Source organism: Rutidosis leptorrhynchoides, chromosome 2, assembly GCF_046630445.1.
Source record: "Rutidosis leptorrhynchoides isolate AG116_Rl617_1_P2 chromosome 2, CSIRO_AGI_Rlap_v1, whole genome shotgun sequence".
Taxonomy (NCBI): Eukaryota; Viridiplantae; Streptophyta; class Magnoliopsida; order Asterales; family Asteraceae; genus Rutidosis; species Rutidosis leptorrhynchoides.
In genome coordinates, this window is record NC_092334.1 from 621225569 (window position 1) to 621297657 (window position 72089).

General features: G+C 35.6%; 3 protein-coding genes and 1 non-coding gene across 5 annotated transcripts; 2 read left to right on the forward strand and 2 right to left on the reverse strand.

The window, feature by feature from the left end:
- Window positions 1-25616: 25616 nt before the first annotated feature.
- LOC139890050 (uncharacterized mitochondrial protein AtMg00810-like) lies at window positions 25617-26804 on the forward strand. Its single transcript, XM_071872957.1, has 2 exons — window positions 25617-25722; window positions 25831-26804. Exons 1-2 carry the CDS (start codon window positions 25617-25619, stop codon window positions 26802-26804), a joined length of 1080 nt encoding a protein of 359 aa, XP_071729058.1.
- Window positions 26805-30816: 4012 nt separating this feature from the next.
- Window positions 30817-30889, reverse strand: TRNAR-CCG (transfer RNA arginine (anticodon CCG)). The gene has a single exon. It is a non-coding gene; the product is annotated as a tRNA-Arg (tRNA).
- Window positions 30890-35779: 4890 nt separating this feature from the next.
- Window positions 35780-38783, forward strand: LOC139893555 (UDP-glucuronic acid decarboxylase 6-like). Of its 2 annotated transcripts, none has more exons than XM_071876725.1 (13): window positions 35780-35876; window positions 36276-36374; window positions 36460-36546; window positions 36676-36763; window positions 37016-37107; window positions 37261-37325; window positions 37397-37485; window positions 37574-37651; window positions 37756-37849; window positions 37977-38043; window positions 38126-38189; window positions 38326-38366; window positions 38443-38783. In XM_071876725.1, the coding sequence occupies exons 2-13, from the start codon at window positions 36294-36296 to the stop codon at window positions 38626-38628; spliced, it is 1032 nt and encodes a 343-aa protein (XP_071732826.1). In that variant the 5' UTR covers window positions 35780-35876; window positions 36276-36293; the 3' UTR covers window positions 38629-38783. The 2 variants fall into 2 exon arrangements, with proteins under 2 accessions (XP_071732826.1, XP_071732827.1); XM_071876726.1 differs by lacking the exon at window positions 35780-35876 and adding an exon at window positions 36056-36183.
- A 620-nt stretch (window positions 38784-39403) lies between these two features.
- LOC139893556 (histone H4) lies at window positions 39404-39826 on the reverse strand. The gene has a single exon (XM_071876727.1). The coding sequence runs from the start codon at window positions 39788-39790 to the stop codon at window positions 39479-39481; it is 312 nt and encodes a 103-aa protein (XP_071732828.1). The 5' UTR covers window positions 39791-39826; the 3' UTR covers window positions 39404-39478.
- Window positions 39827-72089: the final 32263 nt, after the last annotated feature.

The window sequence follows — 72089 nt, forward strand, 5'->3', positions numbered from 1 at the left end:
ATTCTATTAATCTATTTTCAAACGTACAAAAATGTTTTCAGTTTAAAAAGAACTTTATTATTAAAACGTATATAACTTTTATAAATATCTAGAATCACTTTTGACAACTCATTACTTAACCAATATAATAAATATAACGATATTTATATTTTATTTCATTAAATATATATAACGATTTAAATTAATATTATATATATTTATACGCGTATTATACATACATAGTTTTTATACTTTTACTATACTTTAACTTTACCTTTACTTTACTTTTACTTTACTTTAACTTTAATAATTCACTTTAATAATTCATACTTTAATAATTCACTTTAATAATTCATACTTTAATAATTCACTTTAATAATTCATACTTTAATAATTCACTTTAATAATTCATACTTTAATAATTCACTTTAATAATTCATACTTTAATAATTCACTTTAATAATTCAAAAATCTATTATAAATAGAATTCAGTAGGTTTCATTATTTCATAGAAACTTGAAAATATATTTCTCTAAACTCTCTCAATCGATTTATATATATATATATATATATATATATATATATATATATATATATATATATATATACATTTGCCCTGTATTATTTCAAGATATTATTAGTATACATAAAATATTACGACGGAGAGATGTCCGAGTGATTTCAAAATAGTCTTTTGAATGAGTCGAAGCTAAGGAAATTATAGGTTATAGCTATGGAGGTGATGGGTATGGTTCATGGGTATGCTCGTGAGGCCAATCTAGTGTTTATCATCTCCATTGCGTCTACGTACTTTCCTGCAATATTGAATCTCAATATTGATACGTGAGCACTCATAACTTAACTTTTATATATCAATAGTGTATCCCTGACTAGTGTTTGAGTATATAGGATTATGCATGATTGTACATTCGATATTGTCCTTAGATAGGTTTGTTGAATCCTGAATTAGATACATATGCTACTGAGATAGGTTATATGATATGCATGTCATTGGAAAGCTAGCGAAAAATTAAGAACTTTTCATTTAGATATCGAATGGTTTTGATGAACGAATTAGAATTTATAGTCAACTGAATTTTAGTGTTATTGTTAAAATGATTATTATTACTATCGTCGTTATTATTTTAATAGAAATATCATTGTTATTATAAAATATCATTATTACTATTATGTTAGTATTATCATTTTATCATAATACCATTTTTAGTAAATATAAATATTGTTATTTTTTATAGAATAATAATAATTATTATTACAAAATAATACACCTTTTACTTATTATTATTATGATCAATATTATTTTATCAAATAAATAGGGGATACAAAGATATTTTTCACCACGTGTAATATAATTACATTAATAATACTTACCACTATAGTTTTACGATATTAAGTGAACTTTATAAGTTTTACTACTTAAGATATATAAAAGTATATTTTATTATATATAAACGTTAATATAAATTTTTATTAATAAATGACTTTTATTATTATAAAATCTAATAAATATATTTAAATATATAAAACGACTATAGTTAAGTTATATAATAAACATGTATAAATTTTAGAAGTCATTTTGGGTCAAGTTGACTTTTGTTGACTTTTGCATATTAGTCTCGAGAATTAGGATTGTGGTACACTATGACTTGACCAAAAATTGTTAGACAAATATTGACCAACATATAAATATATATAATTAATATAGGTTCGTGAATCCGAGGCCAACCTTGCACTTGTTAAATGACGTTATATGTATTTTTACTACGAAATACAGTATGGTGAGTTTCATTTGCTCCCTTTTATATATATTTTTGGGACTGAGAATACATGCGCTGTTTTTATAAATGTTTTACGAAATAGGCACAAGTACTAAAACTAATTCTACGTGGGTTTAAACCAGAAATATACCCTTAGCTTGGTAACATTAAACTACTTGTCTATGTACGGTAGGCGCGAATCCTAAAGATAGATCTATTGGGCCTGACAAACCCCATCCTGACTATGGGATGCTTTAGTACTTCGAGGTTATTTTAAACACACCTGATCTGGTGTACTTCAGAGGGTAAAACATGAATGTTAAGGCTTGTTACCGGGTGCCTACAACTTATAGAATACTTTTATACACTTGCGAGTATACATATATTTATAAACGGAAATCTTGTGGTCTATTAATATATTGAAATGATTGTTATGATAAACCTATGAACTCACCAACCTTTTGGTTGACACTTTAAAGCATGTTTATTCTCAGGTATTAAAGAAATCTTCCGCTGTGCATTAGCTCATTTTAAGGATATTACTTGGAGTCATTCATGGCATATTTTGAAAGACGTTGCATTCGAGTCATTGAGTTCATCAAGATTATTATTATGTCAATTATAGTTGAATGTATTATGAAATGGTGTGCATGCCGTCAACTTTCGTTGTAAAGAAAGTTTGTCTTTTAAAAACGAATACAATGTTTGTAAAATGTATCATATAGAGGTCAAATACCTCGCGATGTAATCAACTATTGTGAATCGTTTATAATGTATATGAACGGGTCCTTTCATCCAGTTATCTGGACGGCAACCAGTATTGAAGGCCAAGACGGCATCCAAGAACCTTGGACGGCGTCCAAATGAACTGTAAGTTTCTGACCCCGTGGTCCAACTTACTCGAGCGAAAAACCCGCTTCCCAACATTTTTAAATGAAACTACCTTCACAACAATTCATATTAAGTAAAACTAAGATATTTTCACAATAAAAATGAGTTTTACAACAATGGGCCCACAATGACACGTCTTACGAATTTCGTTCAAAAATACAAGTTTCGACCATTCAAGTTTAATTTCCAAACGACACTAGAGCATGGTGTTTGGGGTTAAACTACCCAAATTCTTGGCCGAACTTCCAAAAGCTAAACCCCCGAGAGCCACTACTAATCCAACCGAATACCCTTGCCCTTATCCACGCCGGAGCCTAAAAAGGTAAACAACGAGAGGGTAAGCTAAAGCTTAGTGAATGCAATAATTATACATATACACATATAATATACCTACTTGCAATCACTTACACAAATAACTCATACACACTAGCAATTTAAATAGCATGCCATCGCAAGTATAACGCTAAAATCTTCGAGACCACAAGCTAGCACAACAATAACATATACAACTCGAATAATATAATATGCTACACTACAACATATAACCATGGTTAACCAATAGTACAAGGGAATGGTACTCGAATTTCCCATCGGTGTTCATAACAACCATTAGTGTACAAAAACATATATCACTAACCCCCGAGTGGTATGGACAACACATATCCGTTCATAGTAATCGTTAGTGTACAACGACATATATCACTAACTCTTGGGCGGTTTGGACAACACATATCCATTCATAGTAACCGTTAGTGTACAACGACATATAGCACTAACTCTTGGGCAGTTTGGACAACGCATATCCGATCCCTCTCCCATCCCACAAATAGATACATTATATCCATACACGTATAACTATTCCACTCACCTTATCGTCTTGGTGAGATTTTCCAACAATACTTGAAACCTTCAATGCGAGTCACCTAATACAATTTTATGCCCAATTAATTCACATAATAAGTTGGATCAAACACCAACTAACCTTACTAGTGCATTTATGACCCAAAAGGGTATTTATGACCCATTTGCACTAGAATCACTCAATCGAGGTCCAAGCCTTCAACTAACCACTAAAAGCTAGTGATTAAGGTTCTAAGACTCCCATCAATACAAATCTAGGGTGTTTTCATACCCAATTTATCTCGCTAGGTCAAACTTACCCATTTGACCCATTTCAAGTTAACCATGAACTCCAAAAACACTTTTCACTAACAACACAAGTGAGTTAGCGATTAACTAACCATTCAAGACTCAATGACACCATTTATTATTTTGAAACCCTAGGTTAGTCATTCTTGAGTCCTCATGGCTCAATCTTACCCAAAAACCCCCAAAATCACCAACAATGGGTTTTATGTTCATCTCTAACCCAAAACCCTAACCCTTAAATAAATTAAACTAAGGAAATCAAGATTAGAACTTACCACCACAATCAAAACGTAGCTAGTGATGAGATGAACAACTTTATAACTCGAGCTAAGACCCGAAACTAGCTTCTTCTTCCTTTGTTTGAGCTTTCTCACACTAGGAATCTCTCTCTCTCTAAAATTGAAGTGGAGGGGATGAGGTTGTTGGAAGTGGAGTAAATGACACCCCAAGATCTGATCATGTGGCCTTAAACTCTTCAAACATGTGAAAATACTAAAATGCCCTTTTAAAATATCAAAAACCAAACAGCTGGCCCGTCAGTTCATCTGGACGGCGTCCAATAATCTGGACGGCATCCAGTTCTTCACAATTGGACGACGTCCCACTCTTTTGGACGGTGTCCCACTCTACTGAAAACAAGATCTTACAAGAATGGTCAGCCCAAATCTGCACCTTCTACAATGTTCTTACGGTAAATCATAGGGCAACGATCGATGCTGCCGCTCAAGGAAATTTGATGAACCAAACCGCAGACGAAACATGGGAGTTGCTCGAAAATATGACAATGCATCATCATGACTGGAACAGTGGTGAAACAACTTCATCATCTGCACCACTCTCCGCACTCAATAATCAAACAGAGGCCATCAAATCTCTTACAGACAAGATGGAGTCTTTTGCCAAACAACTCAGAGAATTGAAGATGTGGCCACAACAAGTTAACCAGGTCCAGGTCTGTGTTAATTATACCAACCAGTAACCCACTGAAGTAAAATGTCCCGTTCATATTGATTATAAACGTTCCATATTAATTGATTTCGTCGCGAGGTTTTGACCTCTATATGAGACGTTTTTCAAAGACTGCATTCATTTTTAAAACAACCATAACCTTTATTTTATCGATAAAGGTTTAAAAAGCATTACGTAGATTATCAAATAATGATAATCTAAAATATACCGTTCACACACGACCATTACATAATGGTTTACAATATGAATATATTACATCAAAAATAAGTTTCTTGAATGCATTTTTACATAATATCATACAAGCATGGACTCCAAATCTTGTCCTTATTTTAGTATGTAACAGCGGAAGCTCTTAATAATCACCTGAGAATAAACATGCTTAAAACGTCAACAAAAATGTTGGTGAGTTATAGGTTTAACCTATATATTATCAAATCATAATAATAGACCACAAGATTTCATATTTCAATATACATCCCATACATAGAGATAAAATTCATTCATATGGTGAACACCTGGTAACCGACATTAACAAGATGCATATAAGAATATCCCCTATCATTCCGAGAAATCCTTCGGACATGATAAAGATGAATTCGAAGTACTAAAGCATCCGGTACTTTGGATGGGGTTCGTTAGGCCCAATAGATCTATCTTTAGGATTCGCGTCAATTAGTAGATGGGTTTACTAATTCTTAGGCTACCAAGCAAAAGGGGCATATTCGGCTTCGATCATTCACCCATATAATGTAGTTTCATTTACTTGTGTCTATTTCATAAAACATTTATAAAACTGCATGTATTCTCATCCCAAAATATTAGATTTTAAAAGTGGGACTATAACTCACTTTCACAGATTTTTACTTCGTCGGGAAGTAAGACTTGGCCACTGGTCGATTCACGAACCTATAACAAATATGTACATATATATATCAAAGTATGTTCAAAATATATTTACAATATTTTTAATACGTTTTAATGTTTTAAGTTTATTAAGTCAGCTGTCCTCGTTAGTAACCTACAACTAGTTGTCCACAATTAGATGTACAGAAATAAATCGATATATATTATCTTGAATCAATCCACGACCCAGTGTATACACGTCTCAGGCTAGATCACAACTCAAAGTATATATATTTTTGGAATCAACCTCAACCCTGTATAGCTAACTCCAACATTACTGCATATAGAGTGTCTATGGTTGTTCCAAATAATATATATAGATGGGTCGATATGATATGTCAAAACATTTGCATACGTGTCTATGGTATCCCAAGATTACATAATATATTAAAATACATGTATAATACAATATAAGTTAGCTAGGATATGATTAATATAAATTTGTTACCAATTTTCACGTAGCTACAACAAGCAAAAAATATCCAATCTTGTTTTACCCATAACTTCTTCGTTTTAAATCCGTTTTGAGTGTTTCAAGTTGCTATGGTTTCATATTGAACTTAAGTTTATGAATCTAAATAGAAAAAGTATAAGTTTATAGTCAGAAATACAGGTTACAAGTCGTTTTTGTAAAGGTAGTCATTTCAGTCGAAAGAACGACGTCTAGATGACCATTTTGGAAAACATACTTCCACTTTGAGTTTAACCATGATTTTTGGATATAGTTTCATGTTCATAAGAAAAATCATTTTCTCAGAAGAAAAACTTTTAAATCAAAGTTTATGATAGTTTTTAATTAACTAACCCAAAACAGCCCGCGGTGTTACAAAGACGGCGTATATCCGGTTTTACGGTGTTTTTCGTGTTTTCCTGTTTTAAATCATTAAGTTAGCATATCATATAGATATAGAACATGTGTTTAGTTGATTTTAAAAGTCAAGTTAGAAGGATTAACTTTTGTTTGCGAACAAGTTTAGAATTAACTAAACTATGTTCTAGTGATTTCAAGTTTAAACCTTCGAATAAGGTAGTTTTAAATATATGAATCGAATGATGTTATGAACATCATTACTACCTCAGGTTTTGTGGATAAACCTACTGGAAATGAGAAAAATAGATCTAGATTCAAAGGATCCTTGGATGGCATGAAAGTTCTTGAAGCAGAATCATGACACGAAACCAAGTTCAAGTAAGATTTCCACTCGAAATAAGATTGTTATAGTTATAGAAATTGAATCAAAGTTTGAATATGAATATTTCCTTGTATTAGAAAGATATCTTACTGTAAATAAGAAAGATTTCTTGAGGTTGGATGATCACTTTACAAGATTGGAAGTAAGCTAGCAAACTTGAAAGTATTCTTGATTTTATGAAAATAGAACTTATAGAATTTATGAAGAACCCTTAGAACTTGAAGATAGAACTTGAGAGAGATCAATTTGATGAAGAAAATTGAAGAATGAAAGTGTTTGTAGGTGTTTTTGGTCGTTGGTATATGGATTAGATATAAAGGAAGTGTAATTTTGTTTACATGTAAATAAGTCATGAATGATTACTAATATTTTTGTAATTTTATGAGATATTTCATGCTAGTTGCCAAATGATGGTTCCCATATGTGTTAGGTGACTCACATGGGCTGCTAAGAGCTAATCATTGGAGTGTATATACCAATAGTACATACATCTAAAAGCTGTGTATTGTACAAGTACGAATACGGGTGTATACGAGGATGTAATTGTAAGCATTTTTGTTAAGTATAAGTATTTTGATAAGTGTCTTGAAGTCTTTCAAAAGTGTATGAATACATATTAAAACACTACATGTATATACATTTTAACTGAGTCGTTAAGTCATCGTTAGTCGTTACATGTAAATGTTGTTTTGAAACCTTTAGGTTAACGATCTTGTTAAATGTTGTTAACCCATTGTTTATTATATCTAAAGAGATGTTAAATTATTAAATTATCATGATATTATGATATATTAATATATCTTAGTATGATATATATACAGTTAAATGTTGTTACAACGATAATCGTTACATATTAATCTCGTTTCGAAATCATTAAGTTAGTAGTCTTGTTTTTACATATGTAGTTCATTGTTAATACACTTAATGACATGTTTACTTATCATTTATCATGATTAAACATAGTGTATCAATATCTTAATATGATTCATATATATTTAGTAAGACGTTGTTATAACGATAATCGTTATATATATCGTTTCGAGTTTCTTAATTCAATAAACTCAATTTTATGTATATAACTCATTGTTAAAATACCTAATGAGATACTTACTTATAATAATATCATGTTAACTATATATATATAATCATATATATGTCATCATATAGTTTTTACAAGTTTTAACGTTCGTGAATCACCGGTCAACTTGGGTGGTCAATTGTCTATATGAAACCTATTTCAATTAATCAAATCTTAACAAGTTTGATTGCTTAACATGTTGGAAACACTTAATCATGTAAATAAAAATTTCATTTAATATATATAAACATGGAAAAGTTCGAGTCACTACAGTACCTACCCGTTAAATAAATTTCGTCCCGAAATTTTAAGCAGTTGGAGGTGTTGACGTATCTTCTGGAAATAAGTGCGGGTATTTCTTCTTCATCTGATCTTCTCATTCCCAGGTGAACTCGGGTCCTCTACGAGCATTCCATCGAACCTTAACAATTGGTATCTTATTTTGTTTAAGTCTTTTAACCTCACGATCCATTATTTCGACGGGTTCTTCGATGAATTGAAGTTTTTTGTTGATTTGGATTTCGTCTAACGGAATTGTGAGATCTTCTTTAGCAAAACATTTCTTCAAATTCGAGACGTGGAAAGTGTTATGTACAGCTGCGAGTTGTTGAGGTAACTCAAGTCGGTAAGCTACTGGTCCGACACGATCAATAATCTTGAATGGTCCAATATACCTTGGATTTAATTTCCCTCGTTTACCAAATCGAACAATGCCTTTCTAAGGTGCAACCTTAAGCATGACCATTTCTCCAATTTCAAATTCTATATCTTTTCTTTTAATGTCGGCGTAGCTCTTTTGTCGACTTTGGGCGGTTTTCAACCGTTGTTGAATTTGGATGATCTTCTCGGTAGTTTCTTGTATTATCTCCGGACCCGTAATCTGTCTATCCCCCACTTCACTCCAACAAATCAGAGACCTGCACTTTCTACCATAAAGTGCTTCAAACGGCGCCATCTCAATGCTTGAATGGTAACTGTTGTTGTAGGAAAATTCTGCTAATGGTAGATGTCGATCCCAACTGTTTCTGAAATCAATAACACATGCTTGTAGCATGTCTTCAAGCGTTTGTATCGTCCTTTCGCTCTGCCCATCAGTTTGTGGATGATAGGCAGTACTCATGTCTAAACGAGTTCCTAATGCTTGCTGTAATATCTGCCAGAATCTTGAAATAAATATGCCATCCCTATCAGAGATAATAGAGATTGGTATTCCATGTCTGGAGACGACTTCCTTCAAATACAGTCATTCTAACTTCTCCATCTTGTCATCTTCTCTTATTGGCAGGAAGTGTGCTGATTTGGTGAGACGAACAACTATTACCCAAATAGTATCAAAACCACTTGCAGTCCTTGGCAATTTAGTGATGAAATCTATGGTAATGTTTTCCCATTTCCATTCCGGGATTTCGGGTTGTTGAAGTAGACCTGATGGTTTCTGATGCTCCGCTTTGACCTTAGAACACGTCAAACATTCCCCTACGTATTTAGCAATATCGGCTTTCATACCTGGCCACCAAAAATGTCTCTTGAGATCCTTGTACATCTTCCCCGTTCCAGGATGTATTGAGTATCTGGTTTTATGAGCTTCTCTAAGTACCATTTCTCTCATATCTCCAAATTTTGGTACCTAAATTCTTTCAGCCCTATACCGGGTTCCATCTTCCCGAATATTAAGATGCTTCTCCGATCCTTTGGGTATTTCATCCTTTAAATTTCCCTCTTTTAAAACTCATTGTTGCGCCTCCTTTATTTGAGTAGTAAAGTTAGTGTGAATCATTATATTCATAGCTTTTACTCGAATGGGTTATCTGTCCTTTCTGCTTAAGGCGTCGGCTACCACATTTGCCTTCCCCGGGTGGTAACGAATCTCAAAGTCGTAATCATTCAACAATTCAATCCACCTGCGCTGCCTCATATTCAGTTGTTTCTGATTAAATATATGTTAAAGACTTTTGTGGTCGGTATATATAATACTTTTGACCCCATATAAGTAGTGCCTCCAAGTCTTTAATGCAAAAACAACCGCTCCTAATTCCAAATCATGCGTCGTATAATTCTGCTCGTGAATCTTCAATTATCTAGACGCATAAGCAATTACCTTCTTTCATTGCATTAATACACAACCGAGACCTTGCTTTGAAGCATCACAATATATCACAAAATCATCATTCCCTTCAGGTAATGACAATATAGGTGTTGTAGTTAACTTTTTCTTTAACAACTGAAACGCTTTCTCTTGTTCATCCTTCCATTCAAATTTTCTCCCTTTATACGTTAATGCAGTCAAAGGTTTTGCTATTCTGGAAAAATCTTGGATAAACCTTCTATAGTAACCAACTAGTCCTAAAAATTGGCGTATATGCTTCGGAGTTTTCGGGGTTTCCCATTTTTCAACGGTTTTAATCTTTGCTGAATCCACCTGAATACCTTCTTTGTTCACTATGTGACCGAGGAATTGAACTTCTTCCAACCAAAATGCACACTTTGAAAACTTACCGTACAGTTTTTCTTTTCTCAGCAACTCTAGCACTTTTCTCAAATATTCTTCGTGCTCTTGATCATTCTTCGAGTAAATAAGTATGTCATCGATGAAAACAATGACAAACTTGTCAAGATATGGCCCACACAATCGGTTCATGAGGTCCATGAACACAGCTGGTGCATTAGTCAATCCAAACGGCATAACCATAAACTCGTAATGACCATAACGCGTCCTAAAAGCAGTCTTTGGAATATCATCCTCCTTCACCCGCATTTGATGATATCCAGAACGTAAATTGATCTTCGAATAAACAGACGAGCCTTGTAGTTGATCAAATAAGTCGTCGATTCTCGGTAGTGGGTAGCGGTTCTTGATGGTAAGTTTGTTCAACTCTCGGTAGTCAATACACAACCTGAATGTACCATCTTTCTTCTTGACAAACAAAACAGGAGCTCCCCATGGTAATGTGCTTGGTCGAATGAAACCACGCTCTAAAAGTTCCTGTAACTGACTTTGTAATTCTTTCATTTCGCTGGGTGCGAGTGTATATGGAGCACGAGCTATTGGTGCAGCTCCTGGTACAAGGTCTATTTGAAATTCAACGGATCGATGTGGGGGTAATCCCGGTAATTCTTTCGGAAATACATCAGGAAATTCTTTTGCGATGGGAACATCACTGATGTTCTTTTCTTCGGGTTTAACTTCCTCGATGTGTGCTAGAATGACGTAACAACCTTTTCTTATTAGTTTTTGCGCCTTCAAACTACTAATAAGATTTAATTTCGCGTTGTTCTTTTCTCTGTACACCATTAAAGGTTTTCCTTTTTCACGCATAATGCGAATTGCATTTTTGTAACAAACGACCTCTGCTCTCACCTTTTTCAACCAGTCCATACCAATTATTACATCAAAACTCCCTAACTCGACTGGTATTAAATCAATTTTAAACGTTTCATCCCCCAGTTTAATTTCTCTCTCCCGACATATATTATCTGCTGAAATTAATTTACCGTTTGCTAATTCGAGTAAAAATTTACTATCCAAAGGCGTCAATGGGCAACTTAATTTAGTACAAAATTCTCTACTCATATAGCTTCTATCCGCACCTGAATCAAATAAAACATAAGCAGATTTATCGTCAATAAGAAACGTACCCGTAACAAGCTCCGGGTCTTCCTGTGCTTCTGCCGCATTAATATTGAAAACTCTTCCACGGCCCTGCCCATTAGTATTCCCCTGATTCGGGTAATTTCTAATAATGTGGCTCGGTTTACCACATTTATAACAAACAGCGTTGGTATTACTTGCTCTGACACTATTCGTTTCAGCATTACTTGTTTCGACACTATTCCTTTAGTTCTGTTAAACTTTGGTCCGTAGACCTCACACTTTGTCGCGCTATGACCATTTTTTTACACCTGTTGAAAAATGTCGTGCAAAACCCCTGATGATTTTCTTCACACCTATGACATGGCTGTTTTTGGTTTTTCTTGCCGTTGTTGTTATTGAGGTTATTGTTGGGATTGTTATTGTTGTTGAAACGGTTGTTGTAGTTGTAGTTGTTGTTGTTGGGATGTTTGTTATAGTTATTGTTAGGATTGCTGTTATTGTTGCGATTGTTATTGCGGTTGTTGGGATAGTTGTTGGGATAGTTGTTGCGATTGTGGTTGTAATTGTTGTTGTTGTTGTACTGGTGACTTTTGTCACTGTTTTCCTCCCACTTCCTCTTGAGTTGTTTCGTGTTGGCTTCTTCGGCCGCCTGCTCTTTAATTCTTCCCTCAATCTGATTTATGAGTTTATGAGCCATTCGACTTGCCTTCTGTATAGAAGCGGGCTCGTGTGAACTCACATCTTCTTGAATCCTTACTGGTAACCCTTTTACAAACACGTCGATCTTCTCTTCTTCATCTTCGAATGCTCCCGGACACAATAGGCACAACTCTGTGAATCGTCGTTCATATGTGGTGAAATGTCCCGTTCATATTGATTATAAACGTTCCATATTAATTGATTTCGTTGCGAGGTTTTGACCTCTATATGAGACGTTTTTCAAAGACTGCATTCATTTTTTTAAAACAACCATAACCTTTATTTTATCAATAAAGGTTTTAAAAATATTACGTAGATTATCAAATAATGATAATCTAAAATATACTGTTTACACATGACCAGTACATAATGGTTTACAATAGAAATATATTACATCGATATATGTTTCTTGAATGCAGTTTTTACACAATATCATACAAACATGGACTCCAAATCTTGTCCTTATTTTAGTATGCAACAGCGGAAGCTCTTAGTATTCACCTGAGAATAAACATGCTTTAAACGTCAACAAAAATGTTAGTGAGTTATAGGTTTAACCTATATATATCAAATCGTAACAATAGACCACAAGATTTCATATTTCAATACACATCCCATACATAGAGATAAAAATCATTCATATGGTGAACACCTGGTAACCGACATTAACAAGATGCATATATAAGAATATCCCCATCATTCTGGGACACCCTTCGGATATGATATAAATTTTGAAGTACTAAAGCATCTGGTACTTTGGATGGGGTTTGTTAGGCCCAATAGATCTATCTTTAGGATTCGCGTCAATTAGGGTGTGTGTTCCCTAATTCTTAGATTACCAGACTTAATAAAAAGGGGCATATTCGATTTTGATAATTCAACCATAGAATATAGTTTCACGTACTTGTGTCTATTTTGTAAATCATTTATAAAACCTGCATGTATTCTCATCCCAAAAATATTAGATTTTAAAAGTGGGACTATAACTCACTTTCACAGATTTTTACTTCGTCGGGAAGTAAGACTTGGCCACTGGTCGATTCACGAACCTAAAACAAATATGTACATATATATCAAAGTATGATCAAAATATAATTACAACCATTTTTATTATGTTTTAAAGATTTCAGTGTATTAAGTCAGCTGTCCTCGTTAGTAACCTACAACTAGTTGTCCACAGTTAGATGTACAGAAATAAATCGATATATATTATCTTGAATCAATCCATGACCCAGTGTATACACATCTCAGGCTAGATCACAACTCAAAGTATATATATTTTTGGAATCAACCTCAACCCTGTATAGCTAACTCCAACATTACTGCATATAGAGTGTCTATGGTTATTCCAAATAATATATATACATGGGTCGATATGATATGTCAAAACATTTGCATACGTATCTATGGTATTCCAAGATTACATAATATATTAGAATACATGTATAATACAATATAAGTTAGCTAGGATATGATTTGTATAGATTTGTTAAACATTTCCCGTAGCTAAAAAGATCAAAAATATCCAATCTTGTTTTACCCATAACTTCTTCATTTTAAATCCGTTTTGAGTGAATCAAATTGCTATGGTTTCATATTGAACTCTAATTTAAGAATCCAAACAGAAAAAGTATAGGTTTATAGTCAGAAATTTAAGTTACATGTCAATTATTAAAGAGGTAGTCATTTCCGTCGAAAGAACGACATCTTGATGACCATTTTGAAAAACATACTTTCACATTGAGTTTAACCAAGATTTTTGGATATAGTTTCATGTTCATATGAAAAATCATTTTCACATAAGAACAACTTTTAAATCAAAGTTTATCATAGTTTTTAATTATCCAAACCAAAACAGTCCCCGATTTCACTACGACGGCGTATATCCGATTTTATGGTGTTCATCGTGTTTCCAGGTTTTAAATCATTAAGTTAGCATATCATATAGATATAGAACATATGTTTAGTTGATTTTAAAAGTCAAGTTAGAAGGATTAACTTTTGTTTGCGAACAAGTTTAGAATTAACTAAACTATGTTCTAGTGATTACAAGTTTAAACCTTCGAATAAGATAGCTTTATATGTATGAATCAAATGATGTTATGAACATCATTACTACCTCAAGTTTTCTGGATAAAACTACTGGAAATGAGAAAAATGGATCTAGCTTCAAAGGATCCTTGGATGGCTTGAAAGTTCTTGAAGCAGAATCATGACACGAAAACAGTTCAAGTAAGATTTTCACTCGAAATAAAATTGTTATAGTTGTAGAAATTGAATCAAAGTTTGAATATGAATATTACCTTGAATTAGAAAGATAACCTACTATAAATAACAAAGGTTACTTGATCTTAGATGATTACTTGGAATGGATTAGAAAGCTTGGAAGTAGACTTGCAAACTTGGAAGTATTCTTGATTTTTATGAAACTATACTTATGGAATTTATGAAGAACACTTAGAACTTGAAGATGAAACTTGAGAGAGCTCAATTAGATGAAGAAAATTGAAGAATGAAAGTGTTTGTAGGTGTTTTTGGTCATTGGTATATGGATTAGATATAAAGGATATGTAATTTTGTTTTCATATAAATAAGTCATGAATGATTACTAATATTTTTGTAATTTTATGAGATATTTCATGTTAGTTGCCAAATGATAGTTCCCACATGTGTTAGGTGACTCACATGGGTTGCTAAGAGCTGATCATTGGAGTGTATATACCAATAGTACATACATCTAAAAACTGTGTATTGTATGAGTACGAATACGGGTGCATACGAGTAGAATTGTTGATGAAACTGAACGAGGATGTAATTGTAAGTATTTTTGTTAAGTAGAAGTACTTTGATATGTGTCTTGAAGCCTTTCAAAAGTGTAAGAATACATATCAAAACACAACATGTATATACATTCTAATGGATTCGTTAAGTCTTCGTTAGTCGTTACATGTAAGTGTTGTTTTGAAACCTTTAAGTTAACGATCTCAATTAATGTTGTTAACCCAATGTTTATTATATCAAATTAGATATTAAATTATTATATTATCATGATATTATGATGTATGAATATCTCTTAATATGATACATACATTAAAATATCGTTACATATAAGTCTCGTTTCGTAATTCTTGAGTTAGTAGTCTTGTTTTTAAATATGTAGTTCATTGTTAACACACTTAATGATATATTTAAATATAATTTTATCATGTTAAATATAGTGTATCAATATCTTAATATGATACATATGTATTTAGTAGACGTTATCATAACGATAATCATTATATATATCATTTCGAGTTTCTTAACTTAGTAATCTCATTTCTTATGTATATCACACATTATTAATATACTTAGTGAGATACTTAATCATCATAATCTCATGTCAACCATATATATATGTCTATATATACCACAACATGTAGTTTTCACAATTTTGTAACGTTCGTGAATCGCCGGTCAACTTGGGTGATCAATTGTCTATATGAAACTTATTTCATTTAATCAAGTCTTAACAAGTTTGATTGCTTAACACGTTGGAAACATTTAGTCATGTAAATATCAATCTCAATTAATATATATAAACATGGAAAAATTTGGGTCACTACATGTGGTAACGTCAAACCCTTGTGTTCGTAACTCTCTAAGTTCTGCCTTGAGTTTATTGACTTCGTTTCTAGGACGGTACTGTTCGTTCATCAATTGTTTAAATGTCGACCACGGTAGTGCGTAAGTAGCATTTTGTCCTACCTATTCAAGATAGGTGTTCCACCACGTTAACGCAGTACCTGTGAAGGTATGCGTAGATTACTTAACTTTGTCCTCTTCAGTACACTTACTTATGGCAAACACCGATTCTACTTTCTCGGTCCACCGTTTCAATCCAATTGGTCCTTCGGTTCCATCAAATTCCAAAGGTTTGCAGGCAGTGAATTCTTTGTAGGAGCATCCTACACGATTTCTTGCGCCGTTAGCTGCATTGCTAGATTCAGAGTTATTGTTGGTATGTAGCGCAGCCTGTACTGCGGCTATGTTTGCAGAAAGAAAGGTACGAAATTCCTCTTCGCTCATATTCATGGTGTGTCGAGTAGTCGGTGCCATTTCCTTCAAAATAGCCAACTGAATCGAGTTAATCATACAGAATATTAAGAGTAGTCAATAGTATTTTGTAGCATAATATGGACTCATTTATAAAAGCTTTTTCTTCATATTAGCATTTTATAAGTTTAAATTCGGGTACTACCTACCCGTTAAGTTCATACTTAGTAGCTAATATACAATTCAACTACTACAATTCCATATGAAAAAATGATTATAATAATATATCACATACAAATATTCTTCAAACTTACAACATCGCTATATTACATATAACATGAAATATAGTACACTATGATACAGGACAGTTTTGAAGATAAATCTAGTTAATACGCAAGTTGTTCAGCAAAGTAAATAAAGACACGTAATTTATAAGTCCAGAAACAAGTCATGCATTCTGGTTTTACTAAGACGACTTCCCATCCTTGGTCTTGTGGAAAATAACTGTTATGACCATTGGCTAGGCAGCATGTTGTAATGTCGTCAAAAGGATGAGGGTTTCGTAATGTCCAACAGCCCCGTAATAATCTAAAAACCTTGTTTCTCACCCCAACTACTGAATCCGCCACTTGTGGGAAAGTTTTATTTAAAAGTTGCAATCCGATGTTCTTTTTCTCACTTTGGTAAGAAGCGAACATCACTAACCCATAAGCATAACATGCTTCTTTATGTTGCATGTTAGAAGCTCTTTCTAATTCACGAAATCCTATGTTGGGATATGTTGAGTCAAAATAGGTTCTTAACCCGTAACGTAAAATTGCATTTGGGTTCCCCGCATTTAACGCTTTAAAGAAAACACGGCGTAACTTACGGTCTCCCCAATGTGATATACCCCACCTATCAAAGGAAAGCCTTTCAGTCGAAAGAACGACGTCTAGATGACCATTTTGGAAAACATACTTCCACTTTGAGTTTAACCATGATTTTTGGATATAGTTTCATGTTCATAAGAAAAATCATTTTCTCAGAAGAAAAACTTTTAAATCAAAGTTTATGATAGTTTTTAATTAACTAACCCAAAACAGCCCGCGGTGTTACAATGACGGCGTATATCCGGTTTTACGGTGTTTTTCGTGTTTTCCGGTTTTAAATCATTAAGTTAGCATATCATATAGATATAGAACATGTGTTTAGTTGATTTTAAAAGTCAAGTTAGAAGGATTAACTTTTGTTTGCGAACAAGTTTAGAATTAACTAAACTATGTTCTAGTGATTTCAAGTTTAAACCTTCGAATAAGGTAGTTTTAAATATATGAATCGAATGATGTTATGAACATCATTACTACCTCAGGTTTTGTGGATAAACCTACTGGAAATGAGAAAAATAGATCTAGCTTCAAAGGATCCTTGGATGGCATGAAAGTTCTTGAAGCAGAATCATGACACGAAAACAAGTTCAAGTAAGATTTCCACTCGAAATAAGATTGTTATAGTTATAGAAATTGAATAAAAGTTTGAATATGAATATTTCCTTGTATTAGAAAGATATCTTACTGTAAATAAGAAAGATTTCTTGAGGTTAGATGATCACTTTACAAGATTGGAAGTAAGCTAGCAAACTTGAAAGTATTCTTGATTTTATGAAAATAGAACTTATAGAATTTATGAAGAACCCTTAGAACTTGAAGATAGAACTTGAGAGAGATAAATTTGATGAAGAAAATTGAAGAATGAAAGTGTTTGTAGGTGTTTTTGGTCATTGGTATATGGATTAGATATAAAGGAAGTGTAATTTTGTTTACATGTAAATAAGTCATGAATGATTACTAATATTTTTGTAATTTTATGAGATATTTCATGCTAGTTGCCAAATGATGGTTCCCACATATTTTAGGTGACTCACATGGGCTGCTAAGATCTGATAATTGGAGTGTATATACCAATAGTACATACATCTAAAAGCTGTGTATTGTACAAGTACGAATACGGGTGTATACGAGTAGAATTGTTGATGAAACTGAACGAGGATGTAATTGTAAGCATTTTTGTTAAGTATAAGTATTTTGATAAGTGTCTTGAAGTCTTTCAAAAGTGTATGAATACATATTAAAACACTACATGTATATACATTTTAACTGAGTCGTTAAGTCATCGTTAGTCATTACATGTAAATGTTGTTTTGAAACCTTTAGGTTAACGATCTTGTTAAATGTTGTTAACCCATTGTTTATTATATCTAAAGAGATGTTAAATTATTACATTATCATGATATTATGATATATTAATATATCTTAGTATGATATATATACAGTTAAATGTTGTTACAACGATAATCGTTACATATATGTCTCGTTTCGAAATCATTAAGTTAGTAGTCTTGTTTTTACATATGTAGTTCATTGTTAATACACTTAATGACATGTTTACTTATCATTTATCATGATTAAACATAGTGTATCAATATCTTAATATGATTCATATGTATTTAGTAAGACGTTGTTATAACGATAATCGTTATATATATCGTTTCGAGTTTCTTAATTCAATAAACTCAATTTTATGTATATAACTCATTGTTAAAATACCTAATGAGATACTTACTTATCATAATATCATGTTAACTATATATATATATATATATATATATATATATATATATATATATATATATATATATATATATATATATATATATATATATATATATATATATATATATATATATATATATATATATATATATATATATATAATCATATATATGTCATCATATAGTTTTTACAAGTTTTAACGTTCGTGAATCACCGGTCAACTTGGGTGGTCAATTGTCTATATGAAACCTATTTCAATTAATCAAGTCTTAACAAGTTTGATTGCTTAACATATTGGAAACACTTAATCATGTAAATAACAATTTCATTTAATATATATATACATGGAAAAGTTCGGGTCACTACATGAAGAATATCAAGTTGAGTACGAAAACCCTGACGGTTCAGTCTGTTACGTTCAATATCCAGCTCTCCAATCAAATCCCGGCTTCAATCAACAACCTAGGGTTAACCAATTCCAAAGAAACAACCAACCTTTTCGCTATCTTTACCCACCTTATCCACCCCAACAATCTCAGTTGACCTACGATCAACCACTTCCACTCACTGATCCACCAGCAGAGGAAAATTCCCCAACCACCCAAATTACAAAAGTAGCCAACCCCACTCTCGGAACTGACGATCAGTTGACACAGTTCATTCAAGGACAATAACAGCTAAATCAGAGAACTGCATCTAGACAAGACCAGACAGAGATAGTAATGAGAAATCAACTGGCTCTTCTCAAAAGTCTAGAAACGCAGCTCGGACAGTTATCACAACGCCTTGAAATCCGACCTCAGGGAAGGTTACCTAGTAATACTATCCAAAATCCCCACATAGAGGAAGCTAAGAAAATGGACTCAGTAATCCCAGGAGAAGAACTACGGAGAAGGTCAGCTAGAATCAAGAACAAATCGACATCTACTCAGCAGTTGTCCACCGCAACTCCAGTTCGTGTATCCTATCCTGGAAGGTTACATGAGGAACCATCTAAGCTTGATTCTTTCAAACTTGATGGAAGATTCCCGGACACCGTGTTCAAAGTGCCTAATCAAAAGAGATATATCCGAAGACTTCTCTCTACAAAGGAAAAGATACCAGATTCTAACAAAATTCCACTGAGTGAAGACTGCTCAACAGTACTCAAAAACTCTCTACCACAGAAGCTAGGAGATACAGGCTGCTTCATTTTCCCGTGTTCGATCTACCAATCTGGAACCATTCATGCGCTAGCAGATTTCGGAGCAAATATCAACCTAATCCCCTACTCTCTCTACAAGAGATTAGAGTTATGAGACTTGTCACCAACCAAAATAACAATCCAACTTGCCGATCACACAATTCGATATCCTAAGGGCATAGTTGAGAACGTCTTGGTGAAAGTCGACAAATTCTTGTATTCTACGGATTTCGTGGTGATGGACATTCAGGAAGACCTACACACACCAATAGTGTTTGGAAGACCTTTTATGAATACGGATAGGACAGTCATTGATGTGTACAATCAAAGCCTGATCTTACGATCACATGGGGAGAGCGTTACCTTTAAAATTGACGGACCTACCGATCTTTCTGGACAGGCAGAGATGTTTGCTATTTTCACCAGACGGATCACTTCCGATGATGAGTCTCCACCACCAGCCGAAGATATCGAGATGGGTGTCGAGTCACAGCCTGTTGACGACCCAGAAATGGAAGAAGAGGATCCCAGCAAAGAAATAGAGGAAGAGGAAGAACCTGAGGAGGAAGAGGAAATGGAAGACGTAAAAGAAACTGCGATGATACCATCTCCAAGCCCGGAGCATCATGAAGAATTAATGAGGCTTGAGACTAAAGATCACAGTTTAATCATTCGCTTCAAGAAGAAGACTGATAAGGTTGACGTTAAGAACATAGAAATTGATCCCGAAAGTGTTAAGGTGAAGAACCAGAATACTGACGAAACCCGTTCATCAGACGAATCTACAGACGATTATTCTACCAATGATAAAGAGGAAGAACCACATGAAGACATTCTGGATAACTCATATTCTCCATCCGAATTAGATTAGGAGGAGCCGGACTCTTCTTCAGATCGAATTCCAATCATATCCACTCACACCGACATGATAACCTTCATCAATGACACCGATGAATTTGAAGAGATTCTCGAAGCCATCCATAAATCAACAATTTACTACACGCTACGCTTAACCGAGAGAATCACAGCTATTAAGAACGAATACGATCGTTATCTCCAGAGAGAAGACAATAATGCTGAAATCCTAGAAGAACGCATTCAAGACTTTATCAATACCCTTCACGATCATATCTACCTCGAAGAAAGGCAACGAAAGCACGACTCAGTAGTTCGCACTATTCTAGAGATGAGATTTTGTCGAGATCAGAAGATCGTTTACTCTAAGGTCTACAACGCCTTAGCCGGATTTGCACTTCCGTTCTCAGTAAACCAACGAGCACTACTGACTCTCATCCGGAAGCATATGGATCTTTCCACTGGACGCCTGACTTATCACTCTGATTTTCAAATGATCGAGGATATTCACAGCTTTTTCGCCCTCTTGGAGAGGGATAATTTTGAAAGCACACCAGAGAGGCTAGTAATTTATGTAACAATTGATCACCACGCCGATCTAATTATCAAAGAGTTACAAGACGCAGTCACGGAGGAAGTAAGACGCAACAATCCGTTTTCTCATCTTGAACCAGACCGAGTCAACATTGCCACCTACGTTACGAAGCAGATAGCACGTATCTTTCAAGAATCCACGGATCCTAGTTTCACATTCAAAGCCGGATGTAGGGAGATATACTCAAAAACGGTGACGCTAATGCCTGGGTCAGGGCTGCTCTTCACTTCTTTTCAGCTTCGCCTTTTAACTACTCTGTGCAAAGCTACGGACTCTTACTGCGGAGAACACCGATCAGAAGATTTTGAAATACTGAAGTTACAATTTCTGACACTATTTGAAGATCTCCGAAATGAGCATCCTAACAGGGAGATAATCACCACCAGCACTGCCTCGATGATCGAAATTCATGGATCAATCAGCAGAGCAGTGGATCATATTCTTATCGAACTTCAAGATTTGTCACGAGCCGAAACCGCACATTATCTTTCTTTCAGAAGATCTTCAAGAGAAGTACCGGACCTGTTACCACTTTTGGTCCGACACTTTCTCAGAATTTATCCACCAAGACTCACATTCCCTCGAGAAGGCTAAGATCACAACTACCAGAGGGAAATGACTACTTTCTGAGCATCACTAAGGTCGAGCCAACGACCTTAAACAAAAGCGCTTCTCAGGAGGCAACCCGTGCAATAAAGTTGAGTAGAAGAATAAAGGATGACAAATGAGCCGATAAATAAAGCACAGGACTTCCAAGCCAGCCAGCTCTTCACAAGCAACCACGTCTGCTAGGGGTACCCTTTCTTTCCGCTACTAGCTCAAATTTTTATGCCACATCTTAAGCTTACCACTAAGTGTGGGATCCCAACCCAAATAAACACTAAACGAATAATCCCAAAGATTTAACTAAAACTCCTAAGTGTGGGATACACTAGGAACATTGAGGACAATGTTCGTTTAAGTGTGGGATATTGGTATAATCTTTTTATGCTGTATTAAAATAACCCATTACAAAGATTCCAAGTTTTAAGCCAAATTTCAATTTTTTAACAAAATAAAGCCTTTTCGAAAAAGTATTTTTGAAAACCTGAAACGTTTGTAAATAAAAATAAGGCTTAAATAAGGTGGAAATCTAGTTAGGACGAACCGAATCTCTAAAAGAGCATTGCATGACTAGGCATTATCGACCTAAATTGATTATGGTGAGGCACCCCAAATAAGATCAGCATTCATCTTTAATGCTTCACTATTTTCCGTTGAGAGTGCCGATGTATGTGCTCGGAATCAGAACTTGCTTTAGATCTGCATTTCCAAGTAACGAAACGTGATTCGGTTATAATCAGAAGAGCTAGCCATTTGTCAAAATCCTCTCACACTTCCGCTACTTCTACCACACCACCTCATCCACATTATCTTTGCTATCACTCGAAAATCCAGAAAATGAGATTCCTCCCGTAAACCCAATGTTATGAACCTCTCAAGTATCACGCGCAAAGGTCTTGAAAAAGTTTACCTGCAAAAAGTTTCTCGAGATGAAATCTCCACACCAAAAAAAAAAAAAAAATTCAAAGTTCTGAAAAAAGGAGCAGAACTTATAAAGAGAAACGCCGAAGAAGAACTTGATCACAAATGCCTATCACTTCAAAAAGAAGAATAGTTCAAAAGTGCTTCTCAAAAAAATACCAGCACTTCTATCTATCTTAAGTTTTCCGAAATAAAAGTCTTACGAGACTATGTTACCCTTTTTCACCCCTTAAAACAACTTCACCACCACTCCAAATTTCCTTTCCATTATTGACAAATGACCTAGAAGCTATGGTTACTACCGTTTTCACATTAGTAGCAAGGATTTGATTCTTTATCAAGCCTATGACGATGAGTACAACATGACTGGCTATGAGTGAAATTCATTTCTCATATCTATATGGAACCTTAAACAGTTGAGTGATTTGAGTGACCCGTGAAAGCTAGTCTAAGTCATGTAACCTCCTCGCATGCTTGTAGAGATAGTTTCAACCCTAACATAGATGACTCACCTTATCTTTCGCTCTTATAATAAAAAGCAAACCGCTTAGGCTACTAGAAACGAAACTCCGAAAAGATTTCTTGAAGTAAAAACGAGAAGTTTGCTTGAGGACAAGCAAAGTCTAAGTGTTGGATATTTGATATCGGCTAAAAAGTCACGTTTTCACCCCGGTATTAAGGCCCAAAAACAAGAAAGATTCGAACTTTATCAGCAAAATAACTACTTCGTCGGCTAGAATTGAAGAATTAGTAATTACAAAGATGGTGCAAAAAGAATCAAGAGAATCGGAGCTAAAACGAAGATTCTAGAGCGAAAACGGTGAAAGACAAGAAATCAAGTTGCGATCCAGGAAAACCAGCTGACCAGGAAAGCCAAACGGCCTGCCAAACGGCTTGCCTGGCTCAGAAACGGCCTGCCAAACGACCCAAGCAAATGGCCTGGTCTGGCAAACGGCTTGCCAAATGGCCTGCCAGCCGTTTACAGGGAAAATTTTGGCTTATTTAAAGGGCATTTGTCATTCATTCCAACAGACACTTCAATTCACTTCTTTCTCTCTCTTGTACAATATTAGTCATACTTTCAAGGTCATCGACTCCGTGCGGGAAACCTAGTACCCGGAGAAGAATGCCGAAGATTGTATTAGGAGCGGTCTGGAGTCTTGAAGTTGTCACTTTTGTATTCGGAACTCGTTTAATCTACTGGTACTTTTATCCCTTGTCTTTATATAATGTCTTTCATTATTATGCTTTGTGATACTGTTGCCATGATTAGCGAGTAGTTATCTTTAGTGTATGTTATGACGTAATCAGTTATAATGCCGAAACTATGTTATGGTTTGTGTATGTTAGCAAAATGCTTTTCGGTTATGCTTTGAACTCAATCGCTTTTCCAACTAATAGAACGTAGTTATTGACTCTGTTATTGGGAAGTCGCGAACCCTAATTCAGAGCACACTATCTGTGTCACCCCTTGGTAAGAGAAGTCTATCGGATACAACATGAGTTTGACTGAGGCACACCGGTTGTAGTAAGTCCACCGAGCCTTGGATTCTGACTGAGGACTCTTTCGTAGTGAAACATCTGACTAGACCCCTAGTACATTGTCGGTCCCAGACCATGCTAGTGTAGTGACCAAGCATATAAACTTCGTACGTGCACGCTGAAGCACAACGATTATTGTAAGCTGTACATCTGCTAAGTAAGGCCATGGAACACGGTTAGTGTTGACTAGTACACTTCACCATAACGCAGTCTCAAGCATTGCACCCCGCTTGAGGGATTCTTAGTTGATTAAGGAACTGTTTGTTCGAACACATAAAGGATTGGACCGTTAGGATAACCGAACGTATTCATGGAAGTCAGCATGACTTGGCCATGGTGTTCTTTATAGGTTAAACTCTTTTTAAGGGCCTAACTATCTTTTAAACCAATCACTAACGAAAGCATTAAGATACATCGCGTCTCTCAGATATGGAAAACCATGTATTCTATTATACTTAAGAAAGTTTAGATCATTTCGGAATGTTAATACGTCACCCAACCGAGTCGCTCAATTGGATGAGCCGTCTGAACGTGTATGCCTGTAGTCAGACTGCACGGGCGTCGGGGGTAAGAGACGTTGTTTTCTATTCAGAATCTTCAAGACTATCGCATTATCCAGCGACATGTCTTATGACAGGGGCGTTTAGGACTAGTATAGTAAATACAAGGTCACTGCCTATCCATGAGCCAGCATTCCATAATATCGGCAAACTAATCGATGAAATCGTAACATGCACTTGTTTTAGCTTTATCTGAATTACAAATTTTATCGTACTTTACTTTATTTACTTAATCTAGAAAACCCAATATTAGGTAATCACCCACTACTCCTGCACCTTATAATTATCTTAAGTTTTAGATATAGGTTCGATTCTACTGATATCTCAAAAATACGACTCTAGGTCATACTTCCCTTACTCATAATAAGGAGTAGTAAGATTTAGGCCCCGCTAAATATAAATTTAAAACTAATACCCCCTTTGATAGTCAGAGCTGACGACATCGCACAAACAAAACCGTCCGTTTTGGCCATATCAGACATTTAAATGAAACAGTCCATATGGAACAACCCCCTGGTTTTATTGATCCGAAACATCCAACACATGTGTGCAGGCTAAAACGGGCGTTATATGGTCTCAAACAAGCTCCACGCGCTTGGTTTCAACGTCTTAGCACGTTTCTTATTCAGTAAGGGTTCACTTGTAGTCGTTCTGATCCCTCATTATTTGTCTTCAAACGCAACACTTGCTTGCTTTATCTTCTTGTTTATGTAGACGATATTATTATCACAGGGAATCACTCGGCTACTATCACTCGGTTCATTTCCCGTCTTCATCAAGAATTTGCTATTAAAGATCTCGGTCGTCTTAGTTACTTTTTGGGACTTGAAGTAACATATACCACTACCGGTTTATTTCTTAGTCAGACTAAGTATGCACATGATATATTGACAAGAGAAAAGTTACTAGAAGCAAAACCGAGTGCCACACCACTTGCTACTGCCGAGCTGTTCACTTCTACGGGCACCAAATTTGCGGATCCTACTCAATATCGTTCCCTTGTTGGCGCACTTCAATATCTTACCATCACCAGACCTGATATTTCTTATGCCGTAAATCAGGTAAGCCAATTTCTACAGTCTCCTACGGTGGATCACTTTCAAGCAGTGAAGCGGATTTTGTGCTATGTTAAAGGCACCATTACTTATGGCTTATCCTTTCTTCACTCGCCCAAGCCTACTCTTCTTGGCTATTCTGATGCAGATTGGGCTCGTTGTATTGAGACTCGCCGCTCGACATATGGTTATTCGATATTTCTCGGTGGAAACTTGATTTCTTGGAGTGCAAAGAAACAACCAACTGTTGCTCGTTCTAGTTGTGAATTTGAATATCGTGCCTTGGCGAACACAGCAGCTGAAATTGTCTGGATTACTCATCTTTTGCATGAACTATATGTTCTTCCTCCAGGTCGGCCAACTATACTATGTGATAATAAGAGTGCTCTCTTCTTGAGTCAGAATCCGGTGTCTCATAAACGCGCTAAACACATTGATCTTGATTACCATTTCATACGTGAGCTCGTCTCTTCTGGAAAGTTAGTTACTAAGTTTGTGCCCACCACAATTCAGTTGGCGGATATCTTCACCAAGAGTCTCCCGAAGACTCTATTTGAGTCTTTTCGTACCAAGCTTCGGGTCGGACCTCCTCCCGTTCGCTTGAGGGGGGGTATTAGTGATATAAATATATAAGGAAATTATATTCCTTATTCTCCAAGACTAGAAGATTATTTGTTACGGAGTAATATCTTTTGTAATCTTTTATGTATTTGTATTGTACTCTATCTCTAATTTGTACCTATATATACTCATGAATAATAATCATACGGAATGCTTTTGATCAAATCTCTTTCTCACACTTGCAAATGCAAGATTGTATAATGTTGTTGTTGGTGTTGTTGTACAGTCGAGACTTTGTAAGAACGACTCAGGAACTAGTCTCGGACTTTGATTAACTTTTAACTTTAAACATTATGTAGAAGATAAACATAAATATTAGGCATTGAAGGGTCAAAGTTAGGAACTGCAAACGCGGATTGTATGTAGTTAGTTTTGTACGGTATGCCGAATACACCAAATACAAAGCTGCAAGTAAAATTCCTATTTTAAGTTTTATAATGTTCTATTTTCATGCATGAATGGAGGACCATTGTCATTTATGCTTCTTTATTACTCCGTAATTAAACAAAACATATAATTATCCCTCTTTTTTTCCCTTAAAAGAACCACATTTCCACCTCCATACATAGTGATCGTGAAAAGATTTATGGGTTTTATCGTTGGATTCAAATTGGAGGGAAAAAAAAAAAAAAAGATCTATATATTTTTAGAGATCCTTGAAGTAGATTGACCAGCCTGACTAATTAGATCGAATTTGACACATCCGGTTGGAACCCTTACATTTTCTGACTAATCAACAACTAGTCAGCTGACTAGGATGACTTCTATAGCCTTGTAATATTTAATTAATCTCTACACTACTTGTAATATTTCTCAAGCAAAGATCTATTTGTGATAGCTAAATTATATGTTTCTTGAGTGATTTAATATTGTTTTATATTTAACATGACTTAATAAAAATGCAATCCAAACAAGAATAATCACACTTCATTCACATGAGTTGGGTCAATTTGAGTTGTGTTTCACCTAAACATGTCATATATTAATATTAACCGTCAAACAGGCTGAAAGATTTTTTTTCGAAGCGCTAAATCAAAGATAACCCAATTCAAGAAGGTGAAAGATAACAAACATATCTTACTACCAAATATTTTTCTCATAAACCAAGATTATTATAGTTATTACTAATATTTACTTTTCTTAATCATAATAACTAGCATATTATCGTCCCATATTGAAAGTCCAATATTTCATTTCGAGATCTTCCAAATTAATTTTTCACTTCTATAAATAGATAAGAAAAATAAAGTATATTTCATCTATAAACTTAACTTTTGCATATACCGAGTAATACAAAAAGTTGGGTAAGAAGTAAATGATAAAAGTGTAAAGAAATAGTACATTGTAATTATGAGATTTCTTAAACTATGTATTTTTTGCGAGAACTATTATATGAGACGGAGGGAGTATTAGATTTTCAAAAAGTATTCACACGTCGATCAAACCTGGTGTGACCTATTTTAACCGCCTGCTATCAAACTAACTCAACTTAACCAAAGAAGATTGCTTGCTACTTGACCAAAGAACTAAAGTTAACAAGTGAGACACTTATATGCTTTAATTAATAATCATAATAGATCAAATCTCAACCAACCCTTCCGGCGGCCCATATAAGATAAAATAATCACATGTGAAGAATGAGGTCACCTTTCTCCTAGAAAGCGTCTTTCATTTCATCAGCAGCAAGTAAAAGGCAAGCACGATAACTAAATGTGCCCCAAAACAGATCGATCGTTTGAAGATCACCATATGAGGCCTGGCAGAAATAGCACTATCATTAGACTCATCTGTTCGAAAGTGTTGGTTAAAGAAAGCAGCAACAAAACGTATAGCCTTACTAGGTGCGATTGAACATGTTCATCAAGTACTGACCATTCATAAATAGACACATATATACAACTTTTTTTAATTATTAATTAATATGGGAGTTAACTGCATGAAAATGTAGGCATAGTAAACATAAACATAAACATAAAATTATAAAACAAGGAGCATACAAAGCAAATAATATCTCCTTCTAAGTCTATCCAAGTGAAAATTGCAAGACACCGTTAAAAGACAATAACTTTGACCTACTGCCTCATGTACAGACTCGCAAAATCATCAAATAAAAATAAAAATAAGAAAAATTATGGCAGGCAGGCGGGCAGCGTCTACCGGACCGACTTAGGATGGACGGTTCATTCAACATGTTGATTATTTTGGTTTTTTTTTTTTTTTGTTTTGTTTTGGTTCCGATACGAAGATAGTGGCCATAAGGTGGGTTAGTCGTTTGGGGTATGTCATGCCGTTAAAAAAAAATTGGGGTATGTCATAATATTTAGGATAGCATCAAAATTTATAACAGATATCATCAAAATTATAGCATATCTGTTCAATAAAGTTGATTAAGTTATATTTCGGTCTCCAAAGGGGACCCAAGTTCAATCCCCACCAACCTCAATTTGGGGCCTTGCCTTTCAAAAAAAAAAAAAAAAAAAAAACTGAATACTTTTGAACATCAGAAGCCATTTGACAAATTAATCCACAAGCTTCAGCTGATAATAGAGTTATAAAAAGATATACAACCATGCCATCATCATCTTATAGCTGATGAGTAATCTTGTAGTCATTTCAACCATCTTAGCAGCTTAGTAAGTGAAATGGATCTTGAAAGACCTATAACAATACAACAACAACAAAACCCAATACCACATAGGTGGTGTATGCAGTAAAGTACAAATAAAAACATAATTACGAAATCATATGCAGTAAACAGACAGGGTGAGATGATAATATATAAGACTCAGATAAATAAACAAAACAAACCACACACTAGGTGAGATATGAATTGTGAGCTTATATGTGAAGGATACCTAAAAAGAGTATTGTATCATGCAGGACTTCAAATTCTTTAAAGGAAGAAGTTTTATAAATACTTAAAACCAACTTTCAACATATAAGAGCAGCCAAGTATAATTGGTTGTTCTTATTACAGGATATAAAGTGGTAGGGCACAATAAGAAAGTTCATGTGGATTGCAATTAACTCAAACACGACACTTATGGTTAACCATAAACCCCGGGTGACGATCGACGAACGACACTATAGTGAATCCGACGGACAGTCTATTCACTATGCCACCGGGTAGCCATCTACGAACGATGTAAAGTGAATCCGACGAACGGTCTATTCAGTTTTTCCAAGCACTTGTCGACGAACGACATAAGTACGTTCGTCGGGTTCACTTAACATCGTTCATGATAGATATTATTTAAACCTTACTCCTAAAAATCAACATATTCAAAAGATGGACGAACATTTACAATTTTTCTTCCATCACAATCAAGATAACGACACAACTATTAAGGAATGGCAATCACACATAACCATACTGTAATGATGTAATAACAAAACACATTAATGAATATATTTCTTAGACGTATGAACCGCAATTCATGGTTATAACGAATGAAGTTCAAGATAAACAGCTTTGAATTATAAGCAATTGAATTCAAATTAGTTTCAAAACTTCAGATCATACGCGAAACATAAATAGCAGGAATCATCTTGAAACTCTAAGCAGCAAAGGACATGTTTCCATTAAGAGGTGATTTTCACTAGGAATTTGTTACTGCAATTTATAAATTTACAAGGAACCTTTTATTTTCCATGTAAGAAGTAAAATCTTCCATAAAAAAATCATCTCCCAATTTCATTAGAGGAATACTCATAAGGTGCAAGTAGATAGTTTCAGATTTAAGATTGAAACAATTGAGCTCAAACTCAATTCCAAAATTTGTAAATTCAAGCTCCAAAATGGACTTAAACTTCACTTGTAAAGCTGCATAATGAAAAAAAGATGCCTTACAAACATACTCTGTAACAACTTTATGGTCCATAGAAGAAAACTGCAAGCAAACAACTAATTGTGATTCAAAAAAGTACTAGTAAGTTTTTCTTTCTTTTTGTTTTTATCTTTCTTTAATGTAAACCACAAGCATACAAAAAAGTATGAATAAAAACAAAACAAGGAAGAGTTGTGTGATCACAGTGGGATTCGAACCCACGACCTTTAGATTCGGAATCTAACGCGATATCCACTTCGCTATGCGACCATTACTTACACAAACAATTGCACAAACCAATGGACATAAAAAAATTATATTTGACCTAAAACAACAATTCAGACAAATACGAAAATAAATCAAGCTCAAATTCTAGTAATAATGAATTGTGGTAAACAAAAACTGGATTAATCACACTAATCTAATCTTCGTCTTATTATAATTATTAAATCCCTATCTAATTAACAGATATCTTAAGTAGACATAGGCATGGGAGATCACGAAACAAATGGATTAAAAAGGGTCAGTTTAAACCTAAATAACAGCTAGATCTCAGATCGATCAAGAACAAGCAGATAATAATAAAGTAAAGCTAAGTACAGGAATCATATACCTCGGAGATCTGATCTGATATTCAAAGATAAACCAAAGATTAACATGAGATGATTTAGAACTCGGTCGTAATTGCGGATTAAAGCCATCAGCTTGAAATTACTAAGTTTACAGCTTTAGTCCCTGAAGTTATAAGTTATGTTCATCTTCTTCTTTTTTTAAATAAAAACTATCATTACATTTTCTCTTTATTTATCATGTGTGTTCTATCTATTCTATATGTACGTAGACGTAGATGTAGATGTAGATGTAGATGTAGATGTAGATGTATTATGTATAATAATAAGCTCAATATTAAACGTTTTATTGTAGAAGGATGTTTGTGATTTGGTTCAGTTTCTTTGATTCGGTTTTGCCAAAGATTAACACTTAAAGCTATGCTAGTGTGAGAATCGCACATGGCTCAAAATATTAAAAGGCCCCACATTTTGAATAATCAATATATTATTCTTTCAATGATGAAAGGAAAAAAAAATACATCAATTCTAAAACAGTTTTGCTTATTAAAAAACATTAGAGACCAACTAAAAAATTATAAAAACACAAAAGATATTGTAAAAATTCCTTTAAATTAGGATGAATTAACTTTTAACTCATGTACATTACGTCAATGATCATTTAATAATTTATTTAGAAGTCATAAGAAATTGATGTTTTGTTAATAACTATTGATAATAATGATAAATAGAAAAATATTGATTAGAAATAGTTAACTTTGTTTAAAAAAAATGTTTGGAGTGTCGTTTTATTTAAAAAATAGTTTTACTATAATGAGATAATAACTATTTAAGAATAAACACGTTGATCCAGTTTCTTTGAGAATTTTTATTTTTTATTATGTTGATTACTTTCAGTAATATTAAATTTGTATGTATATTAAAAAGTTTATTTTTTAAGGGTCCATTTTATATTTTGAACATGGTCTTTAAAGTTAATGAGACGATCATGATTAAATTGAACACTTTAGTTTTCAAATAATTACAATTGTCCGTTTCTTAACTCATTTTTTTAAAGTTTCTTATCCATTTGAGTAAATTATATGGTTGGTCCTTGTGGTTTAACATAAATTATACCGGTAGTCCCTAGCTTTTAAAAGTTATACCGCTAGTCCCTGTGGTTTTATGTTTGTTTTACGGTGGTCCAATTTATAACTTCCGTTAATTCTATCCGTTAAGTATAAACATGTGATAATCACATGATGGGCTTATTGGTAATTCACTACACAATAATATAATAAAATCCCCCATCATCCCATTTATCCATACCAATAGCCAAAAAGATCTAATATGTTTTTTGACTTACGATTTCAATCAATAAAGGCCCTTATTCAAATATTTCAATTGTAGGATTCTAAATGATTTGTGTTAATTTAGAGTTGTTTACACAATCGAAATTGTTTAAGAGGTTGTGTGGTAGAAGTATGTTTATTCGCACATTTTTGACTGCCTCTAATTATGGTCGACAGTTTTTTACACATGTCAGGTATGAACAATTGTGTTCAACATGATTTTTCTTATTCGCATAACTTGATTTCCGGGTGAAATTATTTCTAAAACTTGATTTCTGTTATTAGCACAACTTGATTTCTGTTACAATTTACAGGGTTCCATGCTCATATTTTCGGTTTGTGGATCATGTGATGTTCAATTAATCGAATGAGATGATACCGGGATTGATTCGAGTTAAGAACAAGTTAGAGGCCAAGGTTAAAGTTAATGATACTGAAATTCGAAGACTTAGGATTATTTTGGGGATTTATTTGTTTGGTTTAGTGATTATGTTTACAGTCATATGTTTGTTGTTGAGCTAGAAAGTTGTTATGTTATCTGATTTCGTGAGTGATCATGTATGTAATTGTATTTTAATTATTAATCCAATTTCTCGGTATGAATTTTATTTTACAAATGCATCACTTTTTATAACTGTTACGGCTGTGTAAACTGTTTAGTTTGACAACTATGTTTCAAAACTGTTGCTAAGCTTCATAACAGTTGAAAAGTGGCTTGTTTTACCTAACCATGCTCAATTTGTCATTCTGTAATAGCTTGTTTTACCTTATCATGCACTTGTCATTCTAAACAATTGAAAAGTGGCTTCAAAACAGTTGTAATGCATTTGTAAGAAAAGTTGAATTCGGTTTATATGCATTCAGATTATATCAATTCCCTTTAAATGCAACCAGACTATGACAATCATCAGTTGATTGAATCATATTAAATCAACAATCAGTTTATACTTGCAGATTATATCAATACTTAATATTCTGATCATCTTCGCGTTCATCTTCGCGTTCATCTTCACGTTCATCTTCACCATAAGAGAAATCACTTTCAACTTCTTGTATCTTCATCGTAAAACCTAGTGATCCAGATGTTGGAGGTTTCTGTTTTTGCGTATAATCTCCAACGATAAGGGCTTACAGTTGTATAATCTCGCGTATCTTTTAACATTTGGAAACTAAATCCTTAAAAAATGGAGTGGATATACATAAAGACGAATTGACTAATTTACCCGTCATGTGCATAACACATGTTTTCATTTAACGACTAGAGATAACAGACGTTGGCAAATGTACTACCGCCAAACATATTTAAAACCACAAGGACTATGTCTATAACTTTTAAGAATTAGAGACTACCGACATAATTTAGCACAAACTACATGGCCCATTCATATAATTAACTCTATCCATTATTTCAGCTTACTATTGAATTGAGCTCATCAAAGTTTGGACCAAAATATTAAACAAAACGCATCAAAAAGTATTGTTAGTTAACCACTACGGATAAATAATAATTTTATACTTAACGATCAAAATAACAGTTTCTTTAAAGGATTTTGCTAATATGTGTCAATGTGGCATACATTAAGAAGTTTTAATAAACTCAGTAACTTTACTAAATATTAGAAAATTTTGATATATTTTTATAAAAATGATAAATACTAGATTGAATTAATGAGAATTAAATGTAAATTATTAATCCTATACACTATAGGGAATAAAGAATTTTGACGTTTCATCAAATACAAACGACAACAACAATTTTCAAATAATCCTCCCAAACTATGTTCAATTTACACATTTTTCAGGAGTAAAAAACATAAAATTATTATTTTATTGAAAAACTTATATAAACTCCCCCTAAATTTTCAACGTGACATATCTCTCTGCTCGCTGAGAGTTAAATTTTCTCGACTTCACCGTTCAACTCGAAATAATTTTACGAACACAACGCAACTAGCTATGCGCGAATGAACTGTTTTTAAAAAACGTTTATTTCGGGATATTTTTCCCATACATATACGTACACGTATAATAAACAACATAAACTAACGACATCATATCGATGGTTCGGTTCCTTTTTTATGCGATTTTATGGCGTTAAAAGCGCGGAGTCCTTAGGTATACTAGGTACTAATCACGCGTTTCCAAACATACCGATAACATGTTTTTGATTTTGTAAATACATGACACTACGTTAAATATGAATAAGCAATCTGAAAGGCCCCGTCGCATCGCGCGGACCAATATTTTTCTAGTTATAATATATAAAGAAAAAGAAACTTCATTATTAATTGAAGTTTAATGTGTTTCATGGACACATTAGCAAAACTCATTTTTAACTCCAATGTTAGTTTCTTATTTATTTCTTTCATATTCCTTTTTCTTTTCTATACAACACCTTTGAAAATGAATTAAACACATTAAAATATGATTTCTCAACAACATTATACGGAGTACATATATAATTCATACAAATTACCACCGAGGCTTTGCCTGAGTGGATAAGCTCTGAATTGGATCTGAGTCATAGTTGGCGCATGTTCGAATCTAGGGGATGTTTTCTCAAAGATTATGTTGTGGTAAATAAAGGTGTATGCCCTAAGTCACTCGGTTTAATCCAAAGTACACCTGGTATCCAATGCGACGATGGTGTGTGAATAGTTTTCTCCTAACACGTGTGCGAGTGACAATGAGAGTATTCGATGTCGAAATAGCTAAAAAATATAATTCATACAAATTACACATTCTTATCTACATTTTTTACATATATAATTCATACAAATTACGTATATACACATATATAAACATATAAAAATATAATGTCTTCCAAATTTGAATACAAAGAAGAAACAGATCCTTTCGTGATTTATTTTAAGTTAAAAGAAGAAAAGAGATCCTTGATATTGTAGATAACACTACTCCGTATTATTATTCACTCCCACTTTTTCGCCAAAAACTTCAACCCGCTCGGCCATTCCTATTTTTGTTATTTTCACGATTCACGATCTTTACGCTTGCGTGTTCAATAAATAAACGTTGATTTCATAACGTTACATAAAAATCATTATTTTTCAATTTTCCTTCCAAAACTAAAATTAATAATCACATGCAACACATTCTATCATAACTTAAACATACAACCCTTCTCATATCGACACTTAAAATCCAAGGGCCCACAATCAATTAAATCGACGTCTCTTTTTACACAATCACCACGACTATCACTCGCGTAAAATACTCACACTCTGTCTGCGTATACATATAAAATAAAAAAATACACCAAATGCATGTGTATATATAGGTCGATCAACATTTCACAATTTTTCAATAAAACTCAACAATTTTGCCTAAAATTAACTGGTTAGTTTATGATTTTGCTTTAATTAATAGTTGAATTTGTGAATTATGCATATTTTTGAAATGATTAGATTCAGATCTGTAAAGTGATTGGTGTGAATGATGCTCCTTGAGTTCGTTACAACCTAGCTTTCATTGATCTAAGTTTTCGTAGTTTTGAAGTTTAATTATTTAGTTAGGTAGCTGAATTTTAAAAAATGTTTATTTAGTTTATGTGATCGACTATATAATTAGAAGTTTAGCATTTTGAAATTCATAATGCTGTTGAAGAAACATTTAGGGCTTAAGTGGTGATTTAATACTTAATTTGGTAATTGAGTTGATTTGATCTTTTGTGTTGAAAATTATTCAAATTCATATGATGTATGTGTTCATAGTTATGTTGTTTCTTGTTACACACAGTGAAGTGATCTGAAGAATATGGCTGCACAGGGAACAAATCACACTACTACTAAACCACCCCCAAATCCGTCTCCGCTACGTTCCGCCAAGTTTTTTCAGGTATAGTGTTGACGCTGATCGAAAATGTGTATGATGTTGCCATTCGTTTTTAAGTTATAAGATGAATCTTGTTTGACATTGATAGGCGAATATGAGGATACTTGTTACTGGAGGAGCTGGATTCATCGGCTCTCATCTGGTGGACAGATTGATGCAAAATGAAAAGAATGAGGTACACAGTTTCTTGAAAGTAGTTCGATGGAATTTAATGATATTTGGTCACTTGATAGATGCATTTAAGGTCTAGAGTGTTCGCATTATATTATTTGTTTATTATAAAGCATCTTGCTATTCATATTAGGTGGTGGTTGTAGATAATTACTTCACAGGATCAAAGGACAATCTAAAACAATGGATTGGTCACCCAAGATTTGAACTTATTCGACATGGTATGTGATCGTTGTACAGCTGTTGATTATATTACTGCTAGCATTGGATAGTGTAGATTATTAGTATATCATTTTTCGGATTACAACATTCCTTCATTACCATGTCATTATAATTAGCATTACAGAATTATTTGGTTAATCAGGAAGTTTACCCACAGAGTGTATAGTTTTGATTGTCATCACCAAGTAGGGACTAGGGAGTCTAATCTGCATATTGAGTTTCTTAAATTCGTATATATTCTTTTGATACAGATGTCACAGAGACATTGTTGGTTGAGGTCGATCAAATATACCATCTTGCTTGTCCTGCTTCCCCAATCTTCTACAAACATAATCCTGTCAAGGTACTTATACCTGTAATAAATTTTTAAGTTCAGTTACTGTTACTTCTATCTCCTTTGTTTTTCATTTTTGCTTTAGCTTATTCTAAGGCACTATGAAGCTAATTTCATGTGCAATTATTACCACTTATCTTTTATCCTATTAATATCATACAGACAATCAAGACAAATGTGATTGGAACTTTGAACATGTTGGGACTTGCCAAGCGAGTTGGAGCAAGGTTTGAAACCTTCATGTTCTATCATGTTCCTATGTTTCAGGCTTAATTAACTTTTACCCCTTCACCTACAGAATTTTACTGACGTCAACTTCTGAGGTTTATGGAGATCCTCTTGTGCATCCTCAGGATGAGAGCTATTGGGGAAATGTCAACCCTATTGGTAACTTTATATATGTCTTATATTGCATTTTTATTGTATTTTGAAATATTAACATGGATGTTATATTGTATTTTTTGCTCCATTGAAGGAGTCAGAAGTTGTTATGATGAGGGAAAGCGAGTAGCTGAGACTCTGATGTTTGACTATCATAGAAAGCATGGAATTGGTGAGTAGTGCCTCTCTTGATATACTCAAATGCATGACAAAACATATGTGTAAATTAAAGGTTAGCTGGTTGAGTTTTATATTTCTTGTTGCTGTTTATAACAGAAATACGGATCGCTAGGATCTTCAACACGTATGGACCTAGGATGAACATTGATGACGGCCGTGTGGTCAGCAATTTCATAGCTCAAGCAATTCGGTAATTTGCTTATACAACAGTGCTGTTTGAGACTTAAGCTGCTAGCGAATAATTATGGTTTATAATTATTATACTGTCATTGATGGTTGCCAGTTACTTATTGAGTTATTGTGCTCTTATTATGCAGCAATGAGCCCTTAACAGTTCAATCACCTGGAACGCAGACTCGTAGCTTTTGTTATGTATCTGACATGGTAAGTTACATTTGTCAGATATCATGTGCATTCTCCACCTTCAGTTTATTTAGTACGCGTTCCTTGTTTCCAATTTTATCAGGTTGATGGTCTTATTCGGCTAATGGAAGGAAATAATACAGGACCAATCAACCTTGGAAATCCAGGTCAGTAACACTAGTCACTAGATATATTCAAATAACCTAAAGGTGGCCAAATGGTGGGTTGGTTTATATAACGGGTCGTAACTGAACAGTGTACTCAGGTGACACAGCATTGCTAATCCTTCATTATTGTACTCAGGTGAATTCACCATGCTTGAACTAGCTGAAAATGTGAAAGAGGTCAGTTCTGAAGTTGCTTTAAATATGATAAAATATTATAAATTCGTGTGTTTACTATGTGAAAAATGGATTGCAGCTGATAAACCCAGAAGTGAAAATTATACATGTGGAAAACACACCCGATGATCCTCGCCAAAGAAAGCCAGTTATCACCAAGGCAAAGGAGGAGCTTGGTTGGGAACCAACAATTAAGTTGCGTGATGGCCTTCCTCGTATGGAGGAAGACTTCCGTAAAAGGCTTGGAATCCCTAAAACTGCATGAGACCTATATTTTGATACCCTATTTACAAGTTATATAGTAATATGAGTGGTCCGTTTATGCTATTTCATCATGTCTGTGTCCTAGTTTTTACATTGTATACTCGTTTCATGTGAAATGATCTGTTATCTGATTATGTGTTCAATTACTTTTTGTGAATGGTGATGATTGATTTTCCATATTGAGAGAGTCATGTGTTTACTCTAACTAACATATCAAAACCATGCACAACAGCCTTTTAAGTTTAACAGATGCAATTACTCTTCCACTAAATTAACATTGTTTATGTACAATGGTTGTGAATTGTTATCCTTTGAGTAACTTTATTTCCCTAGTTGACTCTCTTCTGCTTTAGCCAAGTGCCCAACTTTATAATAGATCTTAATCAATCCAGATCTCTTCCTAATAATTGACAGATACAAACTTGATTAAATATGAAAACTTTTTGCTTGAAGCATCTACCAATTCTTACATCATAGTCCGTAATATCATTTCTTCCTAACTTAGCAATCCAGTGAGCAATAAAGCATTACAATATCTAATATTAGGAGTTGATTAGGACTATGAGCTTAACTTGTTACAAAACACAACGCTTGCACTGTTGAATTGAACAAGAGTATATGGCTAGGTATAATACCAAGTGTTTGGTTGATGAGTTTGATTTTGAAAATTGAATATTAACCCCATGAATAATGAGTATGCCAAACGAAGTCATATAATGGGTTTGAAAGAAATAAATTTAAAAATAAAATCTACTAAGAAGTTCAATTCATTCCAATTTCATTTCATCAGTTACAAATACTAAAACATCATTCGTTACAATCAGATAAAACGTACATAGATCTAATCACAATTAACCTCCAAATCCGTACAAAGTTCTTCCTTGTCTCTTCAAAGCATAAACAACATCCATTGCAGTGACAGTCTTCCTTCTCGCATGCTCAGTATAAGTAACAGCATCTCTAATCACATTCTCCAAAAATATCTTCAACACGCCACGTGTCTCTTCGTAAATCAAACCGCTAATCCTCTTCACACCTCCTCTTCTTGCCAATCTCCTGATCGCCGGTTTTGTGATTCCCTGAATGTTATCCCGGAGCACTTTCCGATGACGCTTCGCTCCGCCCTTTCCGAGCCCCTTCCCGCCCTTTCCACGTCCAGACATTGTTGAATTAGTTTATGTTTTATTTAGAGAAGTGAAGGTGATGATTGTGATGATTTTTGACAGGAGAATGAATCAGGGTTTATAAAGGGGTGGAAATTGGGGATTTTGAATGTTTGAGCGGTCAAGGTGTTTTTGAAACCGCGGGATGTGAAAAATTAATGGACGGTGGATGTTACGATCCGTGTATGTGTTATAAAACGATCTGAGCCGTCCATCGACATATAATCAATGGACGCAAGTGCATTTGAGGGAAGCGTAGATTGATGACGTGGAATATAATGCTGGAGTTATTTACTTAGAACCTTACAATTACAGTACTGTAATATTTAATATTTAATTTAATGAGAAAATATTTAAATAAATCCAACTTTTAAGTTGAGATCTAAAAGAACAATCAGAGTACGATATTTGACGCAACAATCATATGTGATTGATAAAAAAATTCAAAAAAAGAATTTAAAAAGAAAATTTCTTTTTCGAATTTTTATTTTTCGAAATTGTGTTTTTTAATTTTTTTTTTTTCAATCACATTGATTGAATTTAACATTCAGTAAATCACATGTGATTCTACATGTTAATCACATGTGATTGTAAAACTCAATCACATATGCTTCTGCATGTTAAATCCAATCACATGTGATTGGAAAAAAAAAATGTTAATTTTTTTTTCCAATCACATTTGATTGAATTTGACATGGAGAATCACATGTGATTGGGTTTTACAATCACATGTGATTGGGTTTACAATCACATGCGATTGAATTTGACATGCTATATTAAAAAAAAAAAAAACAAATTTGGAAAAAAAAATTCAAATTTTTTTTTTTTTTAAAAAAAATATCTTTTTTAATCACATGTAATTGTCGCGCCACATGTCGCGCTCTGATTGGTCCATTGGATTTCAAGCAAATTATTAGATTCAAGAGGATTACAACTCTTAATTTAATATTTCATAATTCATATGCGGAGTACTTCGTAGGTACTCGTAATTTGTACTCCTTACTACATACGTCTCAAACCACTCCTAACACGGCATTTTCTGGCGAGAAATTAGACCAACATGCCATAGTGCGGCGTGTTAGAGGCAAATATAGTCGGCGTGTATGTTGCTAACCTATAACATTATGTTTAACGCGACGCGTTACCAAGGTTTTTCATCAAACACGTAGGCGACACACTACTAGTGCGACCTGCTGATGAGTATAAGGTGACGGCATGTTAGAGTCTAGCACGAAATAGATACATGGCGTGTTTGTGTGTTTGGACGACGTGGAAGTATATGATTGGTGTTGTTGGTAACCCTCTGACTCAAACACCGAAAATCAAACACTTCGATTTTCATAATTGCAACGGATATAATTTTAATATATACAATAATATTTAACAATAATAAATATTACCATCTATCTATAACTTATAAAAAAGTGAGTTTTTGTTGAGGTCATGTAGTACTTCTAAAGTTGTAACTTGTGCTTGTAAAGTTATACTTAAAATAATTTAATGATGTCATAAATGATAATTCATTTTAATCATATTATGATATAAATTAATTAATAATTAATTAGTTATATAAATGAAATGTGAACTTTTATAAGAATTTTCCTTTTATTGTTATCTCATGGAAAATTACAAATGTGCATGTCTTTCTATTGGTGTCTACTTAGAGCACGAGGTGTGGTCAATGTTAGTTCAGCGTCGGATGCCCACATTCTTTCAAGTGACCGTCACCCCACACCATTTTAGTGTCAGTTTCCAAAGTCTTCTTCCAAAGTCTTGGCCAAGACGTTAGGAATTTGGTTGAGAGTGGGCCTCAAATTCAAAAATTGATCCGCTGCATACTACAATTCCCCTATACTACAATTCCCCTATTTCTTCTCTCTCCAAGACACTGAACTGATCATCTTCCCAATTTCCCTGTTTTTTCACCAATGTCAATTTTCAGTGTCAGTCCAGTCAGCGTCCAGTCATCAGCAAGACACTGAACTGACGTGTCACCACATCCGGTGCTCTTATTATGAACTTTAATTTACTTTTTTTCTCTTTTTCATCTTCTCTATTTTTCATATGAATCTTTTACGTCTCTATATTTTATTTTATTAGATGGTAATTGTGAACACAATTCATTGAAAATTACACGCGTGGGTCAATTTGATTCATTGTATACTGTGTTAACATGTTACTACTAAACTATATTGAAAAAAAATATATATTTATATACAACAACATTTTTACTTAGATTTTTGTGTATGTATTTCTTGAACAAACCCGTAAATTTACGGGTCTTTTAACTAATTTTACCTATAAAATAGACTTCACTCACCATATTTTCTATACAATCTCATCTATATTTTCTCCCACATTTTTATTCTGTAATATTTTCTAAAACAATTATCAAAAATGGCAAACCCGAACCCGAATGATTGGTGGTTTTATAATAACATTTTAACCGGCACCGGCGAGCTGACAAGTCCCGACTCGTCATCTTCAAACCAATCTCAACCTTCACTTGGTTTTACCGGTTTTACGAGTAGCATTTTCAATATGAGCCAACAAGAAATTCAACAACAAATTCATCAACTACGACAGCTTCAAAAACTACAAAAATTCAACTAGAACTCGGGTAACTCCACAACGACATTTTCAACATCAAACCCAACAAGAAACGCAACAACAAACTGAACAAGTCGGTGACGCGAGGAGAAAACGACGTCACCAACGAAAAGGCAAAGAAAAGGCACGTGAACCGTGCAAGAAAAAAATTTGGACAGCGGCTGAAGAAGTTTGGTTGGCAAATTCTTGGATTGATTGGTCTGAGGATCCGATTACCAGAAACTCTAAAAAAGAAGTTCTTTGTGTGCTACCGTATCAAGCAAATTAAACGATAAGTCGATAACTACAACGAATGGTTTCTAAATGAAGATGTGTTATCGAGAAAATGGCTTTATGTGGACAAGGAAAGTGAAGCTTTTCAAGGTTATCATGAAGAAGAAAAACGCAATCCAATACGTAGTGGAAAAAATGAAAGAGGCTTTTACGATGGTGCGGTAAAATCGTATTGTATGAATGAGGCGAAAACGTGGGCGTTTAAAGAAGCTTGAGAATTTTCAAAGACAAAACAAAGTGGCTTAAGCCTACTCCGGTTGGTAGAGATGTTATTGGTAATTGTTTGAAGGATGATGATGAGTAAGGCGCGGTCTGTACTATTGATATCACAGATAATTGTGTTGATGCGCCTTTAGGTGAGGATCTGATTCCATGGCCCATTGGAAGCAAACGAGCAAGGAAAGCATCTACGAGTTTTGTATCTTCCGATGCGACAGCAAGCTCTCTGATAATGTTCCAAATGAACATATGTTTAGCCACAATATCATCCCAATATGTAAAGCTTTTATTTACTATTGTTCTATTTTTATGTAATAATCGTTTAAATAAATAAGTACGAAGACTGAAGACGCAAATGACGATTTGAAGACATAAATGATCAAAAAGCTCAAAAGTATAAGATATAATTCAAGTGGTTCCATTTATTGATGAGAAACATCTAAAATTTATAAGAGTACAAGCCGCGAAACGCAAAGTACAAGATATCTAAGCGTACGAAAGGACGTTCGAAAATCCGGAACCGAGACCTGAACCAACTATCAATGCGCGAGTCAACGGTACTAAAATTACAAGTCAACTATGCACAAGAATATAATATAATATATATATATATATAATTCATAATAATAATATAATATAATAATAAATATAATAAAATAATAAAAATATATTCTCCGTGTTTGATCATGGAAATATAATGATAATATATTATAATAATTAAAATCAACTGTTGTGATTGTAATTGTTGAAGCCATCGGACAGTTAATAATAAATATAATATAATAATAATAATAATAAATCTCGTGATTGAAATTCAATTAGCCACCGGTGAATTATTAGAAAGTTGATGAAATATCAACTCAACTACATTTCAAACTTTAAACAGTATCACTTTTCAGCATTATAAATACAGAGCTCAAGTAGCATCTTTGAGGACATCATTCATCATCAATATCACTATATTTATATTTATATTTATATTTATATTTATATTTTATAATTATAATTTTAATATTAAGTTAATAATAATAAGGTTATTATAGCGAATGTTTTAAGGTTTGTAAGTCGAAACTCTGTTCGTGTAACACTACGCGATTAATACTCACTGTAAGTTATGTTCAACCTTTTTAAATTAATGTCTCGTAACTAAGTTATTATTATGCTTATTTGAGCCGAAGTAATCGTGATGTTGAACTAAATATTAAGATGGGTTTATTGGATTTTGTACCATAATTAGGGTTTGGACAAAAGACCGACACTTGTGGACATTGGACTATGGACTATTAATAGATGGGGGTATTGTCTAATCGAATGACAACTCATTAGAATCTGTCGAACCTATCTTCAAATTAGTTAATCTAATAATGATTAAATGATTATGCATGTCCTATTTAGTGACGTTTATACGACATCTTTTACGATCATTTAATTAATTATTCGGGTTGGGTAATTGATTATTCAAACTGATCAAGTGGGTAAATTAATGTTCATATCTTATTAAAACAGGGGTGGATTACATACAAGGGTAATTGGTGTAATTGTTAATAAAATATTAAAACTTTGGATTACACGCAGTCGATAATCTGGTGTAATTATTAACAAAGTATTAAAAGCTTGTTACAGTTCGAATCCCTAATTAGTTGGAATATTTGACTTCGGAAATAAGGTTAATTTGACGAGCATTTTATAATTATGACCGATGGACTATTATGGACAAAAACTAGATAGGTATCAAATAAATCCAGGACAAATGACAATTAACTCATGGTAATAAATTAAAATCAAAACGTCAAACATCATGGTTACGGAAGTTTAAATAAGCATAATTGTGTTATTTCTATATTTCATCGTACTTTTATTTACTGTCATTTTATTTATTGTCATTTTAATATTGTTATTTATTTTACACACTTTAATTATTGTCATTTATCTTTATGCTTAAAAATATAAAATCGACAAACCGGTTATTAAACGGTAAACCCCCCTTTTATAATAATAATACTACTATATATAATTATATATATTTTATATAAATATAGTTGTTAAAAATATAGTACGTAATCACTAGCTCCCTGTGGAACGAACCAGACTTACTAAAAACTATACTACTATACGATTAGGTACACTGCCTATAGTGTTGCAGCAGAGTTTAGGTATATCTCATTTGTAAATAAATAATTAAAACTTGTGTAATTTGTATCATAATTTGTATCGTATTTTGTAATAAAAATAATAATATTTCGTGCCCCTCCGCTCGCACATCAAGTTTTTTGCGCTGCTGCTGGGGAACGCTGAAAAACGCTATATTTTCATTCTATATTTGTAAAAATATAATTATATATAAATTGCAACAAAAAAAAAAACCATTAATTAAGTTAAACACACCCTCTTTGTCAATTCTTTTCGTAACCAGTAGACAAAATTAGGAATCAATCCCTTTCTTGCTATAAAGTTGATGTGGAGACTTTAACTTTTTATCAACATATTGGTTGTCAATTCTTCTTTAAACGTTTTGTAACAAAGTATTACGATATTTTTAGTTTTTCATTTTTAGACTTCTAAGTTTTTAAACGATAAGCTTTAAGTTCTCCGCCAATAGTTTTTGGTATTTTAAGCTTTAGACGTAGAATTTTAGCTTCTAAGTTTTAATTGTTTTTCGACGTTTATTTTTCTTTTTCTTGTTTTTCGACGCTCTTTTTTCTTTTCATTTCTACGCGCTAGTTTATAGGACATAGATTTTTATTTCAAAATTTCGACGAAAAAATTATTTTAAGCGATTAAATTGATAGACATCCAAAATTTTCTGCTTCGTAGTAATAGTTGGATTTGTTAGTGGCAGAGTTGTGAATTTTTCGATTTAAAGGATCCTGGCTCCCTGCTGCATCTTTTAGCTATTCGAAACGTGGGCAAAAGCAGAAAATTCTATTAATTTGATAACTTATATAATAACTAATAGGATATTCAGTGAATGCACCGAGCGAAACGTTCACCACCTTTCATACGTTCACCACCTGTAACCAGATCAAGACATCTAGCCAATATTGTCGCCGTTGATTTTTCTTTAGAATCATCATCTAGTCGAACAAGTACTCCAATTCAAATTTCCGATAATTCATTTTTTGAACCCGACTTCACAATTAAGAACCCGGAGGATATTCAAGGACAATTCCAAGATCCTGAACCACTAATCATTCCTCCTAAACCACAAACCGTTAAATCAGAATCTTCTACTGATTCAGGTTCAACAAATTTAAAAATGGAAATAACGGAACCTCAAAGTATGGAAGACTGAATGAGAGCCACACGCACTGGCCAAGGTCACGCCATTATTCAGCCAGATGTTAATGCGCCAGATTATGAAATTAAATGACAAATCCTACACATGGTAACTAATCAATGCCAATTTAGTGGTACGCCAAAAGAAGATCCAAACGAACATCTTCGAAACTTTAACAGGATATGTACTCTATTCAAAATCAGAGAAGTCGAGGATGAACAGATCTATCTCATGTTGTTTCCCTCGACTTTAAAGGGAGAAGCCAAAGATTAGTTAGAATCGTTACATGAAGGGGCGATTGACACATGGGATGTCTTAGTTGAAAAATTTCTTAAAAGATTCTTTCCGGCATCTAAAGCCGTGAGATTTCAAGGAGAAATTGTTACGTTTGCGCAAAAGCCAAATGAAACATTATATGAGGCGTGGACAAGATTCGGAAAGTTGTTGAGAGGATGTCCTCAGCACGGTTTAGACACTTATCAAATAGTACAAATATTCTACCAAGGTGTCGACGTTGCTACACGAAAAGACATCGACACAGCAGCTGGTGGTTCCATTATGAAGAAAATCACAACCGAAGCTCACAAAATCATTGATAACACAACATCTCACTCGTATGAGTGGCACCAGGAAAAAGATATCTTTCATTCATCTAAAGTGGCTAGAGCAGATTCTAGCCATGACTTTGATTCCGTTTCTGCAAAAATAGATGCTTTCGAGAGACGAATGGAAAAGATGACTAAAGATACTCACGCAATACGAATAAGTTGTGAGCAATGCGGTGGACCACACTTAACAAAAGATTGTCACATTGAGCAAACGATGGAACAACGTGAGAATGTTTCTGCTGTTCCCCTGAATAACAACAAGAGTATTGTAGAGGGGTTGGTGAATACAATTTTTTTTAATTAACTAACCAATTAAACACAGTTTAGTATTCAAGCATGTAGTGTAAGTAGAGTCAAGGGTAATTTTTCAACTGTTATTCTTTATTGATTAAATCACAAAGAATTACAACTATCCTTGGCGGAATGATAGTTGGTTGATACAAATTTACCTATATATAGCTATGAGGATAAACTTAAAGCTATTATACGTTTTGGACTCTAAATAACAAAACCCACACCACTAGTTGTTACAATAGTGGATACAACAATTTATAGTAGTCCTATTAACCGTGTAATAGTTCTATTGTCCACTGGTACATAGGATGTCTGTACTTGTGGGGACAACTGCATCAGAGAGCGTGTTCTCCTCTTTCCTCTTTGGTAGCTATTTGCAGGAACACCCCAATTCGGTTTGGCACCACTATTTGTTTAAACAAATAGAATGTTGTGTTCCCTAGGCATTGACAAAGTATAGCACATGTCTGCACATGCGTTAAACTTCTGCATTCCCACGTGGTCTTGTAAGGTCACTCGTCAGCCGCCGACGCTTGTCCTTTCCTGTTCAACTTTGTCTTTGACTTCTGTTAAATAGTACAATTGATGTAGACCACTCAGAAAACCACCATGCTTATAATGGAGCATGGCTATCTTGTGTTGTATGTTGCTTTCCAGGTTTACTGGTTCTTCTTATGCTGAGTCACTTGATATTCTTAAATTGCTGAGTACTCATCATGTGCTGATTCGAAGAATACACTCTACCCTGTGCTGGTAGACTAGGCAGCATACTGAACACTTGACACAGCAATATTTGTTGTCTGTACATAAAACAAACTTGTGCTGCCTGAACATAACATTGTAGTGCAAATAAATTACAGTTTTGTCATAATTAAATCCTTAATTATTTTGGGGACTCAACAATCTCCCCCTATTTGATGATGACAAAACTTATGACATTTAGAGAAAAACACTAAAGCAGTACTGGGGGACCTATTGAAAAATAGACAGTAAATTTGTCCATTTTAAGTTTGTTTTTGGGATCTTTTGCTGACTTATCTATATCTTATAACTTGATATGATTTTGAAGATTAACTCATTTCATATTCATTACAACAGAGTATATACAGTAATTACAAAACATCGTAATGAAAAAAGAAGTAACAAAAGATACAATTTAAGCACTAGAAGGCTATCTGTCTTTATCTTTATCCTTTTTTAGTTCATCACCAGATAGCTCTTCTTCTTTCACTTTCAAGGCAGCCCAGGCTTCAGGAAACAAGTAAGGCAGCTCAGCAGGGTTATAAACTAGAACATGAGGAGGTAGAATGATGGGATCTCTTCTATGTGGGCCTTCACTAGTAGATTTCTTTCTTTTAGGCTTTTGAGAAAGAACTTCCTCTACGTTTACTACTGGTGCATTCCCAAATTTTGTTGCTTTGTTGAAGAGCTCTTGGAGTTCTGGCTTCAATGTCTTTTTAATACCACTTTCAGCTTTACCAATGAAGTACTCCAATATCTCCATCCATTCACAGAATCCAAAGGTTCTCAAATCAGTGTAGTCTACCCTCTCTTGAATGTTATCTTCCCTGCTGATACTGAAAGCTCTTTTTGTGCCTTTGTGCACTTTGATGATCTTGCTGGGATTTGATCTCCTGGTCAGTACATCACCATACTTGCTCCTATAATAGTGATTAGATAGCTCAATTGTTCGTTCAGTTTCTATAGGAGCAGTAGCAGGTACTTTCTTAGCAGCTTCCTGTTCATCAAGAGCTTTATCTTGTTCCTTAACAATAGCTTTGGCTAGCTTGATGGACTCAGCCTCTTGCTTTCTATCAGCAGCCAATTTAGCTTCTACTTCCTGAAGCCTTACCCTTTCAGCATATTCAGCATCACCATCCTCCCTTCTTTGCCTTTCAACTTCTAAGCCCAAAAGACAATCATCGGCAGTAATATTCAGGGAATTTGTTATTTCAATCATTTTCCTTCCCTCATCAGTTCTAAGGGCATCACGATACTGCCTTAGATCCATACCCAGTTGCCGAGCCTCATGAAATTGAGCTTTCCCTTCATCAGTATGTAGCCTTTGACCACTGCTATTTAGATACACCCCAATTTCAACGCCATAAGTTAAGGCAGTGATGTAGAATGGCTAATCAAGAGGATGATGCAGTAATCTAACTTGGTGTATCCTTTCAGAAATAGCTGCTTGTCTTTGCTCAAGCAATTCAGGTACAGTGATCTCCAGCATGTAAGCCTTTTGAGATCCATTTTGGAAGCCTCAAGCAATTCAGGTGTGATCCGTTTTGGAAAACGTGGGAAGTTAAACCCACGATACATTGGTCCTTTTGAGATCTTGGAACGTGTTGGACCTGTTGCTTACCGTTTGGATCTACCAGTACAATTGAGCTCAGTTCATCCCACCTTCCACGTGTCGAACTTGAAGAAGTGTCTTGCTGCACCTGAACTTATCATACCACTGGAAGAACTTACAATTGATGACAAACTCCACTTTGTGGAAGAACCAGTTGAGATTATGGATCGTGAGATCAAAACTTTGAAACGCAACAAGATTCCGATCGTCCGAGTGCGATGGAATGCCAAACGAGGACCTGAGTTTACTTGAGAGCGAGAGGATCAAATGATGCGGAAGTATCCTCACCTTTTCCCAACTCCTCCATCTACCTCAGCTTAAATTTCGGGACGAAATTTTCTTTAACAGGTGGGTAATGTAACGACCCTGGAATTTCCAACATTTATTTATTAATAATTATTATTATTAATACGTGTGATAAAACGAATGTATGTCATTACATTTACATGTTGCCATGATTGCCCGAACTTGACTTTAATTGCCCGAAACGTCTTTGTGACACCCGGAACTTTCACGAATAATATTTTTAGATGTTATTTACATTCATGATTAGTTTATTAATCATTTTAATTAACTAAAGTTGTTAGTTAGTTACTTGGGCTTTTAATTGGATTAACTTGTTAATTACATTCATACTTGGGCTTTTACTTGAACTTGGGCTTGACAAAGTTAATGGACTCATGAATAAGACTTATAAGCCCATCCTACCTTTTAAATGGACTTAGTTAGCCCACTCTTTCATGTGTAAGTACCAAGTTAAATGGAAACTAGTTAGTTAACTTGACTTGGAATCTAGTTGGCACTTAATCCCCATGTAAACCATCCTTTTAACCACCTTTTAACATCTTTACAATCTAGTAACCATTAAACAAACTCCCCCTCCCTTTTTGCTGCAGAAAACCGTGAGCCTAGAGGCTCCATATGGGGAGTTTGGTTTTCATTTTTCATCACTTCATTCATTTGCATTCCTCTCTCAAAAACACATACTTACTTGCTTCATCTTTTCTCTCTTTTTTTCTCTCTTTCTTGTAAGTGACTTGAACAATTTCTCCTTCCTTTCTCCTTGTCCAAAACCGTAGCATATGCTACAAATATCATCATCGTACTTTGTTTGTTGTAATCTTTGTTTACTTGTGTTGATTTCTAGTAGTTGTTAGTTACTTACTTGGTTTCAAGAATCAAACTTGCTAGTTTCTTTCTTCTTTTATCTTGTAATTACAAGAACACTCAAGAACATAACTTACTAGTTATGGTTCTACATATACTTTCTTTAAAGATTACAAGTTCATGTGTTGATTAAAATCATACTTGTGATTCATAAAGTAAACTTCAAGTTTACTTTCTTAAAGATTAAACTTTGGTTTGAATCTTTAAAAGTATGAACAGCCATGAACAAATTACATGTTTACTTAGTTTACTTCTTCATTTTTGCACTTTAATTTCATGTAACTAGTTTAAATGGTCAAGTACTACAAGTTAGTCTTGATCTCATTAATCTTGAACTAAAAGTTAACTTTGGAAGTTCAAGAACAAACAAATAAGTTTTCTTTAAAAATAACTTTGTATACTTATGCTTGATCTAGACTTTTGAGTCTTGGATCTTCAAGATCTAACTAAGAACTATGTTCTACATCTTAAGATCTTGATTAGTTAGTTTACTTTCAAGTTTGTAACTTGTTATTAGCTTTAAAGTTCATGTATGTGTTAGATCTAAGACTTTGATGTAACTTTGGTTCATCAAAACACTTGCAACACTTAAGTGAGTTGTGCTTCATGTCTTAGACTTGCACTTGGGTTATGATGGTCAAATCTTGGTCAATATGATGCAAACACATCAATGAGTTGTACACTTGAAGCTATATGCATCAAGGATGAGAACCGTGATAAGCATCGAGCACCGGAACCCATTATTTTCTGTTTACTGTCTTCTACCTAATGTTTTGGTGATTCTGTAATAGACTAGTAGACCTGGGCTGTTGTGATTATTATTTTCAAATATCTCTTTTCTAGTATATAACTTTTCATTTAAGACTCGTCTTCATCTGAGTTACGGTTTAGGATTTATGGCCCTCCGATCGTCACTAGGTCCTTTTAACGTTGTGCAGAAATTTCAGACCTACTCGCACTTAAACCGTCACCACGGTTAAACGAAGATGAGTTTGCTTCTGTAAATTTTACCACACTTAAAGGACTCATATACGGAGCCATGTCCACTGGTCTCACCTTAATTCAGTAAGGGTAGAGGCCGTGGTGACTGACTGAAGTCAGCCTTTGTTTAAAACTACTTTCATAAACGAAACTTACTTTATGCCTTATGTTTGATGATGAAAGATGATGACCCTTAAGACCTTGTTTACATAATTTTAAACCTATTAAGACGATTTACTGACTTAGCACTATTTGACTTAGGTTGAGGACCTTCGGACCGATTACTTGCACACCTTTTCCGAACCGACTTTACGACTACTTTATCATTGTGAGTTATAGCATTCCCTTTTTACTTTAACTTATTTTGGGAACTGAGAATACATGCGGATTTTATGTTTTACATACTAGGCACGAGTACTTAAACTTATATATGTGTGGGTTATACAACGGCATAAACATTCCCTTTAGCTCGGTAACGTTTAATCATTGGTTTTTGAACCGTGAACGCGAATCTTAGATATGGATCCATAGGGTTTGACATCCCCACTCGGGCTAGTCGCGCTAGCATTTAACGAGTGTTTAATACTTCGTAGACATACACACTTGCCAAGTGTACTTTCAGGGGGTATAAACGTTAAGTTAGTTACCAAGTGCCCACGGTTAACATATACTTTATCATACTATTTTGAAACGCTCTTTGTAGCATTGAAATCTCGTGGCCTACCTTACTTACTGTTATACTTAAACTATAGCTCACCAACCTTTGTGTTGACGTTTTAAAGCATGTTTTTCTCAGGTGCTTGAGGTTAGCTTCCGCTGTGTACTAGTCGTGTTGTAGACACCCGCTGCTTAGAGTTGTTATCGCATGAACTACTTTACCCTGCATTCAAACTTTAGTACTTTTGAACTATGACTTGTAACGACCATTGTGGTCACATACACTTATTATTTGCTTCTACTTAGTGAAGCATGCTTTTGGATTGTAAAACATTCGATGTTGGTTTAGACATCACTTTATTATTGAATGCAAACTCTTTTTGAAAACGCATATAGTACTTAACCTTGTAATGATCCTGTTGTTGATGATTTGTACACGATGGTTTTGTACGGGGCGTCATATTTGGTATCAGAGCATTGGTTGTAGGGAATTAGGTTGCATTAGTGAGTCTAAGACCGACCCGAGTAGGATTCACTAATAGGACTAATCTACAACTTGCTAGTTTACTTGTTTCCGCTGAACTTACTGCATGCTGCTGCTTACTTTTACTGCTATATGTCGTATGCTATTACATGATTTCACTACTGAATGCTATTACTTGCTTTCGATTGCATGCTACCTTCGTACGATTTGCTGTTATTGCCATGCTACTTATTGTTATACACGATTTAAACTGTTGGCCTAATACGTGCTTGCTTTATGACTTACTGACATGGAAAATTTATTTTTCCTTGTTCAGATGTCGGATGTACCACCTACTAGCGTTTTGAGAAGTTTAGACTCTTCATCTACTCCACCTACCACCGTTGCCGATCCACCGATCCCGATACGCACAAGTGACCCCGGCGCTTCATCTTCCGGGACTAGCAGCCAGCCGCCTGCACCAGTGGCTACTTCTGATGGACACGTGGGCCCTACGGAGATTCCAGCTCCGTCTGCTCCTGGACCCTCGGGGTCACAGCCCCGCATCGGTGGTGTTGTGATCCCCGCGGAGTTTGGGGAAGGGCCATTCCGTAACCATATGCGCATGCCGTGCCGACGCACTCCAGATGGGCGTTTAGTGTCGATTCCGCCAGGCAGACACAGAGAGATGTTGACCGCCTTCGGACTGCCAGTTCAGCCACCCATGCCACCACCGCATGATTCGGATGACTTATCATCCGCCGATTCTTCATCAGATGATTCTTCATCAGAATCCAGTGACGACGAGGACCCGACTGATATACCTATACAGGCACCCTCCACCCCGCCGAGGAAGCGGTACCGTCCTGATGGCACCGTCATTCCAGGGGTGAATGGAGGTCGTGCTTTCACTGACGCTTTTGGTCAGCGTCGGAGAGTTACTGCCCGTAAGCGGCTCGTGTCGTACCCTGCCGACCCACTCATACGTAAGGCACCTCATTACGTGCTAACTATTTCTGGAGCCGGAACGTCTGCACCTCGTTTCGTGAGGTCTGCACCACCTGCACCACTGGCACCACCCGCACCACCGGCACCACCAACACCGCCTGCCCCACCAACTCCCACTGTCGAGGAATTGACAAGGGAGGTGGGAATCCTCCAAGCTCGGGTTACTGAGCTCGAGGAGCAGTTGGCTCAGGTTTTAGACATCCTACACCCACCTCCACCGTAGGAGTTTTGTATTTAGATTTCGTTATGTAATCTAGTTGTAGTTTCATATTTCACTTATGTATTGTACGAATCTATCATGATGTATGAAACTTATTATTAATGAATGGAAACTTTGTGATGTTACTTTTTGCACAAGTGTTCTACTTACGTTACTGTATGGTGTTTTGCGGTACTTGTATCAACTTGCGTTACTTAATTAACATGTGTTGTGCTGTTTACATGTTGGTTGTTATATACTATATTATTATATATTGAATGCTGGATTTTGACTTGAGTCAAAATGTTTGTATAGAACATCATGGCTAACAGTCGATCCACACCTACTGCTGCTCAAATTGAAGAGATGATCCAAGAACGCGTAGCCGCAGCCCTAGCATAAAGAAACCTCCAAGCTCCACCGCCACCACCACCGGTTATCCCACCCGTTCGAAATGGATGTACTTACAAGGAATTCCAGAGCTGCAAACCACATAACTTCAGTGGAACCGAGGGACCGGTTGGTCTCACCAGATGGTTCGAGAAACTTGAATCAGTATTCCGAGTTAGCAACTGTTCGGAGGACAACAAGACCAAGTTTGCTTCGTGCACGCTATCTGACTGCGCGCTAACGTGGTGGAACACGTTAGCTCAAGTGAAAGGCATTGATGAGGCGTATGCTACGCCATGGGAGGAATTCAAAGCGGCAATGATTGATGAGTATTGTCCGAGAACCGAAATACAAAAGATGGAGATGGAATTCATGCAGCTAAAGGCCGTTGGGAATGACCTTGATAGTTACAACAGGAGATTTTTAGAACTAGCCCTGATGTGTCCGAAAATGGTCACCCCGGAATTCAAACGAATGGAAAGGTACTTCTGGGGACTCCCTAAGAGCATTAAGGGAAACGTCACCTCATCCAAACCCCCAAATGTTCCCGAAGCGATGCGCATGGCGCATAATTTAATGAATCAGATAACCATCGATGAACCGGAGAAAACTAAGTCTGAAGTGGGTACTAGTGAGAAGCGCAAATGGGATAACCACAACAACAACAACAACAACAACAACAACAACAACAACAACAACAACAACAACAGGGGAAGAAACTATGAACAGAACCCGGCGAAACGACATGAGGGTTTCAGAGGAAACAACAACGGTGGAAACCCCAACCCCAACAACAACACCAACTCCAACCCGAACTACAAGGGAACCCTACCTCAATGCAAGAGGTGCTACAAACACCACACTCGGTATTGAAATGTTGTTTGCGAGAAGTGCCAACGGTCTGGGCATGTTGGAAAAGACTGCAAGGTCACCACTTTGAATGGGAAGCCGAACCCCACAGGGCCAAGGAAGTGCTACGAATGCGGGCAAACGGGCCATTTCAGAAGTACGTGCCTAAACAAGCGAAAAGATGGCGGACCACCCCGTGGTAGAGCTTTTAATATTAATGCAAGGGATGCACGCGATAACCCCGACTTGGTGACAGGTATATTCAAAATCAACAATCTTTTAGCTTCTGTCTTGTTTGATACTGGTGCGGATAGAAGTTATGTATGTAGACATTTTTGCGATAAGATTAATTGGTCATTAGTCCCGTTAAAAGAAAGTATGCTTGTCGAGGTCGCCAACGGTAAACTTGAGAAAGTTGACCATATTAGTCGAGGAGCTATTATCAACATAGCTGGTGCAGATTTCGAAATTGACTTGATACCTATCAAACTGGGAAGTTTTGACGTGATCGTCGGTATGGATTGGCTGAGCAAGATAAAGGCCGATATTATCAGTGGAGATAAAGCACTTTGCATACCACAAGGAGATGGCGAACCACTGGTTATCTATGGAGAGAGATGTACCTCAAAGTTGAACCTCATTAGTTGCGTGAAAGCGCAAAAGATTATGAAGAAGGGACGTTTTGCTGTCCTAGCACACGTGAAAGCGGTAGAAACTGAGGTGAAGAGCGTGAACGATGTCTGAATTGTGAACGAATTTTCTGATGTCTTCCCTGAAGAATTGCCTGGATTACCACCACCAAGAGCAGTAGAGTTTCAGATTGATTTAGTGCCAGGAGCCGCACCTGTAGTTCGCGCACCTTATAGACTCGCACCTTCTGAGATGCAAGAATTTCAAAGTCAACTACAAGAGCTGTTAGACCGTGGATTTATTCAACCAAGTTTCTCGCCTTGGGGCGCACCTGTGTTATTTGTGAAGAAGAAGGATGGATCCTTCCGTATGTGTATCGACTACCGTGAACTCAACAAATTGACTATCAAGAATCGGTATCCTCTTCCACGAATTGATGATCTTTTTGACCAACTACAAGGATCGAGCATTTACTCAAAGATTGATTTGCGATTCGGATATCACCAGCTGAGGGTGAAGGAAAGTGACGTGATGAAAACTGCATTCAGGACCCATTATGGTCATTATGAGTTTCTCGTGATGCCATTCGGTTTGACAAATGCACCTGCCGTGTTCATGGACCTCATGAATCGTGTCTGCAAGCCGTACTTGGATAAGTTTGTTATCGTCTTCATAGATGATATCCTCATCTACTCCAAAAGCGAAGAAGAACATGGACAACACCTCCGACTAGTGCTTGAGCTCTTGAGACAAGAGCAACTTTACGCCAAATTCTCCAAGTGTGAATTTTGGTTGAAGGAAGTTCAGTTTCTGGGTCATGTTGTGAGCGACCAGGGTATCAAAGTTGATCCCGCCAAGATTGAAGCCATCAGCAAGTGGGAGACCCCCACTACTCCGATGCATATTCGCCAATTCCTAGGTCTCGCCGGTTATTACCAAAGGTTTATCGAAGGTTTTTCTCTGATTGCGCGTCCTTTGACCGTACTGACTCACAAGGGCAAGAAGTTCATTTGGGAACCCACACACGAATCAGCATTTCAAACTTTGAAGAAGAAGTTAACCACCGCACCTATCCTATCACTTCCTGAAGGCAGTGACGACTTTGTTGTTTATTGTGATGCATCGAAGAGTGGTTTTGGTTGTGTACTGATGCAACGATCAAAGGTTATTGCCTATGCCTCCCACCAATTGAAGATTCACGAGCAGAACTACACTACACATGATCTTGAACTTGGAGCCGTTGTCTTTGCACTCAAATTGAGGAGACATTATTTGTATGGAACTAAGAGCACTATCTTCACCGATCACAAGAGTCTCCAGCACATCTTCGATCAGAAGCAACTAAATATGAGATAGCGTGTATGGATTGAGACACTCAACGACTATGATTGTGAACTCCGTTATCACCCTGGCAAGGCCAATGTTGTAGCTGACGCTTTAAGCCGAAAGGAGAGGACGGCACCTCTTCGTGTTAGGGCTCTGAACATCACCATCCATTCGAACCTCAACAGCCAGATCAGATTAGCCCAAGATGAGGCTCTCAAGGAGGAGAACATATCTCATGAACATTTGAACATACTTGTCTCTCGATTCGAGGTTAGGGAGTCTGGACTTCGATGTTATGCCGGAAGAATTTGGGTACCTTATTATGGAGATCTACGAAACCTGATACTTGATGAAGCACACAAATCGAGATATTCGATTCACCCTGGAGCAGGCAAAATGTACCACGACCTTAAAGAACAGTATTGGTGGCTGAATCTTAAGAAGGACGTTGCAACTTATGTTGGGAAGTGTTTGACTTGTTCGAAAGTTAAGGCCGAACATCAGAGACCTTCTGGGTTACTTCAACAGCCGGAAATCCCACAATGGAAGTGGGAAAGGATAACAATGGACTTCATCACCAAGCTACTAAAGACGGTGGGCGGATACGATACCATCTGGGTTATTGTTGACTTCCTCACCAAATCTGCACACTTTCTAGCAATGAAGGAAACTGATACAATGGAAAGACTTGCTCAATTATACATTAAGGAGGTTGTATCTCGTCATGGTGTACCTTTATCGATCATCTCCGATCGCGATCCCCGTTTTGCTTCTAGATTTTGGCGTTCTTTGCAAGAAGCCATGGGAACTCGTCTCGACATGAGTACTGCTTATCATCCTCAGAATGACAGGCAAAGTGAACGAACGATTCAGACCTTGGAAGACATGCTGCGTGCATGTGTCATTGATTTCGGAAAGGCCTGGGAAAGGCATTTGCCACTCGCCGAATTCTCGTACAACAACAGTTATCACTCTAGCATTAATGCTGCACCTTTTGAAGCATTGTATGGCCGTAAGTGCCGATCTCCTATTTGTTGGGCCGAAGTAGGCGAAAAGCAAATCACCAGACCCGAGGTAGTCCACGAAACCACGGAGAAGATTGCTCAGATCCAAGCTAGACTTAAGACTGCCCGTGATCGTCAGAAGAGTTATGCCGATCTTAAACGTAAAGACTTTGAATTCAACGTCGGCGACCGTGTAATGTTAAAGGTTGCACCTTGGAAAGGTGTGATCCGTTTTGGAAAACGTGGGAAGTTAAACCCACAATACATTGGTCCTTTTGAGATCTTGGAACGTGTTGGACCCGTTGCTTACCGTTTGGATCTACCAGTACAATTGAGCTCAGTTCATCCCACCTTCCACGTGTCGAACTTGAAGAAGTGTCTTGCTGCACCTGAACTTATCATACCACTGGAAGAACTTACAATTGATGACAAACTCCACTTTGTGGAAGAACCAGTTGAGATTATGGATCGTGAGATCAAAACTTTGAAACGCAACAAGATTCCGATCGTCCGAGTGCGATGGAATGCCAAACAAGGACCTGAGTTTACTTGAGAGCGAGAGGATCAAATGATGCGGAAGTATCCTCACCTTTTCCCAACTCCTCCATCTACCTCAGCTTAAATTTCGGGACGAAATTTTCTTTAACAGGTGGGTAATGTAACGACCCTGGAATTTCCAACATTTATTTATTAATAATTATTATTATTAATACGTGTGATAAAACGAATGTATGTCATTACATTTACATGTTGCCATGATTGCCCGAACTTGACTTTAATTGCCCGAAACGTCTTTGTGACACCCGGAACTTTCACGAATAATATTTTTAGATGTTATTTACATTCATGATTAGTTTATTAATCATTTTAATTAACTAAAGTTGTTAGTTAGTTACTTGGGCTTTTAATTGGATTAACTTGTTAATTACATTCATACTTGGGCTTTTACTTGAACTTGGGCTTGACAAAGTTAATGGACTCATGAATAAGACGTATAAGCCCACCCTACCTTTTAAATGGACTTAGTTAGCCCACTCTTTCATGTGTAAGTACCAAGTTAAATGGAAACTAGTTAGTTAACTTGACTTGGAATCTAGTTGGCACTTAATCCCCATGTAAACCATCCTTTTAACCACCTTTTAACATCTTTACAATCTAGTAACCATTAAACAAACTCCCCCTCCCTTTTTGCTGCAGAAAATCGTGAGCCTAGAGGCTCCATATGGGGAGTTTGGTTTTCATTTTTCATCACTTCATTCATTTGCATTCCTCTCTCAAAAACACACACTTTCTTGCTTCATCTTTTCTCTCTTTTTTTCTCTCTTTCTTGTAAGTGACTTGAACAATTTCTCCTTCCTTTCTCCTTGTCCAAAACTGTAGCATATGCTACAAATATCATCATCGTACTTTATTTGTTGTAATCTTTGTTTACTTGTGTTGATTTCTAGTAGTTGTTAGTTACTTACTTACTTGGTTTCAAGAATCAAACTTGCTAGTTTCTTTCTTCTTTTATCTTGTAATTACAAGAACACTCAAGAACATAACTTACTAGTTATGGTTCTACATATACTTTCTTTAAAGATTACAAGTTCATGTGTTGATTAAAATCATACTTGTGATTCATAAAGTAAACTTCAAGTTTACTTTCTTAAAGATTAAACTTTGGTTTGAATCTTTAAAAGTATGAACAACCATGAACAAATTACATGTTTACTTAGTTTACTTCTTCATTTTTGCACTTTAATTTCATGTAACTAGTTTAAATGGTCAAGTACTACAAGTTAGTCTTGATCTCATTAATCTTGAACTAAAAGTTAACTTTGGAAGTTCAAGAACACACAAATAAGTTTTCTTTAAAAATAACTTTGTATACTTATGCTTGATCTAGACTTTTGAGTCTTGGATCTTCAAGATCTAACTAAGAACTATGTTCTACATCTTAAGATCTTGATTAGTTAGTTTACTTTCAAGTTTGTAACTTGTTATTAGCTTTAAAGTTCATGTATGTGTTAGATCTAAGACTTTGATGTAACTTTGGTTCATTAAAACACTTGCAACACTTAAGTGAGTTGTGCTTCATGTCTTAGACTTGCACTTGGGTTATGATGGTCAAATATTGGTCAAGATAATGCAAACACATCAATGAGTTGTACACTTGAAGCTATATGCATCAAGGATGAGAACCGTGATAAGCATCGAGCACCGGAACCCATTATTTTCTGTTTACTGTCTTCTACCTACTGTTTTGGTGATTATGTAACATACCAGTAGACCTGGGCTGTTGTGATTATGATTTTCAAATATATCTTTTCGATTAGATAACTTTTCATTTAAGACTCGTCTTCATCTGAGTTACGGTTTAGGATTTATGGCCCTCCGATCGTCACTAGGTCCTTTTAACGTTGTGCAGAAATTTCAGACCTACTCGCACTTAAACCGTCACCACGGTTAAACGAAGATGAGTTTGCTTCTGTAAACTTTACCACACTTAAAGGACTCATATACGGAGCCATGTCCACTGGTCTCACCTTAATTGAGTAAGGGTAGAGGCCGTGGTGACTGACTGAAGTCAGCCTTTGTTTAAAACTACTTTCATAAACGAAACTTACTTTATGTTTGATGATGAATGATGATGACCCTTAAGACCTTATTTACATACTTTTAAACCTATTAAGACGATTTACTGACTTAGTACTATTTGACTTAGGTTGAGGACCTTCGGACAGATTACTTGCACACCTTTTCCGAACCGACTTTACGACTACTTTATCATTGTGAGTTATAGCATTCCCTTTTTACTTTAACTTATTTTGGGAACTGAGAATACATGCGGATTTTATGTTTTACATACTAGGCACGAGTACTTAAACTTATATATGTGTGGGTTATACAACGGCATAAACATTCCCTTTAGCTCGGTAACGTTTAATCATTGGTTTTTGAACAATGAACGCGAATCTTAGATATGGATCCATAGGGTTTGACATCTCCACTCGGGCTAGTCGCGCTAGCATTTAATGAGTGTTTAATACTTCGTAGACATACGCACTTGCCAAGTGTACTTTCAGGGGGTATAAACGTTAAGTTAGTTACCAAGTGCCCACGGTTAACATATACTTTATCATACTGTTTTGAAACGCTCTTTGTAGCACTGAAATCTCGTGGCCTACCTTACTTACTATTATACTTAAACTATAGCTCACCAACCTTTGTGTTGACGTTTTAAAGCATGTTTTTCTCAGGTGCTTGAGGTTAGCTTCCGCTGTGTACTAGTCGTGCTGTAGACACCCGCTGCTTAGAGTTGTTATCGCATGAACTACTTTACCTTGCATTCAAACTTTAGTACTTTTGAACTATGACTTGTAACGACCATTGTGGTCACATACACTTATTATTTGCTTCTACTTAGTGAAGCATGCTTTTGGATTGTAAAACATTCGATGTTGGTTTAGACATCACTTTATTATTGAATGCAAACTCTTTTTGAAAACGCATATAGTACTTAACCTTGTAATGATCCTATTGTTGATGATTCGTACACGATGGTTTTGTACGGGGCGTCACACACTGGGTTGAGATTCACCAGCTGCCTGTACACCAGCTTCAGTATGAGCGTTGCTGGGGTTAGTGCCAGCACCTTGATCAGTACCAGTACCATCATCATCACCATCTCTCCTTTGCTGTTTAGGAGCCTTTTCATGCTCATGCTCCCCCTCAAATTGTTTTCTCTTTTTGGACTTCTTTTTAGACGTCTTCGCTCCCTTTTTGTCATCAGCAGGGGCAGAAGGGTGATCAGGGGAAACATGTGCATCAAGGTCACTATCTGACTCAGGAACTGAAAATGCAAAGTTGTTCCAGTCAGCATCAGCAGGAGAAAGATGGGCACCAGGATCTACACCATATTGTCGGAGACACAGATTTGAAGCTCTAACTTCATTTCTTGCAACACCCATGGCCAATTGATTAACAGTGGCCCTAACATCTGTTTGTAGGGCAGCCATTTGTTGCATAGTCTCCACCAATTGAAGATAAGCAGAGACATGAACCATATTAGCCATTTGCTGTTCCTGCGAATCCAACCTCTCTGTCAATACCCGATTCTCTTCATTAAGGAAAAGATTCCTTCGATTAGCAGCATAAAGATCAGTTTGAAGACGGGCAATATGATTAGCATATTCATTATGAGAGATGATTCGCCTTTTGATATCCTCCTCTTCTTCAAATTTTTTGACAATAGCTTCCACCGCTAGATCCGCAAAAGCACATACTTATTTGAGCTGGTTTTCAATGGTAGAAGTGGTAACCTCTCCAGCTCTGCGTATGGCTTCAGTCATTATATCAACAATATCAGAGCGAATGATGCTTTGTAGATCTGGTGTAACTTCGGCTAACGTCTTATAGACAGCCAGAGTGGAGATGGCAGCCACCTCATCAGCATTAAAACTGCTGATTGAGGGGAGATCATTAGCAGCTAACATAGAAGTACCTCCGTGGGGTGGTGGAAGGTCAGAATCTGACTCGTCACCATGATCACCATCATTTTTACCTTCACCCGAAGGTTTAGAACCACTGGTATTCTTGTCAGCATCATTATCAGCATCATCAGTTAGATCCACTGATTTGTCTTTGGAACCAGTCACATTATCATGAGTGACTGGTCTGCCCTTACCAGTACCTTTATCAGCATCACCATCAGATGAAGAAGATGATGAGGAAGAAGCTGGTGAATCAGAAGGTACTGGCGAATCAGGGACATTTTGCATAACACATTTACCAGTAGCAGGATCTATGATGAACTTGAGAGGCCTCCATGTACCAGGCCATGGAGAAGCAGCTGGAGCCATACCAAAGTAGTGATAGTATGGCTGCTTATTAACTTGTTGTAGCGTGGCCAACCTCTCATATATCTCTTCTTTTGCTGGTCGATCCAACTGAGATAATAGCTCAGTCAGCTCCTCTTTTGGTAATTTGCTGGCTGAGACTATAGCACTTTGGGGATCAATAGTCAGCTGATCCACCAGCAAGGCAACTCTGGGAGTTTTGGATGCTCCTCTATAGATGAAGTTAGGTACAACTTCATCAGGATCTGGTACCTGGCACACATATGGTTTCTTCTCAGCAGAAGCAGTAGCCTGAGAAGAGTCAGTGGTGGTAGTAGCAGAGGTACCAGCATCCATAGTGGGTTCCGTAGAACCAGTGACATGTGCAGAATAGGCAGCATTTGCTGCGATAAGCTCATCAGTAAGCACCACGTCATCTTGGTCACTACCTGTGATAATCTCCTCAATAGAAGCAGTTGGAGAAATAAAAGTGGTAGTGCCAGAAATATCAACATCAAGAACCTCCTTAACAATATTACTAATGACCTTTTCAAGTGCAGGAGGAGGTTCCATTATCATCTCATCAACCACTACAGAATCAGTGGTTGAAGCAGCAATACCAGAGACAGTAGGAGGAGTAGCAGAAATATCTGCAGTAGCTAACTCCTCATTATCAGTAAGAACAGTGGAACCAGCAACCACATTGTCTCCAGTAGAGCCAGCAGCAGTAGAAGCAACAGTACCAGTAGCAGTACCACCAGTAGACAAATCAGTAGCACCAACACCAGTAGCAGAAATGGAGAGCTCATCAGTAGAAATAATAACATCCTTTTCTTGCTCCCCCTCTGCCTGTTCATCTACCCTGCTAAGAACTGAAACAAAAGAACATTTTATGTTAACAACTGTAGAACCAAATAAATTTGACTCAACAATTGCATCCGTTATTGGTATATGGGGACAGACTGGTGATTTAGTCAGCCCTTCGATTAAGATAGAGTTAGGTGTCTGTAAGTACAGCTGTGACTCTGCTGACTCATTGGCAACACATGTTGACCCAGATAGTGTAAGAGTTCTAGCTGGTAATGATTTAGGAGTGAGACTCTTACCATGATCCAAGTAACATTTAGGCTGTGCAGTAGCCTGAGCTGATTCAACACGATGAGGAACCAGCTCAAGACTGCTTTGGGGGTCAGTTATGTTCTCTGCTGGTTGTACTGTCAGCAGAGGATATTGCATTATGTTCATTTTAGAAAAATGTGGAAGTGCCTGGTTAGAAGAGTATGGGTTGCTACTCTTCTTAACACTAGTTTTAAAACCAGTCAGCTTGGGAGTAAAGGTTGTGCCTTTAACTCCACTTTCATTTTTCAAGTCAGTAATTAAAAGATTTTTAATTAAGTTAGAGATTTCTACTATTCGGTCTAGAGACGCACCAGGTTCCATAGCAGCTTTCTTTGCAGGAGCAGCAGTTGAGACTGGGGGCAATCCCTCCTGTGGTTTGCTTGGATCCAGCTTTAGCTCGTTTGGATTTTCCTGTTACCAAGAAATATTTAAGCAACGGATTCCAATACTAGAAGTGGGTAGTCAGTATATGTAGTGACCCGAACTTTTCCATGTTTATATATATTAATTGAGATTGATATTTACATGATTAAATGTTTCCAACATGTTAAGCAATCAAACTTGTTAAGACTTGATTAATTGAAATATGTTTCATATAGACAATTGACCACCCAAGTTGACCGGCGATTCACGAACGTTAAAACTTGTAAAAATGACATGACGATATATATATATGGATATACATATGGTTAACATGAGATTATGATAAGTAAGTATCTCCATAAGTATATTAACAATGAGTTATATACATATAAACAAGACTACTAACTTAAGGATTTCGAAACGAGACATATATGTAACGATTATCGTTGTAACGACATTTAAATGTATATATATCATATTAAGATATATTAATATATCATAATATCATGATAATATAATAATTTAACATCTCATTAAATATAATAAACAATGGGTTAACAACATTAATTGAGATCGTTAACTTAAAGGTTTCAAAACAACACTTACATGTAACGACTAACGATGACTTAACGACTCAGTTAAAATGTATATACATGTAGTGTATTTAGATGTATTAAAATACTTTTGGAAGACTTCAAGACATATATTAAAACACTCATACTTAACGAAAATGGTTACAGTTACTTTCCCATTCTTTTCTTTCATCAAGAATTCTAGTCGTATTCTTACCCGTATTATACACAGCTTCAAAACGTACTTACTATGGGTATATACCAATAGGAACTAGCATGGGATTCCACTCTTGATTATGTCATGTATGACTAATCAATTTTAACTTCTACCATGAGCTAGTCAACTAACTAGAACTCCTTTTAACCCCACTCACCACTCACCAATTACCACTCATCATTCACTCCATTTCACTTCCAATTCTCTTTCTAATTCTCTCTCAACACACACACACTATTATGAACGTATTTTTCCAGTAGTTAATCATCATCTTCATCAAAAATCACTTCAAGAATCAAGCTATAATCATCATAGGAAGAACACTTCAAGAACACTTCAAAAATCCCTTCAAGTTTACTAATTTACTTCCAAGCTTTCTAATCCATTCCAAGTAATCATCTAAGATCAAGAAACCTTTGTTATATACAGTAGGTTATCTTTCTTATTCAAGGTAATATTCATATTCAAACTTTGATTCAATTTCTATAACTATAAACTATCTTAATTCGAGTAAAAATCTTACTTGAACTTGTTTTTGTGTCATGATCCTACTTCAAGAACTTTCAAGCCATCCAAGATCCTTTGAAGCTAGATCATTTCTTGTCACTTTCAGTAGGTTTACCTACTAAACTTGAGGTAGTAATGATGTTCATAACATCATTCGATTCATATATATAAAACTATCTTATTCGAAGGTTTAAACTCGTAATCACTAGAACATAGTTTAGTTAATTCTAAACTTGTTCGCAAACAAAAGTTAATCCTTCTAAATTGACTTTTAAAATTAACTAAACACGTGTTCTATATCTATATGATATGCTAACTTAATGATTTAAAACCTGGAAACACGAAAAACACAGTAAAACCGGATTTACGCCGTCGTAGTAACACCGCGGGCTGTTTTGGGTTAGTTAATTAAAAACTATGATAAACTTTGATTTAAAAGTTGTTATTCTGAGAAAATGATTTTTATTATGAACATGAAACTATATCCAAAAATTATGGTTAAACTCAAAGTGGAAGTATGTTTTCTAAAATGGTCATCTAGACGTCTTTCTTTCGACTGAAATGACTACCTTTACAAAAACGACTTGTAACTTATTTTTACGACTATAAACGTATACATTTTCTGTTTAGATTCATAAAATAGAGTTCAATATGAAACCATAGCAATTTGATTCACTCAAAACGGATTTAAAATGAAGAAGTTATGGGTAAAACAAGATTGGATAATTTTTCTCATTTTAGCTACGTGAAAATTGGTAACAAATCTATTCCAACCATAACTTAATCAACTTATATTGTATATTATGTAATCTTGAGATACCATAGACACGTATACAATGTTTTGACCTATCATGTCGACACATTTATATATATTTCGGAACAACCATAGACACTCTATATGTGAATGTTGGAGTTAGCTATACAGGGTTGAGGTTGATTCCAAAATATATATAGTTTGAGTTGTGATCAATACTGAGATACGTATACACTGGGTCATGGATTGATTCAAGATAATATTTATCAATTTATTTCTGTACATCTAACTGTTGACAACTAGTTGTAGGTTACTAACGAGTACAGCTGAATTAATAAACTTAAAACATTAAAATATATTAAAAGTGTTGTAAATATATTTTGAACATACTTTAATATATATGTATATATTGTTATAGGTTCGTGAATCAACAGTGGCCAAGTCTTACTTCTCGACGAAGTAAAAATCTGTGAAAGTGAGTTATAGTCCCACTTTTAAAATCTAATATTTTTGGGATGAGAATACATGCAGGTTTTATAAATGATTTACAAAATAGACACAAGTACGTGAAACTACATTCTATGGTTGAATTATCGAAATAGAATATGCCCCTTTTTATTAAGTCTAGTAATCTAAGAATTAGGGAACAGACACCCTAATTGACGCGAATCCTAAAGATAGATCTATTGGGCCTAACAAACCCCATCCAAAGTACCGGATGCTTTAGTACTTCGAAATTTATATCATATCCGAAGGGTGTCCCGGAATGATGGGGATATTCTTATATATGCATCTTGTTAATGTCGGTTACCAGGTGTTCACCATATGAATGATTTTTATCTCTATGTATGGGATGTGTATTGAAATATGAAATCTTGTGGTCTATTGTTACGATTTGATATATATAGGTTAAACCTATAACTCACCAACATTTTTGTTGACGTTTAAAGCATGTTTATTCTCAGGTGAATATTAAGAGCTTCCGCTGTTGCATACTAAAATAAGGACAAGATTTGGAGTCCATGTTTGTATGATATTGTGTAAAAACTGCATTCAAGAAACTGATTTCGATGTAACATATTTGTATTGTAAACCATTATGTAATGGTCGTGTGTAAACAGGATATTTTAGATTATCATTATTTGATAATCTACGTAAAGCTTTTTAAACCTTTATTTATGAAATAAAGGTTATGGTTTATTTTAAAAATGAATGCAGTCTTTGAAAAACGTCTCATATAGAGGTCAAAACCTCGCAACGAAATCAATTAATATGGAACGTTTTTAATCAATAAGAACGGGACATTTCAGTTGGTATCCGAGCGTTGGTCTTAGAGAACCAGAATTTTGCATTAGTGTGTCTTATCGAGTTTGTTAGGATGCATTAGTGAGTCTGGACTTCGACCGTGTTTACTTGAAAAATGATTGCTTAACAAATTTTGTTGGAAACTATATATTTTTAACATGTGAATATTATGTGATATATTAATCTCTTAACGCGTTTGATATTATGTGATAGATGTCTACCTCTAGAACAAGTCCCATTGACTCACCTAATAATAATGAAGAGTCAAATGTAAATTGGAATGATTCGTGGACTGATTCACAAGTTCCCGAAGAGGAACCGAAAGAAGAGTCGGAACCGGAAGAAGAATCGGAACCTGAAAAAGAATCGGAACCGGATGAAGAAATAGAACCGGTGGGGGAAATAATAAAATGGTTAAGTAAAAGAAAATTCTCAACCAACCGACCAAGGTTAATTATGGTCAATGGTGTTTCCGCTAAGGAAGCAAAATATTGGGAGGATTACCAATTCTCCGATGAATCGGATTCTGACGAGAATTCCGATGATGTTATAGAAATTACCCCAACTGAATTTAAAAAGGCAAAAGAAAATAATAAGGGAAAGGGCATAAAAATAGAGAAATCTAATTTCAACCCCGATGAACTTTATATGTATCGTCAACCCCCGAAGTCCTTAAGTTGTAACAATGACCCGGGAACCTCTAAACCACCAGGTTTTTCTAAACCAATGTGGAAAACGACGGCTTGTATTAGGGGAACATCATATATCCCTAGAAACTTGGCAAAACGAACCAAAACCGAAGAAGAAGAAACAAGCGAGTCGGAATAAGATAGTTGTATTCGTGTGGTGTAATATATGTAATATAGTGTGCTTATGCTTTATGATATATGTAAAAATTGCTTGTATTAATAAGTATTTTTTTTATGAATCTAACTCTTGTCTATTTTACAGTATAAAAACACAAAATGGATAGACAACCCAATATTTTAAGAGACCTACCCGGAGACATGATTGATGAAATCTTGTCTAGAGTCGGTCAGAATTCTTCGGCACAACTATTTAAGGCGAGATCAATTTGTAAGACATTCGAAGAACGTTCCAAGAATGCCTTGGTTTATAAAAGGCTTTCGTTCGAAAGATGGGGGATATCACATTGGGAAATCCATAAGTTACGATGTGTTTACTTTGACGCATATATTGCGGGGAACCCAAATGCTATTTTACGCAATGGGTTAAGAAATTATTTTGACTCAATATATCCGAATATTGGACTTCGTGATTTAGAAAAAGCGGCTAACATGCAACATAAAGAAGCATGTTATGCTTACGGATTAGTAATGTTCGCTTCTCACCAAAGTGAGAACAAGAACATCGGGCTACAACTGTTAAACAAAACGTTCCCACAAGTGACGGAGTCGGTAATTGGGGTAAGAAATGAGGTTTTTAGATTGTTACGGGACTGTTGGACATTACGTAACCCTTGTCCCTTTGATGACGTTACAACACGCTGTCTTATCAATGGCCATAACGGTTATGTTCCACAAGACCAAGGATGGGAAGTAATCCTAGTAAAACCAGAATGCATGATTTGTTTCTGGACGTATGAATTACGTTTCTTTATTGCCTTTGCTGAACGACTTGTGTACTAGCTAGAATTATCTTCACAACTATCTTGTATCAAAGTTATTGTGTGCTATATTTCATGCTTTATGTAAAATAAGCGGTATTGTAAGTTTGTAAAATATTGTATAAAAGTTTGAACGCGAAATATTATTATAATCAGTTTTTCATATAGAATTGTAGTAGTTGAATTGTATATTAGCTACTAAGTATGAACTTAACGGGTAGGTACTACCCGAATTTAAACTTATAAAACGCTAATATGAAGAAAAAGCTTTTATAAATGAGTTCATATTATGCTATGAAATACTATTAACTACTCTTAATATTCTGTATGATTAACTTGTTCCATTTGACTATTTTGAAGGAAATGGCACCGACTACTCGACACACCGTGAATATGAATGAAGAGGAATTCCGTACTTTTCTAGCTTCAAACATAGCCGCAGTACAGGCTGCGCTACATACCAACAATAACCTTGGATCTAGCAGTACAGGAAATCGTGTAGGATGCACCTACAAAGAATTCACTGCCTGCAAACCTTTGGAATTTGATGGAACCGAAGGACCGATCGGATTGAAACGGTGGACCGAGAAGGTCGAATCGGTGTTTGCCATAAGTAAGTGTACTGAAGAGGACAAAGTGAAGTACGCTACGCATACCTTCACAGGTTCTGCGTTAACATGGTGGAATACCTATCTAGAGCAAGTGGGACAAGACGATGCGTACGCACTACCGTGGTCAGCATTCAAGCACTTGATGAACGAGAAGTACCGTCCCAGAACCGAGGTCAATAAGCTCAAGACAGAACTTAGAGGGTTACGAACTCAAGGATTTGATATTACCACGTACGAAAGACGATTCACAGAATTGTGCCTATTGTGTCCGGGAGCATTCGAAGATGAGGAAGAGAAGATCGACGCGTTTGTGAAAGGATTACCGGAAAGAATCCAAGAAGATATAAGTTCACTCGAGCCCGCCTCCATACAACAGGCATGTAGAATGGCTCACAAACTAGTGAACCAGATTGAAGAAAGAATTAAAGAACAGACTGCTGAAGAGGCCAATGTGAAGCAAGTCAAAAGAAAGTGGGAGGAAAACGGTGATAAGAATCACCAATACAACAACAACAACAATTACAACAATAATCGCAACAATTATCCCAATAATCGCAACATCAATCGCAACTACAACAAACGGCCCAACAACAACAACAACAACAACAACAACAACAACAGCAACTACAACAATCATCCCAACAACAATAATAACCGCAACAACAACAACAATCAGAAGCAGCTATGCCAAAGGTGTGAAAAGTATCACTCGGGGTTCTGCACCAAATTTTGCAACAAGTGTAAAAGAAATGGTCATAGCGCGGCAAAGTGTGAGGTCTACGGACCAGGGGTTAATAGAACGAAAGGAACAAATGGTGTCGGAACGAGTAATGGCGGAGCAAGTAGTGTCGGAGCCAGTTATGCCAATGTAGTTTGTTATAAATGTGGAAAACCGGGCCACATTATTAGAAATTGCCCGAACCAGGAGAACACGAATGGACAAGGTCGCGAAAGAGTTTTCAATATTAATGCGGCAGAGGCACAGGAAGACCCGGAGCTTGTTACGGGTACGTTTCTTATTGACAATAAATCTGCATACGTTTTATTTGATTCGGGTGGAGATAGAAGCTATATGAGTAGAGATTTTTGTGCTAAATTAAGTTGTCCATTGACGCCTTTGGATAGTAAATTTTTACTCGAATTAGCAAATGGTAAATTAATTTCAGCAGATAATATATGTCGGAATCGAGAAATTAAACTGGTTAGCGAAACATTTAAGATTGATTTGATACCAGTAGAGTTAGGGAGTTTTTATGTGATAATCGGTATGGACTGGTTGAAAGAAGTGAAAGCAGAGATCGTTTGTTACAAAAATGCAATTCGCATTATACGAGAAAAAGGAAAACCCTTAATGGTGTACGGAGAAAAGGGCAACACGAAGCTACATCTTATTAGTAATTTGAAGGCACAAAAACTAATAAGAAAAGGTTGCTATGCTGTTCTAGCACACGTCGAGAAAGTACAAACTGAAGAAAAGAGCATCAATGATGTTCCCATTGCAAAAGAATTTCCCGATGTATTTCTGAAAGAATTACCGGGATTACCCCCACATCGATCCGTTGAATTTCAAATAGATCTTGTACCAGGAGCTGCACCAATAGCTCGTGCTCCTTACAGACTCGCACCCAGCGAGATGAAAGAACTGCAAAGCCAATTACAAGAACTTTTAGAGCGTAGTTTCATTCAACCAAGCACATCACCGTGGGGAGCTCCTGTTTTGTTTGTCAAGAAGAAAGATGGTACATTCAGGTTGTGTATATACTACTGAGAGTTGAACAAACTTACCATCAACAACCGCTACCCACTACCGAGAATCGACGACTTATTTGATCAACTACAAGGCTCGTCTGTTTATTCAAAGATTGACTTATGTTCCGGGTATCATCAAATGCGGGTGAAAGAAGATGATATTCCAAAGACTGCTTTCAGAACACGTTACGATCATTACGAGTTTATGGTCATGCCGTTTGGTTTAACTAATGCACCAGCTGTGTTCATGGACCTCATGAAGCGAGTGTGTGGACCATACCTTGACAAGTTTGTCATTGTTTTCATTGATGACATACTTATTTACTCAAAGAATGACCAAGAACACG

Coding starts and splice junctions, on each gene's coding strand:
- LOC139890050 (XM_071872957.1), top strand. CDS start 25,617: ATGGAACAACCCCCTGGTTTTATTGATCCGAAACATCCAACACATGTG. Junction 25,723..25,830: donor TCCACGCGCTTGGTTTCAAC/GTCTTAGCACGT, acceptor TTGTTTATGTAG/ACGATATTATTATCACAGGG.
- LOC139893555 (XM_071876725.1), top strand. CDS start 36,294: ATGGCTGCACAGGGAACAAATCACACTACTACTAAACCACCCCCAAAT. Junction 37,486..37,573: donor GGGAAATGTCAACCCTATTG/GTAACTTTATAT, acceptor GCTCCATTGAAG/GAGTCAGAAGTTGTTATGAT. Junction 37,850..37,976: donor TTCATAGCTCAAGCAATTCG/GTAATTTGCTTA, acceptor CTTATTATGCAG/CAATGAGCCCTTAACAGTTC.
- LOC139893556 (XM_071876727.1), bottom strand. CDS start 39,790: ATGTCTGGACGTGGAAAGGGCGGGAAGGGGCTCGGAAAGGGCGGAGCG.